Source organism: Macrotis lagotis, chromosome 1 (genome assembly GCF_037893015.1).
Source record: "Macrotis lagotis isolate mMagLag1 chromosome 1, bilby.v1.9.chrom.fasta, whole genome shotgun sequence".
Taxonomy (NCBI): Eukaryota; Metazoa; Chordata; class Mammalia; order Peramelemorphia; family Peramelidae; genus Macrotis; species Macrotis lagotis.
The window spans coordinates 894,603,942-894,676,030 of NC_133658.1; the positions used below are offsets into that span (position 1 = coordinate 894,603,942).

General features: G+C 38.2%; 1 pseudogene; it reads right to left on the reverse strand.

Annotated features, from left to right (window-relative positions):
- Positions 1-31,599: 31,599 nt before the first annotated feature.
- Positions 31,600-32,529, reverse strand: LOC141508454 (coxsackievirus and adenovirus receptor pseudogene; annotated as a pseudogene).
- Between the last annotated feature and the right edge of the window lie 39,560 nt (positions 32,530-72,089).

A 72,089-nucleotide genomic window follows, 5' to 3' on the forward strand; every position in this document is an offset into this window, starting at 1 on the left:
TTTGGATACAGATATGTCAGAATCTTCTCTACTCCCCCACTTTCTGTTTCTTCTTGTTTTAGCCTCTTTGGAAGGGTCTAGGTTACAGAGAAACATGTAGATGATAACTAAATAAAAGCTATCAATATAAATTTCTTTTTTTTAAAAGAAAAATTATAGCTTTATAAACAAACTATAAGGTAGATGCCACAGACATTGTCACCCTGTTTTATAGGTAAGAAAACTTAGGTTGAGAGGTAAAACAATAAACAAGAGCCACACAACAAGTAAGTCCCAGAGATAGGATTCCAACCCAACTCTTTCCAACCTTAAGTCAATCAGTTCATTCACTATGCAGGATTTCAACTGAAGGGCATTGCTAATACATAATTTATAGCTTCATTATACCCTGTCTTTCATTGTTCTTATAATGTTGTTACATATTATTTTTATTATATTATTTTATTTTGTTACATTGTCATCCTTCTGTTCTCTTAAAAACAGGAATAATAATTATGACTAACATTTACACAAAGTTTTAAGATTTTCAGAGTTCATTACTAATATTATCTCATTTTGCCCTCACAACAACCCTGGGAAGTATAATTGGCCTCATTTTATAGTTGAACAAACTGAGGCAAGTAAAAGTTCAATGACTTGTCTAGGGTTACTCAGCTTGTAAGTATCTTAGACTAGATTTGAATTCCTCTTTTCCTGATTCCAGAGTGTCCATAACCTAGAGAATTTTTTTTAGGTTTTTGCAAGGCAAATGGGGTTAAGTGGCTTGCCCAAGGCCACACAGCTAGGTAATTATTAAGTGTCTGAGGCCGGATTTGAACCCAGGTACTCCTGACTCCAGGGCCAGTGCTTTATCCGCTGAGCCACCTAGCCTCCCCAGAGTGCCCATAACCTCATAAAATTGTTGTTAGTGAAGATCAAATGAGATATTCGTAAAGTATTTAGCATAATCTCTAGTACACAGAAGGCATTATATAACTATTTATTCCTATCTCCTATTTCCCCAATTTAGAGGTAGAAGGGGGTCTCAGAGGCCATTTAGCTGAATCCCTTCAATTTACGATGAAAAAAACTGATACTAAGAGAAGGCAAGGGACTTGTCCATGGTCATGTAAGCTAATAAGCATCAGAAACAAGATTTGAATCGTCCTCTTCTGATTCCAATCATATAAGCCTAGAATATCATTATTTTACGGAACCTCAGGAACTATGTAGTTCAACTTCAACCTGGACAAGAATCTCCTTTTAATCTTCCATTCTGTCTCTTTTTGAAGACTTTGATTCAATTCAGTGGATGTATATTCAGAACCTGTATGCTAAAGCATTGGCAGCTAGGTGGTATAATGGATACCTGCCAGCCCTCGAGTTAGGAGGACCTGGTTTCAATCTTGCCTCTGATACTCATTAATTATGTGGTCCTGGGCAAGTCACTTAACACTTTTTGCCTCAATTTCTTCATCTGTCAAATGGACTGGAGAAGGAAATGGCAAACCACTGAAGTATCTTAGCTGAGAAAACCCCAAATGGGATCACGGAATCTTATATGGAGCAACTGAACCACAACATATCAGCTTGTGCTTGGATACAGAGACCAAAATCAGACAGCCTCTGATCTCCAAGCTTCTATTGGACTCCACTCAGGTGATCCAAGTCCAAGAAGCTGCTTCTCCTGTTCGGAGGTAAACAAATGAAAAACATCTACAAAGTGAAAACAAAGGATCCAGGTAGAAATAGGGAAATAACAACTGGGCTGAGTGAGACTTTAAATTCTGAAGGGAGTTAAAAGTTAAAATGGACAGAGAGAGAGAATATTCCAGGTAAGAGAGAGACAGCCAAGACCTGGAGGTAGAAGAGGGAACAATGAATAGAGGGGAAGAAAAATTCAGCCATGAATGGATTCATGAAAAGGATTCACTCTGGGAAATTAACTCCATCTCTACAGTGCATCCTTTTCCTTCAACAACTCTCTATGGAAGGCCCAGAATGATTGTAAGAGGATGAAATCATAAATAACCTGAGTTCAGATCTTGGAAGAATCATAGAATCATAGATCAAGGAATAGATTGAATCTCAGAGATCACATAGACTTCTCATTGTTGTTCAGTCATTTTTGTTGTTGTGTCCGACTTTTGTGATCCCATTTGGAGTTTTCTTGGTGAAGATATTGACTGGTTTGCCATTTAGTTCCCCAGCTCATTTGGCAGATGAGGAAACTAAGGAAAACAGGGTGAAATAACTTGCTCAGGGTCACATAGTTAAGAAGTATCTGAGCCCAGAATTGAACTCAGGAAGATGAGTCTTCTTGACTCTAGTCTTGGCACTTTATCCACTGAGGTACCTACCCATCCTTTTTATAGATGAGGAAACTGAGTCTCAGGGATGTGAAATGACTTGTCTAGGTCATCTAGCTGGTTAAACTCCAAAAGTGGAAGTGGAATTGAGATCTGCTAATTCTAGAGTTTACAGAGAAAGATAAAATACTCTTGAATTTATTATAGTTCCCTGTTAATTTGCAATGGAGGAAAAAATTGATCCAAGATCCAGTGTGCTCTCTTTGACCAAACTCTAGTCTCCCCTTAATTGTCCTCCTTCTGACCATGCAGCCCAACCCAGAACTGTTTTCATGAAACTGGTGCCTCTTCTCAACTACTAAGGATGCCAACATTGCCATTTCCTAACCGCCCCCTCCCCAGCATATGTTTTATGTGAAGCCCAGAGCTTCCCTCTCATCTAGTATCACCACCCCAGCCGGTGACAACCTCGTAAAGATCTGCTGATAGATGATGCCATCCATACGGCTCATAATATTGATATTTGCCCCAGTCCCTTAATGCCTGCAAATTAACTAACCACACAAGCTAAATAGTAGAAACACAGCTGTGAAGGACGCCTTCTCCGGAGCATTGATTCATGTAATTGAGGGCGATGATTCCCTTTTTAATTGGGCGGCAGTTAGAGACACTCGGCTCAGCCTGCCCTAGTGGAGGCAGGCCCGATTGCTAAGTGACAGCTTAGATTAAACAGATGCTCACCCGGGCATCCTTTATGCAAACAAATGATAATTTCCTCTTAGAGAGTCCCATGATCATGAGAAATTACGGGTGTCTCTGGGCTGTGACTGGCACCAGGCTTCTTCTCTCTCCTTCTCTACTGCTTCCCTACTGGATCTGAGTTGTGCAAGGTCCCAGGGGAAGGTGGCCCTGGATCCAAAGAAGGGAGGTCAATCCAAAACAAGATGGTGAGTTGGCCAAGCTGTGGTAACAAGTGGAGTGTAATATGTGACTGGTCCTTTGAATTTTGAAACTTTGAAACTTACAGATGAGAATGAAATTCCTTCCCATAATATAAATAGTTGGGTGTGAACAGCTTCCAACCCCTCTTTGATCCAGGGGAATCCCACTTCTGAGTGAGAACCCCAAGTCAAAGACAAAAGAAAAGGTCACACTCCAATAGTAGAAGGTTGATTTTTTGATCTTTTTGTTTTGTTTTGTTTTGCTTTGTATATGCTCTTGTTGTTTTAAAGTGTGGTAATTAGGAAGTAAAGTGGTTGTCCCTTAAATAGGGAACAGCTAAATCAACTGTGATGAAAGAGTCTAATGAAATATTATAACATAATAGGAAAGGACAAATGCGAAGAATTTAAATAAATATGGAATGATCTATAGGGAATGAAGCAGACTATAGTGAGTAATCCAGTCATTGATCACTCAATAAACTCTACGTTTGCCAGTCACTGTATTTGGGATTTATGTGCAGGCTGTTACATTTAGGAGAATGACCCTATGAATGATCAATGTCATAATTAGTTATGACTTAGAGAACTGATGATGAAGAATCCATCTGTCTTAGAAGAGAGGTGGTGGAATACAGGTAGACCATGAGGTATAAAAATGCACATTTGGCTTAACTGTTCTTTGATACAAAGGAAGCATCTATTATGGAGAAAGAGGAGTAACTGGAAAGTGACAGCGATACATATACACATATGCATATAATATGGGGCAGCTAAATGATGCAGTGGATAGAGTCAGGAGGATAGGAATTCCAATCCAGGCATTTGACACTCACTAGCTGTGTGACCTTGGGCAAGTCACTTAACATTGCCTTACATCCAGGGTCATCTCTAGTCATCCTGATCCATTGGACCTAGATGACTCCATGATCTATCTATCTATCTATCTATCTATCTATCTATCTATCTATCTATCATCTATCTATACTTAGGATATGTGTGCACAAAAAAAAAATATATATATATATATATAGATATGTGTATACATATATATATCTGCACTGTCACTTTCCAATGACTATCTGACCATATCTCTATCATCTATTCACCTATCTACATATATATATATATATATGCATATATATAGGTATATATTTTCCAGTGACTGTCTTTCTGTCTCTGTCTTTGTCTCTTTCATTGTCCCACTGGGCAAGCACTCACAGAGGGGTCAGAAAAAGCAATACCAGGACACCATGAAGGTCCCTCTCAAGAACTTATCATGCATCATGTGGGGACACTGGCATAGGACTACCCAGGATGGTGTGCCCTCATCAGTGAGGACACTGGGATCTATTAGGAAGTTAGAATGGAAGCAGCTCAAAGGAAATGTGGCATAGGTAAGTTTGGGTGTTTACAATGAACTATTTGTGCCCATGCTATGGGAGAGCATCCCAAGCTCATATTAGTCTGATCAGTCACAGTCAGACACAATGTAATTTACCTCAAACACAGTAATGTCATTTTGATTTTCTTCAATTACAAAGGCCAAGAACCAATCATTTATCTTTTTAATCTATCCATTTATCTATCTCTTTCTATTCATCTTTTTATCTATCATCTATATAACTGTTGTCACTTTCCTCTCTCTCTCTCTCTCTCTCTCTCTCTCTCTCTTTATATATGTATGTAAGGGTTGTTTTGTTTTCCAATGACTTCTCTATCCATACAATGCATCATATACACACACACATACATACAAATTACAATATAATACATATATTTTATTTTTTTAACTGTTAAAGTTTGCAGAGCACTTTATTTACTTTGTCTCTCATGAAAGCCATGGAACACAATGATTCCCCATCTTACAGATGAGAAAATTAAAATTTGAATAACCTACCTAGAATCACATAGTTGTTTTTTTTAAAAAATATTTAATTTTCTAATTGAATGTTATGAAAGTTTTTCCACCTAAATGCACTTGTATATTTATAAATTACACATTTTTCTACTATCCTCCCTTCCTGCACTCCTCCCCCCATTGGCAAACAATATAGTAAAAGTTGAACATATACATTTATATTTAGCATGCTTGCATATTAGTCAATTTGTTTATGAGGAAATAGGACTAAGGGAAAAAAGAAGAAAACCATGGGATAGAAAGGAAAAGCATAAAAGAAGTTTTTTTTAAAAGTGAAAAATGGTATCCATTCAGAGTCTGTCTTTTTGTTTTCCTTTGGATGAGGATGGTGTTGTCCATAACAGGTCTCCCAGGGTTGTTCTAGATATTTAAATTGCTGAGAGGAGCTGCATCCATCATACTCGGCCAACTTGCAATATTTGTATTAATATATACCAGGATCTCTTGGTTCTTCTCCCTTTGCTGAGCATCAGTTCATGTAATTCTTCCATGCTTCTCTAAAGTTCAATCATTCATGGTGTCTTATAGAGCAATAATACTCCATAGCATATAATATACATATTTTAAAAGAGCTCAGTTTTTAAAAGCAGTCTTGCAAATGCTAAGTGTGTGTGTATGTGTGTGTGTGTGTGTGTGTGTGTGTGTGTGTGTGTGAAGGTTGAACCCACTTATGACTACAAATACACCCTATCAGCTATCATGCCACATTGCCTTTCTTTGCATTCTGAGGTCTCTTCTAGTTATAGAATTATCAGATGGTTCCTGTCACACAAAAGTATCAGAAAGAAGGGAAATAGAGTCTTGCCTTGTCACTAGCACTGGATATAAAGCTACACAACAGAGGTTGATGTTTATTTTATGTTTCACATATGTCCATTTAGTGAATAGAGTGCCAGATCCAGAGTCAGAAAGACTCATCTTTCTGAGTTCAAATGTCTTACTATGTGACCCTGAGCAAATCACTTAATCCTCTTTGCCTCAGTTTCCTCAAATAAAATGAGCTGGAGAAGAGAATAGCAAACCACTCCAGTATCTTTTCTAGGAAAACCCCAACTGGGGTCTCAAAGCGCCAGACAAACTGAACAACTCGACAATGATGACCACTGTGCCCACTTGCAGAAATTTGTCATGGGAGAACTGAAAGGGATCTTAGAGAACACATAATCCAAAACTTCATCTGACAGAGGATAAACAAGGTTCAGAGAGGTTAAATGATTTGTCTAAGGTCACATAGCTATTAAGAAATAGAGATGGAATTTGAATCGAAGTTTTCTGCCTCCATATCCAGTCCCATTTTCATTACACTATGACACTCCCACACCCCACACCCCCTTTAAAATCTACAATTTTGATTTTCACAAGCTTTTTAGTTGAGGCATGATTTCATTTTACTTTCTTGTCTCATATCCATTCAGTCTAGCACAATATTAGTTGATAGTAGGTATGTAATAAATACTTAGGAGACTGATTTTAGTTGAGTTAGAACTTTCTTTCTCAAATTTGGAGTCAAATACTCTGATATTTAGAGTATTTGAAATTTTTCTGGGATCTTGAAAAATGAGGTGATTTTCCCAGGGTGATGAAGACAATAGTATCAGAGGTAAGAAGATGAAAAAAGGACAAGAAGAAGAAGGAAGAGGAGAAGATGTTATTGATGAAAAGGAGAAAAAGAAGGAAGAGGAAACATTGTTATTGATGATGATGATGATTAAGAGATGGAGATGAGGAAGAGGAAGAGAAGGAGGAGGAGGAGGAGGAGGAGGAGGAGAAATAGTAGCTGTGGAAGTGGTTTAGTGTGGTTGAGATTGGTCTTGAAATTAGAAAGTCTAGGGTTCAAATTCTACTGACTCTGCCACTCTTCATGTTACCCTTGGCAAGACACTTAAATTCTTTATACTTTCACAAACACCCAAATTATCTCAAGTTAATTTATCTTTATCTCTTTTTTTCAAGGTAAATTTAACTTCCTAAAAGACCAATCTCATTTTCCACAAAATTTTTCCCTTCCTAAATAAAAACTATGACGCAAAAATAAAAATTAATTCTTTGTGATTAAGTTTCCTTATTTGTAAAGGGAAGGGATGCAATTAGACAACCTCAAGGGTGCCTTCCAGTTCTAGCTCTATGTCCCTATGAGAAGAAGAGATAAGAAATCAACTGAATTCCCAGCTCCAAAAGTTGATCACTTTAATGCAGCTGCCATTTATTAAATACCTACTGTGTGTTGAGTTCCGCGATAGTAACACAAAAGTGAAGAGTTGGACTACATGTTGGTCCCACAAATCTCAAGGACTGACCCAAAGTTGGATGGTTGCAGACCGTGGGGAAAGGGCTAGGTTCTGAAATCAATTCTCTTTATGGATTATTTGACATCATGGGAGTCCAGAGAATATGTACTCAAGGCCTAGAATACCAGAGGGAACAGAGAAAGTCACCCAATTAAAATATGGAATTCTAAAGGAAAAGGAAGAATACTTTATGTGGAAAAAAAGGTAGGCCTTGCATAGGGCAAGTTCACTGTTCTGTTTTCATAAGGCCATTTAAGTGGCAAATGGCCTTGAAATCGATACTGAGGTTTGAGTCACGTTGGACGACATCTTGAATTAATGATGCAGGTGTGGGGTGTTTTTTTTTTTTAATAGGAACAGTGGGAAACAACACTGGGATGGGGGTGGGTGGAAAAAATCTTAAATGAAAAAAAGTTTGGTATATGAGATATAGACATATATATGTGTGTATGTGTGGATATATATACACACTATGTATATATTTGAATATTTTAATTGTACCTAAGATTACTTTTTCTCCTCTATTTAAAATATTGTTTTAAATAAAAAATGCTAATAAATCTTGAGAGAAATATGTCATAGAGCTGCTTTAAAACTGCAGTTCAATATATAACAGCTCATAAACTATTCTATTCAAATTGGCTGAATGGTGGCAGCCCTTGGACCAGAAATGGTTAACTCCAGGAAAAGCCTTTTATTAGCTCCTAAAATTAAGAAAGAGTAGGGCTGTTTCACAGCCAGATAATTAAGTACCCGTTTTCTCTTTTTTAATACTATAAAATTAAACTTCCTGTTTAAAAGGTCTGGTGGGGCCTTTGGGCAGAGGGTCACTGGATGAGCCTGAGGGCAAAGCCAGGGAAACAACATAGCCACTTATGGACTTTAAAACATGGAGCTTGGGTGGGGGGAAAAGGAGGGAAAAAAAAAATTGCTGCAGTCAGCGACACAAAAAATTGCAGGTAATAAATCAAAGATCTCTCTCTTTCTCTTTCTTTTTTCAAATCATTTTAGCTAATCCATTAAATCTCCTTGCCCAGGCTCCAGCAGGAGCCTCAGCCCCTGAGCCCTCCATCTCCAAAAGGTATGAAAATTGTATCAGCAGTGAAAGGTCTCAATTAAAGCCAGTGGCCTGCTGGGCCTGGCCAGTGAGTTGCCATTGTGTCTGTCTGATCTTTCTCCCGCTGACCAAGGGGTCTTGACTTTCTGAAAGAACTACACCATGAGGATGGCTATGGCCATCTGGAACTCCTTTGGAATCTTGTCTTACTGGGGAATTGAAGTCTTTCAATGAATCAAGCAATCTAATAACTGCTCAATTAACCAACAGGCTTTTATTAAGCACCCACTGTTTGGCGAGCACTGCAGATACAAATGCAGAATTTTATCAGACTTTCCCTGCCCCTCAAGGACTCCTTAAGGAGTCAAATTCTACTTGACTGTTGCTGTTGATTATTGTTGTTTTTATTGCTCTTTGATTGGGGGGGGAGGAAGATAGATCTATATTTTTTTTAATAATGACCAATATTTATATAGTGCCTTGAATTTGGAAAAATGCTTTATATATGTAATCCCAATTGATTCTCCCAATAGCCCTGTGAGGTATGTGGGTTTTTATTATCCTCTCATTTTACAGGTGAGGAAACTGAGGCTGAGAAGTGAAGTGGGACTTGGTAGGGTCCCATAGTGAATAAGATTGTAGTAAATAATTAGATTGTAAGTTCCTTGAATGTAGGCACTGTCCTTCATCTCCTTTTGTGTCTCCAGTCCTTGGCTGCATTGTTTGAATACCAAGCTTATGCTTGCCAGAAAGACTATTTTGTATAGAATTCACACAATACAAGTGTTCACGGCAGGAGGATTGGGAAAAGCCTTACAAGGGCATTCTCATATTGATATCATCAGCTGATTGGTTCTTGTAAATGACATCACTATGTCAAAGACAAGTTACAGTGTGTCCGACCTTGGCTGCTCAGATCAATAGGAACTCAGAATGCTATTCCGCAGGTGGGGCACAAATAGTCCATGTGAACACCTGGGGTGGTTTATTCTAAACTTGTGCATCTCACATTTCCTTTGAGCTGCTTCAATTCTGCCTTGCTTATAAAGAGTGCAGCACCTTTATTGATGAGTGCACGCCATACTGGGCAGTCTTGTGCCAGGGTCTCCCATGCTGCACAAACAATTCCAAAATTCTGAAGAAAGACCTTCAGAGTATCCCTGTGTTGTTCCTTTTGATCTTAATATGAGGGCTTGCCCTGGGTAAGTTCTCCATAAAATAGTCTTTTTGACAAGCATACATTTGGCATTTGAACAAAATGGTCAGCCTACAGTGCACACTCTAAACCTCTGAATGTTTGGGAAATTAACTTGAGAAGGGACCTCAGCATCTGGTATTTTCTCCTGCCAGGTGATCTTCAGAATCTTCCTAAGACAATTTAAATGGAAGCAATTCCATTTCCTGGTGTGGTGCTGGGAGACTGTCTGGGTTTCACCAACATACAGAAATGAGGTGAGCACAATAGCTATGTAGACCTTCAGTTTGATGGTCAATCTATTTCTTCTTTCCTACCACACTTGCTTTTTGAGATTCTCAAACATTGATCTAGCTCTGGCAATGCCTTGGGTCAATCTCATTATCAATGTTTACCACTCTGGAAAATATATTGCCAAGGTAAGAGAGCTTAGCCACTTCTCCATTTGCTAAAATCGATGGTTCAACATATGGATGGTGTGGTGTTGGCTGATGGAGCACCTGTATTTTCATAGTGTTGTTAGGTCAAAATTAGCACAAATAGCAAAGAGTTGATTCATACTTTGTTGCATCTCAGCCTCAAAGGCTGCATCATGTACACAATCACCTGCACACACACACACACACACACACACACACACACATACACACACACAGACAAAACATGCATCAACCTTCCCTCCATTTTATTCTTGGCTTGCAGCCTTTTCAAGTTGAAGAATTTGCAATCAGTGCAGTAGCTGACCCTGAGGCCATGTTCATCCCCATTGAAGGGGTTGATAATATGACTGAAAACATCATGCTAAAAAGCATGGGAGCAAAGACATAGCTTTACTTCATTCCACCGATGCCGGTAAAGCCAGAGGCTATCATCCATCATCCAAGACCTGTGCAAGTGTGCTATCGTGATAGTAAAATACAGTGCAGCCAAACACACTCTAAATTGGCTCTAACCCTGAAGTCAGAAGGACCTGAGGTCAAATGTGACACTGACTAGCTGTGTGATATTGGCCAAGTTACTTACTCTGATTGCCTAGCATACAGAGCCATCTCTGATCATCCTGTTCCATATCTGACCACTGGACCCTGAGAGCTTTGGAGGAGAAAGTGAGGCTGGTGACTTAGCATAACACCCCTTCACTCAAATCCAATTAAATTGTTTGTCTTGCTGTCATCTCCCTGATGTCATGATCTACTCAGAGAAGAATGGACAAATATCAATTTAATTCCAAAATAGTGATGTCATTTTGATTCTCTTTGATAACATTGGACAACATTCAATCAACCAACCAGCTTAGCATGGAGTAGGCAATTAATTATTGTTGAGTAATTGAATGAAGTGTGACCATTTCCTATCTTTGCCCACAATAGGCAACCTCCAAGTCTATTCCCTTCTCACGCCATCTTAGACTCCCAACTCTTCCTTTGAGACATATGGCTCAAGCACCATCTTCTACTTGAAACCTTTCCTGATTCTGCCAAATATTCATGCCCTCTCTCTCAACCACTTTGTACTTAATGACTTTGTATTTCCTTGTGTTTATTTTCTTTATACTTATTCTGTGTATGTTTATATATATATGTCCAACACTAGTGTGCGCTCTCAGGGAGTTCACATTCTATTGGAAAGTGGGTAAGACTGATTCTAGGAAAATCTTCTAACAATCTTACTTGAATCCTGCCCAAAGTAGAATAAATTGCCTCTGGAGATAGAGCTCCCTGGAAGCCTTCAAGAAGAGACCAGATATAGGGGCATCTAGGTGGTTCAGTGGATAAAGCACCCTCCCTGGAGTCAGGAGTACCTGGGTTCAAATCTGACCTCAGACACTTAATAATTATTTAGCTGTGTGGCCTTGGAAAAGCCACTTAACCCCATTTGCCTTGCAAAAACCTCAAAAAAATATTAAAAAAAAGAGACCAGATATCTACTTGTCCAGGATATGATAGAGGAAGTTTTTTCTGCTACATGCTGGATTAGATTTCTCCCCCCACTCTACCCCAAGGTCTCTTCCAGTTCTAAGATTCTGTGCAACAAACTGTTTGAGTTTGGGGGGAGGGTAGAAGAAAGTCTGTTGGATTAAAATTCAACTAGTTCTTTTGTAAAATAACTGGATGTTGAAACTATCCAATGTATCTACTAACTAAAAGCTTGGTCACATTCATTTTCCCCTACTCTACCCCCCCCCCCCCAATATCCAAATATGTATAAACAGAAACTCAGACAATTCAGAGGGAAATCAGCTCAATGCATTGTTGGAGTGGTGTGTATACAAAACAACTGTGTTGGAAAAGGATTGTTTCACTTTCCCCTTTATTGTTTTGGCACAGTGAAGACAAGGCCTTGGAGGGTCCTAGAATATCAAATAACACAATTAACCATCAGAGTTGCACAGGGCACTCAACACCCTGAGGTTTCTCATTATGGTTTTGTATTCCCCTCTTCCCACCCTCTGTTTAGAAATAATCATTTTTTTTTGTAAAAATCACAAAACAAAAACAAAATCTCATTTTCTTTCCTGCTTTCCCTGGCCGCTTTCCTCCCTTTTCCCCAAGTAGGCATTTTGTTTTTAATCTGTTCTAAGTATCTCCTGATTCTCCTCTATTCATTGTTCAGTCTTATTTTTATATGGAATAGGCATATTAGAAAATGTGCAATTCTCCTAATCCTAGTCAAATGAGGAGACCTGGGAGTCCTCAATGCTATCATTATTGTCCTGGGGAATAGCACACCAACTAATTGCTATGACCCTGAGATCTAGAAAAGAGAACATGAAATCAAAAACCCGTCTCTGTCTGATACTCTTATCAGCTGAGAGCTGTCTCCTTGAGATACAGCAATAGTTATCCTTTCTCAGGGAAGAGGTTTAGGATGAGAGGGAATTCTCCTGGACAGATGAGTGTTGAAAAAAATAGGATATTTGCCTCTCTGACTGAGGCTGAAATCAAATATGGACAACTCATGGCTTCTCATCTGGATTAGAATTGTGGTAGCTTGAGCTCTGGATAAAACCAAGCATTCCAGGAGAAAATCTCCCTTACGACTTCCCAAGATGCCTGACTTTTGTGGAGAAGACAATGGCATTGTAGAGTGAGTTACTCAGTTTTCATCCACGATGGACTCTTTTCCACTTTCCATGGTCCTGGAATCAGAGCAACTTGGCTTCAAGTACTGACATTATGACTTCCTTCTTGGGAGACCTTGGACAGGTCATCAGTGACTTAACAGACTTGTAGTCAGGAAGTCTCCCTACTAATTATGTGAACCAAGGTAAATAATTTAGACTCTCTGGACCTCAGTTTCCTTTGTGTAAGAGTTTCAATGGAAGATCTATGATCCTTGTTCTTTTACATCCAAATGATCTCTGAAGTTCCTTCCTTTCCCTCCCCCAACCCCAATTTAAAACTCATTGGACTCATCTGTGATTGAGGGAAAAAAGTCTTTTTCCCCCCAGTATAACCACTTTCGTAACTGGGCATGGATCATAGATTATGACAGTGACTAAAAACTTGCATTTGACCAACTTTGTTTTGCATTGCCAGGCTTGAATTGCACCTCCAAACTTCCTTGCAAGACTTGTCCACAGTAGCTACAAAACTTTATGGACAGCTTTGTCAGCCAAATCCTTTTGTACATTTATGGAAATGTCACACCACATTTTCATAACCAAATCCATCCTAAATCTTAAAAGAGAAAATAAAAAAGTCTTTTATGTCTCTCTTAAGTTTTCAGTCAAACCAAGTTATCAGATTTCATCCCTCTGTTTGTAAGGGCCCCGATGACAGATTTCTTTCAAGATAAGCCACGGTTGGGCTGCTCCCCCGTCCAAGACCACTATGTGCAAAGCCTTTTGGTCTCTTTCTAGGTTGCTAGTATTCTCCATATGAGGATTAAAGCATAGTTCTGGAAAGAAGTCAGGGTCAGACAGACAGAGAGAGACACAAACATACATAAACCCATCAAATGAAATCAGGAAAAAATAAAAAGCCTTATTTTTTTTAAAGGCAACCTGGAAAGAACGGCATTCGTGCCATTAACTTAGGATAAAATATTTATTTTCCTGGATTAAACTTGTTCTTGGTGGGGAGGTGGACAGTGATTATAATGGATGCATCACGATCCATTTCTCTGGGTCATGTTGACACAGGTTGGATCAAAGTATTACTGATAGTTTTTGGTCAGTAACTAGGTTGCTGTGCCAGAGAAGAATCATTGAACAATGGTAGAATAACAGCACCTAGGTGGCATAGAGCTCCAGGCCTAGAGGCAGGAAGAGCTGAGGTCAAATCCAGCCTCACTTACTAGTAGAGTGACCCGGGACAAGTGATTCACTTAACCCTGTTTGCCTCCATTTCCTCCTGGGCAAAAATGAGCTGGAGAATCAAAAGGCAAATCATTCTAGTATCTTTGCCAAGAAAATCCCACATGGGGTCACGAAGAGTCAGATATGACTGAAAAACAACCGAACAACAGGCACACATATATATAATATAAATATGGAAATATATTCATATACATACAATTTACATAAACATTGTTGTTATTTTAGTTCAGCTGTCTTTAGTCATATTGGACTCTTTGTGACCCCTATGGGGTTTTCTTGGCAAAGATATGGTGAAGTTTTCTATTTCCTCCTCCAGTTCCAGTTGAGGAAACTGAGGTAAATAGGGTGAAGTGACTTGCCTAGGAAGTGTCTGATGTCAGATTTGAAGAGTCGTCCTGACTTCAGGACCAGTGCTCTATCCACTGGGGAGATCCACATGCATATACAAATACATGGTATTTGTTTATTTATTTATCTATTCATTTTTATTTATTTATTTATTGATTGATTGCAAGGCAATGGGGTTAAGTAATTGGCCTAAGGTCACATAGATAAGTAATCATTAAATGTCTGAGGCTGGATTTTAACTCAGGTCCTCCTGACTCCAGGGCCGGTGCTCTATCCACTGTACCACCCAGCTGCCCCTAAATACATGGTGTTTTAAGTCTTATCATAGTGTTATAGTATAGATTCACTCCTGAGAGGCAGTGTGGTAGGGAGTGAGTCATTGATAAGAAATTTAATAAGGATAGTGATCTGTATCAAATGCCAGAAATCTAGTCTGCTGTTCCTCAAACTGGATGTTCTAGGATATGGACCACTGCCCTAACTGTCTAATTTATATCAAAGTTATTTGTTCTCGTATCTCATTCTTTTCTGGTGACTATAAGCATCTTGAGGGCAAGGAAAGGGTCTTTTTTTTTATCCTCAATCTCCTAGCACCCAGGACTATAACCTGCACCAGCCAGAACTTAATCATTTGGATGAAATTGACTGTCGAAGATCTCAAGTTAGAAGGGTGAGCTCTGTGTTCACCTCCTTAATTGGCAGCAGTGAGCAGATTTTGCCGACATCTGCAGCTAGTTTCAGTGATAATAAATCAGGGTCTTTTAAGCCTGGCACCTCGCCAGGGGGTTTTCTATCCCCTCCTCCTACCACCACCACCAAAGGCTGAAGACAACAGGAATTCCGGCAACTCTGGTGTTTGGGGTGATGTGAGAGGGGGCTGGTGGCAGGGGAAAGAGGGAAAATAGATTAGATTGTCTACGATGAGATTTTGTGGTCTGCTTCGGGTTGAAAACTTATAATTAAGGAATGTGCTGTTGGTTAGAGGGATGTCTAAACGGATGGAGCTGTTTAGATGAAGGTGGTTCCCCTCAGAAAGGACCTCATTAGCTGGGGATACAAAATGGAAGCCATGAAGGAAGTAGCTTCATAACCAGAGCCTTTAAAGGAAATGGAGCAATAGTGATGTCAGGGATACTTCTCAAGATGTAAAATGTGGCAGCTGGTAAAGGGATGAACCTCGAGGTATTCTAAATGGTCTGACAGGATCCAGTAGGCAAACTTCAGCTTTGCTTCTTTATAGGGCCTTAGAACTAAATTGTCAGAGTTGGAAGGGCCTGTAGAACATGGAATTTCATGAAGGCTTTTGGATCATAGAATGTCAGAACTGGAAAGGACCTTAGAATGAAGAATATCAGAACTGGGGGTGCCCTTTGAAAACAGGATGTCAGAGTTTGGAAGACCTTAAGAACATGGAATGTCAGAGCTGAAATGGTCCTCAGTATATGGAATGTTAGAGTTTGGAAGACCTTTAGAACACAGAATATCAGATCTGGGAGAATCCTTGGAACATGGAATATCAGAGGAAAGATGATTAAACAGAACATCAGAATTGGGAGGGACCTTAACACAGAGAAATCAGAGGTGGGAGGACCCTTAGAACATAGGATGTCAGAGAAGAGAGGTCTTAGAAGATAGACTATCAATGCTAAAAGGAATCTTAACAAAATGGAAATTAAAAGATGGGAAAGAATCAAGAGGTAGTCATAGGAATCCAGAGATCCAGAAAGAAATGCCTCTCTCAGGGTCAAATGGCAATTTATAGATGGAATGAACTTTAGTGATGATTTGGTCCAGTGTCACAATGACATAGAATTAATTGGCATCACACATAAAGAACTTTGAGTATCTTATTTCTATAGAACTACTGAAGTGCCATAGAAATGCTAATCATTATTATTAGAGATGAGGATTCTGAGGGTCAGAGAAGTTGCTAGCAAAGCTGGGTTGGGATCCAAACACAGTTTCTCTGATTCCCAAACTCATTCCACTTCTTGTAGGCAGTACACATGCTAGTAATCAGGTCTTTGGACTCCCAATAAAGGACTTTTTCCCACTATTCACAAGAAGTAGGAAGAGTGTAGGAATTATTAGAGAATCTGGGTTGGATCCCAACTCAACTTTGCTACTAACTTCTCTGATCCTCAGAGTCCTCATCTGTCTGGGCTCTCTGGGCTTCTTTAAAAAAATGGAATATAGGGGTGGCTAGGTGGCACAGTGAATAGAGAAATGGCCTTGGAGTCAGGGGTACCTGGGTTCAAATCTGACCTCAGACACTTAATAATTACCTAGCCATGTGGCCTTGGGCAAGCCACTTAACCCCATTGCCTTGGAAAAAAAACTAAAAAAATGGAACATATATATACATATAATTATATATATAATATATATACAATAACTATACATATATACTTTTAAATCTATATAATTCTGTATATATAATATTGTATTTTAGTAATGTATATATGACATATAACATATTTTAATATAATTATTTCATAATCCCATGTACTTTTTGTTAAACATAATTTATTTTTGAGAAAATAAGGAATCCTGAAGCTTCCTCACCAGGTCCCTTTCAATTCTAAATTCTCTGAGTTTTAGTCATTGTGATCCAAGGACTTAGCTTATCCCACTCGAGGTCCTAGCTGATAGATGCAAGCATGCAAGCATGCCTTACAAAAAATGAGGTCTGTACAGTTGCCACACCTGGGAGGTAGTGAAGATGGAAGCAAGGAATTCATGACATCAATAAGAATAAAGGACAGAAAAAAATAGGGCAACCTGGAGGATGGAAGTTCAAAACCAGTCACAGACATTTATCCCTTACTAGCTGTCTGACCTTGGGCAAGTCACTTAACCCTGCTTGCCCTGCATCCAGGTCCATCTCCAGTCATTCTGATTTATATCTGGCCACTGGATCCAGATAACTCTGGAGGAGAAACTAAGACTGGTGACCTAGTACAGTATCCCCTCTCTCAAATCCAATTCAAGTGCTTGTCATGGCATCACCTCTTTGATGTCATGGTCTTCTTCAAGAATGAAGGATACGGGGTGGCTAGGTGGTGCAGTGGATAGAGCACTGGCCCTGGAGTCAGGAGTACCTGGGTTCAAATCTGGCCTCAGACACTTAATAATTACCTAGCTGTGTGGCCTTGGGCAAGCCACTTAACCCCATTGCCTTGCAAAAACCTTAAAAAAAAAGAATGAAGGATAAACAAACATCATTATTAGATGGCACATTGGATTTGAAGTTGAAAGCCCTTGTTCAAATCCTAGCTCAGACACTTATTAGCTGTGTGCCCAAGACAAGTAACTTGTTCAATTTTCCCTTCTATAAAATAGATGGAGTCATCTTTACACTTCCTAACAAAAAGGGAAGAAAAATGATTTTTATTATATCTTAGAAATTTGGACAAAGCTTTGGGCTGACCTTGCCAGACTGACCCCAATGTCAGAAATGGTTCCTTTTTCTTTAGCAGAACTGTAACCCAAGACTAACATTTTATCTTGAATTAATCTATTAGCAATGGCAATAATAATAATGATATTAATGACCTAGAAATATGCAAAATAGTGGCTAGCATTATAGATCAGAACCTTACTATCTTATTAATTGGTAAGTGACAAATCTCCATATTACAAGCACAGGCCTTAAAAAATTCAGGAGAGAAAACTTAACCAATAAAAAGCACTAAAAAGCAGCCACACCAAACTCTGGCCCAATGGATGACCAATGGTCAAATATAACACTTATCCACCAAAAAAAAAATATGGACAGTCCTTTGAATGCCAAATATTCACCATCACTCAGTTACATAGAGCAAAAAATTTTCTAAATTTAAAGATTTAACAGAGAAGATCAAATTCATGTGGGAAGAACATAAGATGCATGGCATCCCTATTATCCTTCCTGGTGAAGGGGCTTTTGGTGCATCTACAGGGAAAGAACTTAATGGAACTTCTTATTCAATTACAAAAACCAAATATACATACCAGTGCACAAATAAATCCTTATTCAAAACTTGTTCCTGGTCACATGATTAATATCAGAGGAAAAATTCAAACCCAAGGGGAAAAGAATAGACATTTATATAGTACCTACTCTTTATCAGGAGCTACACTAAGCTCTTTACCATTTTTATATTATTTGGGTGTCAACGCAACCTTGGAAGGGAAGTGCTCTTATCATCCCCATTTTAAAGATGAAGAACCTGAGGCAAACAGATGTGAAGTGACTGGCCCAGGGATCACACAGCTTGCAAATGTCTGAGACAATGTGAACTCAGGTATTTCTGATTCCTGACCCAGTGGTCTATCCCAGGTCCTCCAGCTGCCTCCATCTTCATTCCAAAACAAGGTTTCTTTCTCCTCTGTTAACATAGTTTGTATTTCCTAATTCCACATATCTAAACTCTCCCTGTTGAAGTCACAAGACCATTGCCAAACCCTCAAAGTTACACCAGGGCTCAGCTAAGACTTTCAAATCACTTTTGGGACAGATAGGCATTGCTATCTTTTTTTTTGGGGGGGGGGAGACAGATTTAGGATTTTATTTTTGAAAAGCATGCCCAGTAAGGAATCTCCCTTCACTGATAAAAATCAATTTCTGATTGACTATTTGTTGTACTCTTACAGAGTTGCCTGGGGACACTGAGAGTTTATGTTAATTTACTCAGTCATGGAGCCAACTTGTGTCCAAGTTAAAACTTAAACCCAGTCCTGCCCCATTCCAAGGCCAACTCTTTATCTACTTTGCTTCAGCTACTTCTAATAGTTTATTATAAATATCATTAAACCAATTTAAATGTGTTTTGCAGTTAGTTATATTAAAATAAAGCAGTTTTTCCAAGACACTCTTGGAATTTCCATCCATCTCTGTCTAGTCATTCCCATTCCCTTGCCTTCAATGAAGTTATATTTAGTGAGTGTTTTCCTTCCTGAGTTCTAATTTTTTTCATTTGGCATTTATTCATAAAGATATTTATAGATTTCTTGTCATTCCTCATGCTTGTTACTCTTAGTAGTTTTATGTTGCTGCTCAGTTGTTTCAGTTGTGTTGATTCTTTATGACCCCATTTGGGGTTTTCTTGGCAAAGATACTACAGTTCTTTGCCATTTCCTTCTCCAGTCTGTTTCACAGAGGAGGAAACTGAGGCAAACAGGGTTAAATGACTTATCCAGATCACATTTTGTAGGGAGGTAGACTGAGACCCAGGGTGGTGGTGGAGGAGGAGGAATAAGGCATGGAGCAAGGGCTATAAAATAAATAGCAGAAATGGGACTAGAGTCTTTCTTACCTTTGAAGAGGGACCTTTTAATCCTGATCTATGTTAGTCTCCAGATTCTGGCCCCCAAAATATTTTAAGTAAACATCAATACCAAAGGCTGGGTACAATTAAGTGTAAACTTACCTTGCCCCACTCCACCCCTGCTTTGCATCACCAATGTGATATAACTTAAGACTGGACAAGGAAAATGTTAGTATTAAAGTAAAAGCTCCTTGAGGTGGGGGGGGGGGGAGAGCAGAGGAGGAGGAAAGAGGAAGAGAAGGAGGAGGAAAGAAGGGAGGAAGAAGGGGTAAGAGAAGAAAAGGAAGTGAGAGAGAAAGAAAGAGACAGAGAGACATAGGAGAAAAGAGAAAAATATAGTCAGAAGGACAAACAGGGAAATATAGAAAAATACAGGGAGAGATAGATATAGGAAGAGACAGAAAACTACAAGGGAGAGAGACTGAGAGATTGAGACAGAAAGAATCAAAGATACAGAGAGATACAGGAAAAGAAAAAATACATGGGGAGAGACAGACACAGAAACAGAGAGAGACAGACAGGAGAGACAAATAGAAAGAGAGACTGGAACAGAGAAGGATACATAGAGATAGACAAAGAGATATGTGTGTCTGTGTCTGTGTGTGTGTGAGAGAGAGAGAGAAAGAGAGAGAGATCGAGAGAGCGAGAGCGAGAGAGCGAGAGAGCGAGAGAGAGCGAGAGAGAGCGAGAGAGAGCGAGAGAGAGAGAGAGAGAGAGAGAGAGAGAGAGAGAGAGAGAGAATAAAATATAGAAATGAGGATCTGGAAGCTGTGAAAATAGCTATTAGACTATCTCTCAACAGAAAATGGAAGAGTTTTCAGACATCTTTGAGTTCATCTCATTTTACAGATGAGGAAAATGAAGCCCAATGTGAAGTGACTTTCCCTCAGATAGTAAGAGAAGGGATTCAAATCTATTGTCTCTAAATCTGTGACTCTTTCGCATTATATTTTCACCATCTTTTCTCTAATGTCTCAGACCCAAATCTAGCACCTGTTAAAGTGTCATTAAAGTTTAACAGTTATAATAATGACTAATTTTTGTCTGTGTTCCCAGTATCTTGTATACAGTAGAGGTTTAATAGATGCCTATTGAATTAACCGAATTATAAACAAGCTCACGTGCTTAGGAAATGCGTGAGAGGTTTCCTGGTCACGTCCCTTGTCTCCCATGGTCCATAAAGAATTGATCTGCTTGGTCTTTACCAGGGACCCCAAGCAGAGAGATTTCAGAAGAAACATTAACTTCTGCCTTAGTGATTCATGACCTCAAAAAGAAAAAAAATGGAAAGAATAGAAAGGGGGATTTATTTATTTGGAAATAAGGAAAACACGCACATTTCCCATCTATCCACTGATGGCCATGTGGGGTGATTCAGAAATACTTTGAGAAAGCTTCAGACCTTTGGATTGCTGCATCAGCAGTTAACACGTCAATGACCCCAGAGGAGTTCTCAACATACACTGGCAAGTGCTGTCCCATCGGCTTTGAGGCTTTAAGTCTTAAGGTTACCTATTTCTCACTCCAAAAGGTTGGACCCAATCTCATTAGGTCCTAGGAGATTCTTGTTTAAAAAAAAGTAACAAAGAAAGTAAGAGACTGGTATCTGAAAGATGAACGAGTCAATTCTTTTAGAAAGAAGAGATTGTCCTCATCGATAATCCAATAATTGGGTTTTTGATATGCTTGGCTCAGTTTAATTCATTGAAATCTGACTGGGTAGATGGGAATCCCTTCACTCCAGTACCCCACTGAGAAGTTAGACATAGTTGATTTTCTTTTTCCTTTTTTCCCCCTTTTTCTTTCTTTCTCTACACATTTTATTATTGTAAAAGACTATGTTCTCATGGACAGCCTCTGTGTTCCATTATTTCTAGCCTGGACCCAGTGTTGAAAGACTGCAAAAATGATAAATTAAATGAGAAGGAAATGTTTAAGGGCCCCTATTCATAACGAAAATACAGAGGGAGCTGAGGCCATGAATCTTCTGTGTGAAAAGTCGAGATGTACATAAAGAACTTGATTCAGAAAGAAAAGCTGAGGACCCTGGTGGATGACGGCTGTTCTGGGGATTTATGGGGGCAGAAGCTGGTATGGAGGGAAGGCTCAGGCCGGCAATTAGTTCTCCACAGAAATCAAATATGAACTCACCTTTGCCAGTTGTTCCCACGTTTTCTTTCTCCTCTCTGACGTCCACCCTGCCCCCCCAACCTTCCAGAAAGTGATGCTTATTGCAGTCCCACAAAGCACAGTGCTTCTCCCCGAGCCTCTCCATCTTCTCTGGATTACCCTGGTCCAGGTGTGGGAAAAGGTCATTAATTGTAAAAACATGTGACTGGGCTCCAGAAAAAGTCTGCCTGGCATGTTTTCTGGATAACGAGTATATGAATATGGCATTCGTGAAAACTGGGGCTCATATTGAGTGTGTATGCATTCACTAGTTGGTGTCTGTGTTTGTATGTTTCTGTGCATATGGACCCTTTAGTATTTGAGGTGTATATAGGGTTATAGTTTCCCAACAAACTTTTGTTTAGAATTTTGCATTTTATCACAGATTGTGAGAGTTTATCATTTGGTAGGGCAGAGGGAAGAGTTCTTCACATCTCTTAAGGTGTTCACTTGATGACCCAGAAATATTGATTTCATTGAACTTGGAAAATTGGAGAGGGCAATGTGGAAGCCAGTTGAGAAGAGATGTGGGCATTTTTCTTCTTCATTCACAGAGCCTCAGAATCTCTAAGTTGGAAGGGACATCTAGTTCAATTCAATCCTCTCTCTCCCCTAGAGAATTCTCTCAGTTCAGGTGTTCTTAAGCATTTTTGGTATGTCATGGATACCTTGGGAAGTCTCTTGAGCCCAAGGATACTAATAGAAGAAAATGTATAAAAGAAAATATATAGAATTTCAAAGAAAACTGATTTTTAAATAAAAATATAGCCACTAACAAAAATGCTTCTCTCTCTCTCTCTCTCTCTCTCTCTCTCTCTCTCTCTCTCTCTCAAGTTTGCATACTCCAGATGAATACACAGTGGTCATCTGTCCTCTGTAGACATCTGACAAAGGGGAACTTCCCCCCCCCCCCCCAAGTAGCCTATTTCACTTTAATACAGTTCTTTATGTTTTTGTTTTTGCAAGGCAATGGGGTTAAGTGACTTGCTCAAGGTCACACAGCTAGATAATTATTAAGTGTCTGTTATCAAATTTGAACTCAGGTTCTCCTGGATTCAGAACCGGTGCTCTATCCACTGCACCACCTAGTAGCCCCAGTTTAATACAATTCTATTAGGAATTAATTGTATCTCAAATGATTTCTGCCTCACTGCAACTTCTATTTACTATTCCTAGTTCTTTCCTCTTGGATCAAGAAAAAGAAAATTATGATGTCACCTTTCCCCTACACTGATTCTCTTTTCCAGATTAAATACCCAGAGTTTCTCCAACTAATTCTTACTTGTCACTTAAGCCTCTTTGCCAAGTTGTACCATTCTGCAGGGAGCACTAGAGTAGAGGTGAAATGAGGGAGATCATCCAAACTTTAGCTTTTCTTTTGAAACATCTATTAGAAGCTAATCAATTTGGTTTGAGGTATTCTGGACTGAACTATCTAGTTTGACATTTGAGCAGATCAGCTAATGCCTAAGTATTAGACTGATCTTAGCTGATCTGCTTGCAAAAAATTTTTGGGGGGTGAAGGGATGAGCAAGTCAGTCTGAAGCATCAAACAAAATACATTTTTGACTTCATTTCTTGTTGGCAAAATGGAAATGCTGATCCAACCTTCCTTGGAATGGATAGTGTGGAAAGTGTGCCAAGCCCTAAGTACAACCAATTCTCTCCAATCAGATCTAATATTTGGACAATTGTCAGACTTTCAAGTCATCTTCAAGTCTGAGTTCAAGGAGGAGAAAAACATCTATTTTCTGACTTGGGGTGAAGCAGTGGTGAAGCAGTCCAGGCAAGTACTCATCTTTGATGCTTTCAGGATTGGTTTGTTAAAATGCAAAGGCAACACCTTGGGAGTTACCTTCCTACCTTGAAACTTTATATAATGCTTTATCTTCAATTCCAAATGACACCAGTCTTTATTGTTTAAAATTTTTTTAAAAATTTATTTAAGGCAATGAGGTTAAGTGACTTGCCCAAAGTCACACAGCTAGGTAATTATTAAGTGCCTGAGGTCGGATTTGAACTCAGTGCCTCCTGACTCCAGGGTCAGTGCTTTAACCACTGCACCACCTCGCTGGCCCTATACCAGTCTTTAAAGCAAGGATGCTGAACTTAGAATACATTTAAAAACAATTTTTTTAAAACTGCATTGCCTAGAATTGACTTTCTTTGTGCTTTATTATCTCCATTAAAAAATAAACAGAACATGATTCTGAGAAGGGGTCCATAGCTTCTTTAGACAAACATCAAAAGGGAACTCCCACTTTAGACACTGTGCTCACAGTTTTCTTCTAGAAAGGTCAGGCCCTTGGGAAAACATTTTTAATGAGCCACTAGTGAATACCCACTGAAATGTGTCCCTTGCCAGTCTTTGCTGTGGTACACAGTTCAGCTGACCCTGCCTAGGAATCCCAGAGTCTGTGAAACATGCTATTCCTTGCATGAGAAATGGCAAGGAGGTATGATTGGGGATGGGGGGGTGGAGCAGAGGGACTCCCATAGACTAAGTTGACCATGACTAGTCTGGTGTGGTCATTCATCATCAGGCCCATGGTTGGGATTCAGCTGTCCTGGACACTCAGAGATTTCCCTTACCTCCTTACCCCCCAAATTTGTCTGGACTTTCAATTATCTTGACAATAATAAAAACATGTTGGCGAAGCAGGCCTCAGGTTACAATCGCAAATTCTGCCTTCAGTAACGGCCATAAAAACAGAGACCCCAAACATGTTTTTCGCTTTTTTTCGAACATTAGCAACTCATCTGATACTTACTCTAAAGTTGCAGTTTCCTGAAAGCTGACGGCACCCTAGACCACAGGCCCAGAGCTGATATTCTGTTCAGTAGAATACAGAGAGGTGCATATGCCCTTGAAAAACTGTGAAATTACCCACGCAGATGTGTTGGGAGCGTCACGATTTTTTTTTTCCCCATTAAACACCATATTAGTTTTATCCCTCTCTTAGAGCTGAAAAGCTTCAAGCGTAAAAAGATGAAGAGAACTTTCTCCTGGGGCTCTCTGTGGTTTAACCTTGCTCTGAGAGGTCACTTGGAGCCCACCACCTCTGCTGGGACAAAGACGGCTGGAAAGGAGAATTAGACTTCTCCAATCTCCTCCTCTCTCCTAATGGAGAGGAGGCCAACTCTGCCATTCCAGCTTAGACTCTCAACAAGCTCTCTGTCTGTCTTCAAAGAGGATGTTAATCTCTTCTCAAGCATTGCACTGGGACTCCATGGAATTCAGAGGAATGTCAGCACCCCTCCTACAAAGAGCAGGGACTCTTTCCCCTTTATCTAAAAACAGTCTTATTCTTTCTTTTCTTCCTCCTTTCCTCCCTCCCTCCTTCCTTCCTTCCTTCCTTCCTTCCTTCCTTCCTTCCTTCCTTCCTTCCTTCTTTCCTTCCTTCCTTCCTCTCTCCCTCCCTCCTTCCCTCCCCCCTTTTCCTCCTTTCTTTCTTTCCTTCCTTCTTGTTTTCTTGCTTTATTTCTTACTTGCATTTAGTCTTTGTTCCTTTCTATTCTACCTCTCTCTTTATTCTCTTTTCTTCCTTCCTTCCCTTTTTCTTTCCCCTCTCCCTTCCTTCCTAACTCAACATTTACTATACTTTGCATGAACATGGTGAAAATATGATGGTATCCCTGCTGTCTCATATCATAATATCTAGCATAGTTCACTTGTACTTCAGAGTTTGATGACATCTACTATGTGGCTCCATCTTATACTGGTGCAGATCTCTATATCTTAATAACTAGTCTTCGTGAGTTACTGTTGCCACACACACACACACACACACACACACACAAAGTTACCTATTAGTAGGTAGAGATAATGAACCTCTTCAGACTGTGTTGGACTGGATCTGATGACTGGCATCCACAGTACCATTGGATCCATCATCAAAGTCATGCCATATCAGTAGTATTTACCCTTCTGGGCTTTCCCTGGCCAGCATGATCTTAGAGATTTGACTAGGGATTCACTCCCAATGAGACATTGTGAGAGGACTTGGAGGTTTAATGTCGTATGAAACTTTCCATCTTACCTTGTATCATGTTTGATTGTATGGAAAAGTATATGAAAGAGACAGGAAAAAAACATTCCAGGGATTCAGGGAAAGATGGGCTACTATGAAGGGATTGGATTAGATGACTCTGGGGTCCCTTCCAGTTCTACTTCTGATCCTATAGTAGTGGAATATATCTCTTACCTCTCCTATTGAGTTCTAGTCTTTTATTTTTCATATCTTCATAGTTCTGCCTGAAAACAAGAAAGAATATGAGAGCAAAGCACCTTGGATGAATAATTGAATGCAAATATATTTATTAAACTCTTACATATGCCAGACACTGACTGAAGTAAGTGGTAGGAATACAAAACATGGGAAAATAAAGTTGTCTTTGTCCTTCAAAAGACTACATTATAAAGTAAAAGATAAGGAAAGAGCTGTGTTTCCCAAGTGGAACCAGTCAGTTGGGTCTCCAGTGGGGCAGCTCATATCACTCAGATTGTTGTTTGTAAAAGACAAAAAAGAGAACTAGAGTAAAATATAGATTGAGAATGGGGACGAGTGGGAAGATATATGCCTAGGAAACATTTAATGGACTGGGTGCTGGCCAATATTAGATAAAAGTTTGCCTGTCAATGTCCAAGGTCTTATGGGAGATGGCCCTAGTTCATATGGAAGGAGGATCACAGCACAGGTGGAAAAGATTCAGAGATGGTTTCAATTGAAATATACTTATTATCAAACTGTGGCATTAGCCAAATCTCCTTTGGACTTTAGTTTTTCTTATCTGTAAAATGGGGAGACTAGTACCTTCACTTGAGGCAACATGAAGTAGTGAATAGAAAGAAATCTCAGAGTCAGGAAGACATGAGTTCAAGTCTCAACTGGCTGTATTATGCTAACTAGTCACTTAAACCCCCTGAGAGAGTTGCAGATTAACTGTCTACCTGTCAAATGGAGTTTGCTCATTAGGAGTTAGTTCCCTACCCTATTGAAATCTCAAATTTGAATGAGAAAACAAAAAAACAAAAATACTTACACTCCTAACACACACAGGATTACTGTGAAGAAAGCACTTTGGAAATAGTAAAGCAATACTTAAATGCCAGCCTCTTATCATTGTATCATACTGATCTTGGAACTATTCACCCCCCATACAGGGGAAGTAGACTTTTATTTCATCCAAATGAATGCCTTCCCTTCATGAATATTAGAACTTGTTCTGCAACCTATAGTCCTAGAGAATTACTTGGGGCACCAAAGAGTTATTTGACTTGCCTAGGGTTACACAGCTAGAATATGGCAGAGACAAAACTCGAGTCCCTATTTTCCTAACCCCAAAGTGAATCATCTTTCTTCTGAATGGAAAAGACACATGAAATAGTTGTTCAATTAAATTTATAGGGAAGTAGTCATAAAGGAGATATCATTTAACCTGGGCCTTGAAGGATGGGTAGAATTTCAATAGGAAGACACAGGACATTAGAGTCTCACTGTTCTCTATCCTGGGTCAGCTCATCACAAGAATATTATGTTCTATTTTGCCTAAGTTATTCCCCAAAGGGAAAGTGGAAAAATATTTAGTGTGTAATATGAATTAGATATGGGACAACTGTTTGTTTCCTACAACAAAAATAAATGCTAAAATGCCAAACTCTCTCAAGTGTATACTTAAAAGAAGCAAGCTTAAACAAATGGTGATATGAAGCAGTTATATTCTCTTGGGACTTGATACTTAAAAACATCTGAACATGAAGCAATTTACTGGATCATTGTTTGGGAATTTATTCTTCACCTCACATATGAACTGTATTCCTCAGAGTCTGTTTCTTCTGGTAAAACAAGACAGACTTGTCCTCATCCTCTTGATACAAGGGTACTTTGCCCCTTGCCATTCGTCAGCTTTGAACATCTTCAAGTGCCAAGCTCCTTAGCATTGTTGTTAGAATATAAACAATTGCTTCCTCCTTCCTTCCTTCCTTCCTTCCTTCCTTCCTTCCTTCCTTCCTTCCTTCCTTCCTTCCTTCCTTCCTTCCTTCCTTCCTTCCTTCCTTCCCTCTTTCCTTCCCTTCTTCTTTCCTTCTTCCTCTCCTTCCTTCCTTCTCAACTATGTACTACAACTTGTTCAGTCATTACCCAATTGATGGACATCCCTTTGATTTTCAATTTTTTGCCACCACAGTAGAGTTGCTATATATATATTTTTGTAAGTTTGGCTCCTTTTACCTTTCCTTTGACTTCTTTTGGAAACAGACCAAGCAGTAGAACCAAGTGCTGGGTCAAAGGGTGTGTATTGTGTCATTGCTTTTAGGTATAGTTACAAATTCTTCACCAAATGGTTGAAAAAGTTCACAAAACTCCACCAAAAGTCATTAGTAGTCCAGTTTTTCCACAACCCTTTAAGTATTTGTTATTTTTGTTTTATGTCATATTAGTCAATCTTATGAGTATGAGGTAGTCTCACAGAACTGCTTTAATCTTCATTTCTCTAATGAATAGGGATTTGTAGCATTTTTTCTAAATATTTGAAAAATGAGGCCTTATCAGAGATACTGTCAAATAAAATTTTCCCACTTTATACTTTCCTTCTAATAAGGGTTGCATCAGTTTTATTTGTGCAAAATTTTTTAAAATATATTTTCAAATATAATCAAAATTATGCATTTGACATCTTGTAATGCTATCTCTTTTTTGATCCTAAATTATTCTCTTATCCATAGATCTGAGAGGAAAATCATCCCATGCTCCCTTAGTTTGCTCATGGTATCAGCCTCTATGTCTAAGTCATGTATCGATTTTAACCTTATCTTAGAATATGGTGTAAGACGTTGTTTCTAAACCTAGTTTCCATTATATTCTTTTCCCATTTTCCCAGCAATTTTTGTCAAATAATGAGTTCTTATCTCCAAAACGTAGGTCTTTCAATTTATCAAAGACTAGATTACCATGGTCATTTACTCCTGTATCTTGTGTCCCTAATAATCTATTCCACTGATCCACCAGTCTATTTCTTAGTCATCACACTGGCCTGATGATTACTGCTTGGTAAAATAGTTTGAAATCTGAAACTTTTAAACTGCCTTCCTTAACTTTTTTTATTTTTTCCCTTGTTAATATTGACCTTTTGGTATTTCAGATGAATTTTATTGCAATTTTTTCCAGTTCTCTAAGATAATTCTTGGTAGTTTGATTGTTTTGCCCCAAACAAATAAATAAACTTAGATGGAATTCTCCTTTTTATTATATAGGCTTAGTCTATCCATGAGCAATGGATATTTCTCCATTTGTTTAGATCTGTCTTTATGTGTGTGAGAAGTGTTTTATAATTGTGTTCATATATTCCCTGAAGTTTTCTTGCCAGTGGACTCCCAAGTATTTAATACTGCTGGCACTATTTTAAATAGAATTTCTCTATTTCTTCCTACTGGGTATTGATAGTAATATATAGAATGCTGTTGATTTGTGTTGTTGAGTCATTTTTATTATTTCTGATTTTCTATGAATCTATTTGTTGTTTGCTTGGCAAAGATGGTAAAGTGGTTTGCCATTTCCTTCTCTAAGTTATTTTATAGATGAGGAACTAAGGCAAATAGGGTTAAGTGATTTCTCCAGGGTCATGTAGTTGATAAATGTCTGAAATTAGATTTGAATTCAGGTTCTTCTGACTCCAGGATCAGTTTTCTATTCACTGTGCTACTCAGCTGTCCAATGATTTATGAAGGTTTGTTTTATATCCTGCAACTTTGCTGAATGTGTTAATGGCTTTAATATTTTTAGGTGATTATTGTTCTTTAAGAAAGTCATGAAATCATCTACAAAGAAGGACAGTTTCGTTTCCTCATTATCTATTTTCATTTCTTCAATTTCTTTTTCTTGTCTTATTGCATTAGTTAGCATTTCTAACACAACACTGAATAAAAAAAGATGGTAATGGACAAACATCTTTACTTCACTCCATTCTTGGGAAGGCTTCAAGTTTATCCCCATTACCAATAAGGATTGCTGTTCATTTTAAATAGATGCAGTTTAGGAAAAAGTCATTGTTCTTTATGTTTTTTAGTGTCTTTAAGTGGAATGGGTATTATATTGTGTCAATGGCTTTTTCTGCATCCACTGATATAATCAAATGATTTTTGCTGTTTTTGTTATTGATAAGAAGAAATATGCTGATAGTTTTCCTAATATTGAGGCACTCCTGCATTTTGATATAAATCCCACCTGGTCATATTGTATAATCTTTGTGATAAATAGCTATAATCTCCTTTCTAGTGTTATATATTTTTTTGCATGAATAGTCATTGAGGAATTTGGTCTATAGTTTCTCTCTCTCTCTCTCTCTCTCTCTCTCTCTCAGCTCTTCCTGGTTTAACTATCAAAACTTCATTATCTTGGGAAAATAATTTCATAGGACTCCTCTTGTCCTATTTTTCAAATCTTTTATAAAGTATTGGAATTAATCTTTAGATGATATAATTTGATTGAATTCACTTATAAATCTATGTGGTCCTGAGAATTTTTTCTTAGGGAACTTATTGATGACCTGTCCAATTTCTTTTTCTAAAATAAGGTCATTTAAGTATTCTATTTCCTTTTCTAGGCAATTTACTTTTTTTTGATAAATATTCATTTACTTACAATGGCAGCTTTGTTGGCATAGAGTTGGACAAAATAACACCTAATAGTTGCTTTAATTTCATTTTCTTTGGTCATTCATGTTTTATACTAGTAATTTGATTTTCCTTTTATAAGGGTTTATCTAATATATTGAGTTTTTTTTAAAACCAGAATTTAGTTTTATTTATTAGTTCATTTTTTTACTTTCTATTTTATTAATCTTTCCTCTGATTTTTCAGGATTCCTATTTTGGTATTCAACTGAGGATTTTTAAGTTATTCTTTCTCTAGTTTATTTTTTTATTCACATACCCAATTCATTAATCTCTTCTTTCTCTCTTCCAGTATTGTATGCATTTAGAGATCAATTTCTCCTTAATTATTGCTTTGGTTGTATCCTACAAAATTTGTAATATTTTCTCATTGTTGCTATTCTTTTTAATTAATTTATTTTCCAATTAAATGCAAAGAGAGTTTTCAACATTCTTTTGTAAATTTTTGAGTTCCACATTTTCCTGCCACCCTTACATATCCCCTCCCCTTATGACAGCATGCAATCTGATACCGGTTGGACATGTACAACCACGCTTAACATATTTCCATATTAGTCACATTGTAAAGGAAGAATTAGAACTAAAGTAGAAAAATAACCATGAGAAAGAAAGAAAAAATAAAAGAAATTAAAAAATAAACATATGGTTTGCTCTTCATTCAGAATCTGTAGGTTTTGTTTTTGTGATTTTTGTAGGTTTTTTCTGGATATGGATGTTATTTTCCTTAACAGGCCTCACAGGATTATCTTTGATATTTTTTTGCATGAATAGTCATTGAGGAGTTTGGTCTATAGTTTCTCTCTCTCTCTCAGCTCTTCCTGGTTTAACTATCAAAACTTTATTATCTTGGAAAAATAATTTCATAGGACTCCTCTTGGCTTGGATTGTGGTTTCTAATGCATTCTGCTGTCTCTGTTTTATGGGTGAGTTCATCCCATGCACATTTTCAGTAATTATTTTTTTTCTTTTTTTCCTAGAAGATCATCTTTTTATTAGTTTAGGTCAAATTACTATTTCTTCAAAAAGATTTTAGGTTGGCAGCTTTTTCCTTTTTCCAAAGAAGAAAAACATCTCAAGAAAGTTTTAAATGTTCTATACTATTGATCCATCTTTGCTTTGTGCTGGTATCATCACAGGAAGAGCTCCCATTCTACTTAGATTAGATGCTGCTACCTCAGTTGGTGCAAAACTCGGACTCTGTGGAGTAGGATCAAAGTCATCGCTTGGTACTTGGTTATACTGAGCTTTGGCATAGCCTTCTATGGTGGAAGGTGACATTGATCCCAGAGAGGAATGATTGCTACTAATGTAGCTTCTGGCAGTAGATGTGCGACTCTTTGGAGGAGGAACATCCTCTCTGATATCATGGTGAATTTCTTTTTCATATGTCTCCTCCTTGTGTTTTTTACAGCAGCAAAAGATTAGAAGACCCAGCAGCAAGAGGGCACACAAAGTTCCTATGATAGCTCCAGCAATTGTACCAGCAGTGTTTGAAGGAGGAACAACATTCACCCTCAAAAGGCATTGATCAGCACCAACTCTGTTTCTTATACTACAGCTGTATGTGCCAGAGAACTCTGGAGTGGCATTTCATATAGAAATAATGTCTGGGTTGGGATCTGCTATCACAGAAGGAAATTTTTCTGTGATGGGCACTCTTTGCCATGAATAGTATAAAGGAGGGGAACCTTCTTCTGATTCACATTTTAGTTTAAAATCACTGCCAATCACTGATGATCCATCATTGTATTATCTTGTCCCTGAAGGTTTAACAAGCACAGAAAGTTGCATCTTTTTGTTTGCAACGCCAGGGAGTTTTTGCACTTTGCATTGATTTGTACCCATATCTGATAATTGTAGATCTGTTATATTTATTGATGCATCACCTAATTTGAAATCATTGCTTGTAAAATAAACTCATCCTTTCAGATCTTTGGAGTAATTATAAATGCTGCCTCCAGAAAATATAATTATCTCTTGGTCACTGTTTTGGCTATCAGGTGATGATTTAATCCATTCAATTCCCTCTCCCTCTCCCTCTCCCTCTCCCTCTCCCTCTCCCTCTCCCTCTCCCTCTCCCTCTCCCTCTCCCTCTCCCTCTCCCTCTCCCTCTCCCTCTCCCTCTCCCTCACTAATCATTTTTAACTGAATTCCTTCCACCCTGTTTTCTTCAGTTTATCCTTTTCTCTCCTTTTCCATCCTGTTCTTTCCTTAAAAATCTTTTGTTTCTATCTTCTTTTATGTGCCCCTTTTTAAAATCATCTCTCTCTTTTCTTATCCCTTCCTCTTTTGCTTCCCCAGTGAATAGGGTAGAATTCTATCCAATTGAGTATGTATATTTAATCTTTTTTTGAACCTCTTTAGATGAGTCAAGTTCAAGTAGTATCTGATCGTATTCCACACCATTTCCCTTCCATTGTAAAAGTTCTTCCTTTCATGCCTCTTCTATATGGAATAATTTGTTCTTTTTCTCCCTTCCTGCTTCTACCAGGGCATCCCTCTTTCTCACATACCCATTATTTTATATTACTCCAACATAATTGGCTCACTACCACACACTCTTTCTATATAAAATCTTTCTAACTGTCTAATAATAATAAAACTGTTCTAAGATACAAATATCATCTTCCCACATAACAATGTAAAAAGTTTAGCCTTATTGAATGCCTTATGAGTTCTCTTTTTTTTTTATCAATTTTATGCCTCTTATATTGAAAATCAGATTTTCTGTTCAGCTCTAATCTTTTTTTTTACATAGACTCTTTATTAAAGATATTATTTGAGTTTTACAATTTTCTCCCAATCTTGCTTCCCTCCCCCCACCCCCACCCCACAGATAGCACTCCATCAGTCTTTACTTTGTTTCCATGTTGTACCTTGATCCAGATTGGGTGTGAGAGAGAAATCATATCCTTAAAGAGAACAGAATTCTCAGAGGTAACCAGATCAGACAATATCTGGGGTTTTTTTCTAAATTAAAGGGAATAGTCCTTGCACTTTGTTCAAACTCCATAGCTCCTTATCTGGATACAGATGGTACTCTCCTTTGCGGACAGCCCAAAATTGTTCCCAATTGTTGCACTGATGGAATGAGCAAGTCCTTCAAGGTTGAACATCACTCCCATGTTGCTGTTAGGGTGTACAGTGTTTTTCTGGTTCTGCTCATCTCACTCAGCATCATTTCATGCAAATCCCTCCAGGTTTCCCTGAAATCCCATCCCTCCTGGTTTCTAATAGAACAATAGTGTTCCATGACATACATATACCACAGTTTGCTAAGCCACTCCCCAATTGAAGGACATTTACTGGATTTACAATTCTCTGACACCACAAACAGGGCTGCTATAAATATTTTTGTACAAGTAATGGTTTTACCCTTTTCCCTCATCTCTTCAGGGTATAGACCCAGTAGTGGTATTGCTGGGTCAAAGGGTATGCACATTTTTGTTGCCCTTTGGGCATAGTTCCAAATAGCTTTCCAGAAGGGTTGGATGAGTTCACAGCTCCACCAACAGTGTAATATTGTCCCAGATTTCCCACATCCTTTCCAACAATGATCATTATCCTTCCTGGTCATACTGGCCAATCTGAGAGGTGTGAGGTGGTACCTCAGAGAAGCTTTAATTTGCATTTCTCTAATAATTAATGATTTAGAGCATTTTTTCATATGGCTATGGATTGCTTTGATCTCCTCATCTGTAAATTGCCTTTGCATATCCTTTGACCATTTGTCAATTGGGGAATGGCTTTTTGTTTTGAAAATATGACTCAGTTCTCTGTATATTTTAGAAATGAGTCCTTTGTCAGAATCATTAATTGTAAAGATTGTTTCCCAATGTACTACTTTTCTTTTGATATTGATTACATTGGTTTTATCTGTGCAAAAGCTTTTTAATTTAATGTAATCAAAATCATCTAATTGGTTTTTGGTGATGTTCTCCAACTCTTCCTTAGTCATAAACTGTTCCCCTTTCCATAGATCTGACAGGTAGACTAGTCCTTGATCTTCTAATTTGCTTATAGTATTGGTTTTTATGTCTATGTCCTGTAACCATTTGGATCTTATCTTGGTAAAGGGTGTGAGGTGTTGGTCTAATCTAAATTTCTTCCATACTAACTTCCAATTATCCCAGCAGTTTTTATCAAAGAGGGAGTTTTTATCCCAGTGGCCGGACTCTTTCAGTTTATCAAACAGCAGATTACTATACTCCTCTCCTGCTTTTGCACCTAGTCTATTCCACTGGTCCACCACTCTATTTCTTAGCCAATACCAAACAGTTTTGATGACTGATGCTTTTTAATATAATTTTAGATCAGGTAGTGCTAAGCCACCTTTGTTTGCATTTTTTTTCATTAAGCTCCTGGCAATTCTTGACTTTTTATTTCTCCATATGAATTTACTTACAATTTTTTCTAACTCATTAAAGTAATTTTTTTGGAATTTTGATTGGTAGGGCACTAAACAGATAGTTTAGTTTTGGTAGAATTGTCATTTTTATTATATTAGCTCTCCCTATCCATGAGCAGTTGATATTTGCCCAGTTATTTAAATCTGATTTAATTTGTGAGAAGTGCTTTATAATTGTTTTCAAAAAGATTCTGAGTCTGTCTTGGCAAATAGACTCCCAAATATTTTATGCTGTCTGAGGTTACTTTGAATGGGATTTCTCTTTCTAGCTCTTCCTGCTGTTTCTTGCTAGCTATATATAGAAAAGTTGAGGATTTATGGGGGGTTATTTTATAACCTGCAACTTTGCTAAAATTGCTAATTGTTTCCAGTAGTTTTTTAGATGATTTCTTGGGATTCTCTAGGTAGACCATCATGTCATCTGCGAAGAGTGAGAGTTTTGTCTCTTCCTTCCCAATTCTAATTCTTTCAATTTCTTTTTCTTCTCTAATTGCTGATGCTAACATTTCTAATACAATATTGAATAGTAGTGTTGATAATGGGCACCCTTGTTTGACCCCTGATCTTATTGGGAATTCCTCTAGCCTCTCCCCATTGAATATAATGCTTGTTGATGGTTTCAGATAGATACTGCTAATTATTTTAAGGAACAGTCCATTTATTCCTACACTCTCTAGTGTTTTTAATAGGAATGGATGCTGTATTTTGTCAAAAGCTTTTTCAGCATCTATTGATATGATCATATAATGTCTGATAGGTTTGTTATTGATATAATTGAGTATACTAACAAGTTTCCTTATGTTGAACCAACCTGAATTCCTGGAATAAATCCTACTTGATCATAATGTATTATCCTAGTGATGACTTGTTGTAGTCATTTTGCTAAGATTTTATTTAGGATTTTTTGCATCTATATTCATCAGGGAAATGGGTCTATAATTTTCTTCTAATCTTTTTATCAGGAAGTTTTGAAACTCCTCTATTTCGTTAAATATTTTTTTTCCTTGAAGGATTAGCCTCAGTTTTGCTGGGTAGATTATTCTTGGTTTTTATCCAAGTACTTTACCTTCTAGAATATCCTATTCTAAGCACTCTGCTCCTTTAATGTGGTAGGGACTAAATCTTGTGCAATCTATGAAACTTCACAATCTATAGTATTTGAATGGTTGCTTGAAGTGTTTTCTCTTTGACTTGAGAGCTCTGGGATTTAGCCATGATATTTCTGTGGTGAGTTTGCATTTTGAGATCTCCTTCATGTGATTCTTACAATTTCTAGTTTGGCCTCTGATATTAAGATATCAGAGCAGTTTTCCTTGATAATTTCTTGAAATATGATTTCTAGCTTCTTCTTTGAACACATCTTTCTTAAATTTTTCTCCTCAATTATTTTCCAGGTCAGTTATTTTTCCTATATTTTACATATTCTTCTGTGTTTGCATTCTTCTGACTTGTTTTATTGTATCTTGTTGTTTCATGAAGTCATTAGCTTCCACTTGCCCAATTCTAATTTTTAAGCATTATTTTCCTTCAGTGAACTTTTGAATTTCTTTTTCCATTTGACCAGTTCTATTTTTTAAATATTATTTTTCCAGTATTTTTGTGCCTTTTTACAAAGCTGTTAATTTTTTTCATAATTTTATTCCTTTGCTTTAATTTTATTTAATTTTCTTTCAGTCATTTTTATTATATTTCAAAAATTATTTTACCTCTTCTGGGAATTCTTCTTTATTATGTGTCCAATTCATTGGTGTTTTTTTTTCCTTTGAAGCTTTACTTAGAGTTGTTTTGATTTGATTGTCTTTTTCTGAATTTTTGTCTTGATCTTACCTGTCACCACAGTAGTCTTTTTATGTTCAGCTTTCTTTTCTTGTTTTGGTTTGTTCCCCTTTTCCACTCTTTTCTTTTATTTTTAACTTAATGTTAATTTGGGCTCTGTTCCCAGTATGTTCTCACTATCCCAGTGAGAAGTGATACTGTCTCGAACTTTAGATTTTTTCCACACTAAGGTTTTCAGAGTTAGTTTTGGGGGTATGAATGTTTTGGGCATTTGCAAGATTGTATGAACTGGTGAGAGGATATTCACTTTTCTCTTAGTCTGTAATCTAGTCTTTACTCAGAAAGGACCCAATCCTCCATTGGAACCAGAAATAATACTGTTTCTCAAGGTCCCTAATTCCTTGGGACCAAACTGGTTGCTGCTCCCCCCCCCACCAGATTTTTACTCTTTCTTGGTTGAAAGGACTCTTCTCTACCCTCCAATGATGACCCCAATGTGGTTATTGGTTTGCCAAACAGCATCTGCTCCTGTAACTAGTAATAACACAGAAGTACACTGCAATCTCTTTGTGCCCAGTTTCCAGGTCCTCTGCCATCTCTGATTTGAGAACTCCCAAAGCTGCTACTGCTTCTGTTGCCAACATCTGGCCCCACCATTGATTTTACATCTACCTGAGCTCCAGACAAGCCTCTACCCCTGTGTCACAGTTCTTTCTTTCTGATCTATGCTTTCACAGAATGGAAGAATTTCTCACTCTGACATTTTCATAACTTTGCCACTCCAGAATTTGAAATAAGGCATTATTTTAAGGAATGTTGGGAGCTCTCAGCTAAATGCTTTCTCTATGCCACCATTTTGATCCTTTCTTAGAAGTGTCTTTTTTTGGGGGGGCAGGTGATTTTGCAAGGTAATGGGGGTAAGTGACTTGCCTGAGTTCACACAGCTAGGTAATTATTGAGGCCAGATTTGAACTCATGTCCTTCTGATGCCAAGGTCAGTGCTCTATCCATTATACCACCTAGCTGTCCAACTTTTTTCTTAAAGAAAGTATTCATGAAGCAAAATTATGAACCTTCTGGATAATTTACAAGTCTATCACAGTTCTTACCACATGCTTTTTTATAGCATATCTTTTCTCTAATTAAATTTTATGGGAAAAAATGAACAAAAATCTAAATTTTCTACCTCCTGTTTCCCATTTACTATTGGGGGAAAAAAATAAAAACTAACTAATATGCATAATCAAATTTTAAAAATTCTCACATTTAGTTCATGTCCAAAAATTTATTGCCTTTTTTAATCATTCTCTTCTATATTGACATTTTCATTGAGATCACTGCAAAACATATGATAATTTAATATGAAGATTTTAGCACCTTCTTCATTGAATCTCCTTCTCCATTAACCCCTGCTTTCACTGTAGCACTTAGATGGCATAATAGGCAGAGACGTAAACTTGGAGTTAGAAAGATCTAAGTTGAAATTCCAATTGTGTCCAAGATACATAATAGCTATGTGACCTGAAGCAAGTCGTTTAAATTTTCTGAGTTGTCAGTCTTCTGATTTTAAAAATGGAAGAAGTGTTATTTTTTATTGTTGGAGTTGGTGAGAACCAAAAGAAATAATAGATATGAAATGCCTTGCAAACATTAATCATTACTTTTATACTTATCACACTGAAATAAGAGATGACAAAATGTCTTATAAAATGATATATAGTTGTTTATTTTTACTTTTTCAATATAGATTATATAGTGCTCCATTAGAAAAAAAGAAAAGATCTCTGTAACAAAAATATTAATCAAGCAAAATAAATTTCCATGGACATTGTCTTTGTCCAAAATTATATGTCTCCTTCCCCATCCTGAGTTCATCACCTTTTTTGTCAGACAGTGACTATCACTCCCTTCCTCAAGAGAGGAAAATGACAAACACAGAACCCCCTTTCTCAAGCCACCTGGTCCTAGAGAAGAGAAGGTCCCACGGTTTCTCTCCTTACAACATTGTCTTTCACCAGATGCCATATACAAAAGAATCATGTTACCAGGACACAGTCAAAGAGCAAAGAATGGGCTACATTCTCAGTCCTGGCTAGGTGGTCAATTGAAAAAACCTTTCCATACACATATGACAAGCAGCCTGTAGCCAGTTACAGAATGTCTATACATGCTCCACAATCTCTCTAAGTTATTTCCTTTTATACCATCATAGTTACACTGGAAGTAGACTATTTGAACGAGTTGTATTACCTAAGGACTCACATATGCTTGCATCAGATCACCATTAGATTTTCATAGAATAAATGCAAAGAGAACATAAGGCAGTGAAATAGAAAAAAAAGATAAGGAGGGAAGGCTGAAACAATGTGGAAAATAAGGGAAGTGAAGAGGTAGTTCTATTCAGGCATGGAAGCACAGTCAGGACAAAAATTTAGAGACTTAAGATGGAGTAAAGAAAGGGAAGCCAGTTTGATCAAAACATTGAGTATGGGAAGAAAATTAATGTATTGTGAATCTGGAAGCATAGATTGAACCAGATTGTGAGGTGGGCCATAAAAGATAAGATGGAGTTCTACTTTATTTTTTAGGCAATAGGGAGCCATTGGAGTTTATGGAGTAGAATAGCCACATGGTTAGTAAAGTACATTAAAAAAGTCACTATACCATCTTCCTTTCACAGAGGAACTAGAAGCTAACCAAGAAATGCTGAAGTAGGCGTGTGTATTAGCTAACATTCCTATTCCCATCTGTGGGTTGATTTGCCTTTCTGCCTCTAGGGGCCCAGCAACATGTGAAATAGGGAACACATCCTATCTCAACTCTCAAGTCCTCCTGATGCCCCCTGAAATGAAGCCATAAGAACATCATCACTCTAATTAATATCAACACAGAGGAACAATGAATGGTCTAGCTGGGGGAGCTTCCCAGGAGCCAGCTCCCCAACCCATTCCTTCTGTTATCACTCTCAGTGGGGCAGTACTTTATCACTGGGGGTAGTGGAGGGGGGGGATTTTCCTCTCAAGCAAAGATTCCCTGACTTTTGCCCAGATGCAGAGTTGTGGAGAGACATCTGTGTACCGTATGTATTTCAAAAGACTCCAAAGAGAAACATGAACTTGGAGAGGAAGACACTGAGAGTAATGCCCTCATGATCTTCCATATTTTTCTTTGACATTTTCATGACAGAATCCATGTAGGACATCATAAAAAATATAATGCATGTTTACTGGAAGCTTTATAGCTCTATAAAACACAAACAAACAGCATTTGAGATCAAAGTAGTCTAAAAAACAGAAGCATTGGCTTCTGGAACAAAAACTAATAAATCTATCATTTATTTCAGGTTAAAAAATAATTTCTGGTCTTAAAACCTTGTTTCTTGGCAGGAGGAAGGATTATAGATGTACATTATAAGCAATTATTGGACAGTTTAATCATACCTGATAGACAAAAATAAAGAATACCCTTTTGGATTAGTCTCTAATTCAAGTCATAATAAGTCACTCGACCTAGATGTCCTGGGTAGTCTGATCCCCAAAATGTGCACACCTCTCTCTCCTGAAGGCTACCAGTGTGTTTATCCTGTGATGGAACTGATGCTAGTGATCTTGCCTGGCTGCCAAAAAAAACTAGCCTTGGAAATAGAAGAATAGGAAAAAATAGAGAAGGTGAAGGGGATGGAGGGAAGAAGGGGGGGAAGGGGGAAGGGAAGAAAGGAAGGAGGGAAGGACACAGAAGTAGGGAAGAAGAAAAGAAGGAAAGGGGATAGAAAGGGGAGGAAAGATAGAAAGGAAGGAAGGGAGGGAGGGAGGGAGAAAGGAAGGAAGGAAAGAAAGAAGGCAAAAATGAGGAGAAAGAGAATTCCAGGAATAGGGACAGTCAGTGAAAATGTCCAGACTTCAGAGATGGAATATTTTGTAGGAAGTACAGGAAGGAGGCCAGAATATAAGGGGAATGAGTTATAAGAAAACTGGAAAGATATAACAAAACTATGTTGTGAAGGACTTTAAAAGTCATACAGAGGGTTTTATATTTGGTCTCAGAGGTAATAGGAAGTCACTGGTAATAGGAGAATGACATGATCAAAATTGGCTATAGAAAGATCAATTTAAGAATTGAATGGAAGGTGGAGTGATTTAAGTAAAAAGAATTGAAGCAGAGAGAGTCAACAGCAGACGATTGCAATAGATCAGGAATGAGATGATGATGGTGACAGTATTAGAAGAGAACTAGGTATATATCAGAGATATTACAAAGGTAAAATCAACAGGACACGGCTATATGTTGGATATGGAGGATCAGAGAGAGCAAAGAATGGAAGACAACTCCTAGGCTTTGAATTTGGGTGACTGGGAAGATGGTGTTGCTTTCAATAGTAATTTGAAGGGAAAAATGATGATGTTTGTCAATGAGTTCAGGAAGGAAGAGTGAAAGGGAGGAAGACCAGTAGAATGAGCAATCCCCCTGAGACGCACCCCTTATTTTAGACTCAGTCCATCTTCTAAACAGTCAAAAGGAGATGTAGAGCTGTTTGTCCCAAACCTTCCCTGCCAACCAAATGCTTCCCAGCCCAAGCTGATCCACTCATACAATCACCCCCGGAGTATTTACTGGCCGTACAGTGTTTCATAGACTGAACATCAGAGATGTGGGTTGAGTATATAAACAGCTCCCGGCCCTTCATCTGTTCCTTTTCCTCAATTTTCTTTCTTTTTGAACACGAGACTCAATCGATCTATATTTTTGCTTGAACTACAAGCTAGAGGCCATGGTTGGCCTAATTTTCTTTCATAATCCATCCCAAATCCCGAAATTTGACCTGCTGGGGCCTCCATGAACTTTCTCATCATCAACTTAGTGGAACAATTCAGTGGAACCGATATGGAATTGTAGGCTGTAATTCTCAATCTTAGCATATGAGATGCAAGTAAACCCACCTGAAGGGAAATAGAATTGGTTAACTCTCCTTTTACATGAATGTACTAACAAAAGTCTCTTGCCTTATAACATATTTCATTAAATCAGAGAATATCCAAAATGGAAAGGATCTGAGATCCTTAATCTAACCTTCTTCTGCATTTGAAATCATTCCTTCAAAAAGAAAAAGGAGTAGCGCATCTCATTTATACACACACACACACACACACACACATATATATATATAATATAATATACATTTATTGTTTAATTATTTCCTAATTACAAGTACTTTTTAAACATTCATATTTTAAATTTTTAAATACTAAATTTTCTCTCTCCTTCTCGCCTTCCTTGATCTTTCAGAAGGCAAGCAATAGGATATCGATTACCCATAGTACAAAATCTTTGTAAGGGGAATGCAAGTTCCTTGAGTGCAAGGACTATTCCAAATTTGTCCTTACATACTCCTCACTTAGCACAAAATAGGGACTTCATGTGTATGAATTATTGATTGATGAATGGATTCATCATATCTCAAATTGTACATGTCATTTTTCTCATAAGACTGTTGGACCTAGAGTCTGGAAGATCTGAGTTCCATTCCAGATTCAGACATTTACTAGCTGTGTGACCCTGAACAAATCACTTTATCCTGTTTGCCTCAGTTTCCTAAACTGTAAAATGATCTGGAGAAGGAAATGGCAATCTACTTTTGTATTTTTGCCAAGAAAACCCCAAAAGGAGAATCACAAAGAATTGTACATGACCAAAACAAGGGAATAAAAATGACAAATATTTCTCCAAAATGCCAGTTCTTCCTCCTGATTTCACCTTATTAGTGACTCCATCAACTATGCTTCCTGTGTTTACATTGGGGGATTTTTTTAATTCATTCTTCTCAAATCTCTCTGCTAATCAATTGGTCTTCAAATGTTGTCTATTTGGATTTCTGTACCATTTCATACATCTGTCCTCTAGTAGGATGAGATTCAAAGGTTCCAGATTCAAATCCTGCTTTGATAAGCTTTGCGTTATCTCCCCAGAAGTGATCATGAGTCACTTTGAGTTGTCTTCACTCTTTTACCTAGTCCCAGTTTTCTCAGTAGCTAGATGGTACAGTGACTAAAGCTCTAACCCTGAAGTCAGGAGGATCTGAGTTCAAATGTTACCTCAGGCACTTAATAGTTGTGTGTCCTTGTGTAAGTCACTTATCTTGATTGCCTCATGTTTAAGGTTATCTCTAAACATCCTGATTAATATGCTATCACTAGATCTGGGAGCTAGAAAGCAAAGATGGTGACTTAGCATACTCAAATCCAATTCAGGTGCTTGTCATGGCATCACTTCCCTAATATCTTAGTCTTCTTCAAGAAAGAAGGACAAGAGGGGAAGCTAGGTGGCACAGTGGATAGAGCACCGGGCCTGGAGTCAGGAGTACCTGAGTTCAAATCCGGCCTCAGACACTTAATAATTACCTAACTGTGTGGCCTTGGGCAAGCCACTTAACCCCATTTGCCTTGCAAAATCCTCAAAAAAAGTAATGAAGGACAAGGGCACCTAGGTGGCAAAGTGGCTAGAGTATCGACCCTGGAGTCAGGAAGACCTGAATTCAAATCCTACCCACAATACTTACCTAACAGTGTGACCTTGGGCAAGTCACTTATTTCGCTATATGAACTTGGGCAAGTCATTTAACCCCATTTTCTTGCAAACACAACAAAAAAAGAATGAAGGACAAATATCACCATCCTCCCAGACCAAGACCTATGTCATAACTTTATTAGAAAGATGGTTTTTCTTTTCACCCCAGAATATGTCCAAATATACTGACTTTTTACAGAATTTTATCTCAGTTGAAAAGCATGGTGATGTGGTAGATAACTGGATCTGATATCAAATTTACCCAGGTTCAGATTCAGCTGCAAACACTTTGTAGTCATTTGACTCTAGGTAAGTCACTTAACTTCTGTCTGCCAAATGTAAATTGTATATAATAATCGAACCTACCTTTTGGGTTGTTGAAATATTTATCAAGAGCTTAGCATATAGTATCTGATGCCTAGTAGATAATTAATAAATAGTGCTTCCCTCATAATCAACTGAAATAGGCCATAGACAAGCATAGCCAAGAACTACGATGACAAAAAAAAGTGACAATGGATACAGTAGCACTTTTAAATAACTCTAGATTTTATCCATCTCCATAGTATCTATCACATTTTAAAATGCTATAAAATATTAAATTTTACAATTTTACAAATACTACAAGTATTAAAATATTAAAGACATTCAAAATACAGTTTTTTGCATATTTGTGAGACTAATATTTTCTTGTAATATGGCTCTAGTTATGTCAACCATATTAAATGAACATCAGTGGCTGCTTATTACTTCCAGGATCAAATATAAACTCCTCTGTTTGTCATTTAAAACTCTTTACAGCCTAGCCCCTTCTTACTGTTCCAACTTTTTTATATCTTGTTACTCTCCACAAATTCTACAGCCCAACCATGTAACCAACTTGCTATTCCTTCTACTTCTTACTTCCACCTCCTGGTTTCCCTGGAGGGAAACTTCAAAACTTAGCTTAGATCCTACCTTCTGAAGGAGATCTTTCCCACATGGTCCAGCATTCTTCCTCCCCCTCCCATCTCCCAAGCTAGCGCCTTCCCATTAAGATTAATTGTTTGTATTGTAAGTGTATCTTGCATAAATCTTTGTAGTAAGTGTGGATCATGTAGAGAACTGCCCTTTTTGGTTCTTTCTGACCCTATGTGTTGGTTCAACAATGAAGGATCTAGGTGTTTGGAGAAGACAAAGCAAAGATTAGGGTTAGGAAGCCCCTAGCAACTAGGAGGAATGAAAATAGACAACTCAGTTTCCAGGCAACCCAATCAGCATGGTTCCCTAATTTCCACAAGCTTTGTCCTTATACCTGTGAATAAGAATGAATGAGAGGGGTGGCTATGTGGTGTAGTGGATAAAGCACCAGCCCTGGAGTCAGGAGTACCTCGGTTCAAATCTGGCCTCAGACACTTAATAATTGCCTAGCTGTGTGGCCTTGGGCAAGCCACTTAACCCCATTTACCTTGCAAAAATCTTAAAAAAAAAAGAATGAATGAGACAAAATGGTAGCAGTAAGGTTAAGGCTGGGAATGGATTGATCGATGATGGGACACAGGGGAAAGGGAATCAAAATGGAGGATAATGTAGAGTTGAGTTGGCCCACTGATGAGTTCAGATCAATAAAGGAGGAGAGTATAGCCACAGCAAGAATGATTGTCTGGGAAACAATTGAGAAGTGGGGTGAATAGATGGAGTTAGACTAGGGGTCTTGAGACTAAGAAAAAGGTAGAAAAAGATTTTGCTCCCTAAAGGGGATTAGGAATTCATAATCCAGGTGGAATACATGTACTGTATGGCAAGACCAAAACGTGATTAACTCTGTATGTAGCTAAGGTAGAGGAATAGGTTGCAAGGTGGAAGTAATGAGACCATTAGATTATTAAAGGTGATTTCAATATGTATATTGAGGCTGAGAGGAGGAGCTGGAAAGAAGAAGAAGATTAGAAATCAGGTATTAGATTCATTGAAGAAGAGAGAACATCTGGAGCAGGGGTTGAGGGAAGGTTTGTTCAAACAGGCATTGGGCTATTATTATCTTCAGGTTCAATGCTCTATCTATATGCCACCTAGCTACCACTGGTATTAAGGAGTACCAGGAAAGATCATATTCAGAAAGTAGAACGAAATTTCAAAGAAAATTAGATTTTAGATTTAGATTTGGATTTTAAGAAGCCAAAGTGAGGTAGGAATGCATTTCAGGAATAGGAGACATTCTAGGGAAAATCACCAATCAGTAGACACTAGAGGTCCTTCGAATAAATAGTTTTAATTAAAGTCTGTTGGATTTATTAAGCACTTACTATGTGCCAGTCATTGTACTGGAGGTAAAAGTAGTAACAAAAAAAGAAAAACAGGCCCAACTCTTAAGAAGCTTACCTTCTAATGGGGAAAGACAATACATAAAAGGAGAATGTACGGTGAAGAAAGAAAACTAGAGAGTCAGGAGCTTCTGAGAGAAGAATGAAGGATTGAGCATGGATGGCCTGGTACAGGGGAGGGGTCCTTCACATGGAGTCTCTGAGAAGAAAAAAACAGGAAAAAAGGACTCAGAGGTGGAGGAGATTTCTAACATGAGAACATTCTGGAGTCAAGAACTCCCAAGATGAGAAGGTCTGCTTGGAGCAAGGTAGGAAGAGAAGTCCAAAGTTAAGAGTATAGTCCTGAATGAATGGATTAAACTGTGTGGGTCAATTTAGACAGGACTGTGATGGGCTGCAGATTGGAGATCACATCCCTTAGTTCTTTCCCTCTAATCCTCTCCATTTAGGTCTTTGCTAAAATCATCTCCTGCCGTTGTTATTTGTCCTTCCTTCTAGAAGGGGACCAAGGCATCACAAAGGTGATGTCATAATTTTCAAATTAATTGGATATGAGTGAAGGACGAGTTCCTAGGAACAAAACAACAGTGAGCATCAGATAATACTTTGGGATGGGGGAAACAATCACCAATAATTAACCCAAGAGAATGATGGCAGTCCTGCCGCATTTAGAACTCGAAATCATTGTCGATTTTTTGAAGCCAATAATAACAAATAGTTGACATCTGCTTTGAGTAAAGAGCCCAAGTTGTGAGAAAAGGAAAATACTATTTGCCATAAATTCACAATGATAAAAGCTAGAAAAGAATGATTTGGAGAAGTGAGAGAGAGTGAAAAGTGAAGGATTGTTCATTGCAATTCCCTCCCCCCGTTGCCTTCCTCTTCCCTACCCCCCCCCCATACATCCCTTGAATGAGGAAGGTTCCTCTAGGCTTGGCAAGTGGTGCCCTTTTATTAGCTCTGAGGTCTGGGCGATGGGGCTGAAATGAATTATTCCAGTAATTAAGGCTGTAGTGATTCTCTGAAATCGACTTGGTTGGTCTTCATTTTTGCTTTCTTGATAATTTTCATGCAGCTCAGGCTTGCTCCACTTAGAAGAAATAATTCTATCTGTTACATCATCAAATCTGCAAACTTAATTTATCTCCTCTGATTTGCACGGTATTCCCATATCCAAACTAAACCACCAGTCTCTGAGCCACAAAGAACCATTTTTACTCCTAGAGAAAGTAAAAAAGTAAAAACAAAAGCAACAAAAAGTCTTCATATACTACCAGGGTGGTCGCTGCAGGGTTGGGGAGTAAGAAGCCTGGGAAGGATTTCACCTAGGATGTCATCACTGGTAGCTTATCATTTTAATTATTCTTATTTAACTATTTACATCTAGATAGAGCAGTGGGTAGCAGGGTTAACTTAGAATTTGGAAGAACTAGTCACTGTGTGACATATTAGATTGTAAGTACCTTGAGGCAGGGGCTGTCTTTTTCTTCTTTTGTTTTCCAGTACCTAGTACAATTCCTGGAACATAGTAGACTCTTGTAGTTGATTGAATAAATGAAATGATGATTGATTGATTGAATGAATGAATGATCCTTGGCAAGTCCATTTCATTTCTTTTCAGTCTCAATTTCCTCTTCTGTAAAATGGTCAAAATATAGCAACTACCTTCCAGGGCTGTTGAGTGAATTGATCTGTTAACACTGATAGAGAACTTTACAAACCTTAAAGCATTAATGAGCGCTATTATTCATTCATTCATTCAAATGCAATTATTATTGCATTTAGTTATTTCTACACTAAGGAAAGAGTGCAAGTGTGACCAGCAGCCTCTAAATTTTGGTGACCTGTGGTAAAGTTCCATTCACCCCATCCTTGTTATGGATTTGGGAAATCCTGGTCTTCTCCAAGTCACCAGATAAAAATGCACAAATCTCTAACCTGACTGTTGGAGACAAAAAGAAGATGAAAAAATTCAAAGAGAAAGTTATTTGAATGACCTCTGGGAAGGAAGGAGCATTGTCTTTGGAGGTAATGGACATGGGTATGAATCTTGGTTCTGTTATTTATTAGTCATGTGGTTTTTGGGCAAGTCATTTTTCTCTGCACCTTTGTTTACTTCTCTGTAAAATGGAGCTCATAAAATACTTGCCCCAACTCCCTCAAATTGTCACTAAGAAAATTAAATGAGATGGCACACTGGATTTGGCATTGTAAGAACAGGATTTATGTCCCAAATTTTGTCACTTATTCCCTGTGGGACCTTATTGACGACATTTAATTTCTCCAGACATCAATTGCCCACTCTATAAAAATGAGGATATTGGTCTAGACCTTTATGGTTCTTGAAGCTCTAAATCTGTGATCAGATGCCTGCCAAATACTATCAAAATGTCAGTGGAAGAAACAGTGGAGTAATGAAAAGAGTCCTGGAATTATTGGAGGAACTGGGACTAGAAGAGAATCTGACTGTCTATATGACTTGAACTCCCATCCCCTCAGTTTTTCATCTCTCATATTAGGGCATTGGTACTCCCTTCATGGTCTCTGACATTCCAAGGCATCAAGTAGACATTGAATTCAAATTCTGTCTTATACATTAATTAATTTTATAACCCTAGACAAGTCACTTAACCTATCTTTATCTGTTTCTGACTCATAAAATGAGAAAAGTAACAATAGCATCTCCCTCCTCGATTTGTTGTGAGAGTGATAATGATGGTAATATGTGTCCTACATCTCAAAGACAATCATAACAACAGGAAGGTGGTACCATGACAAGCACGTGAACTGGATTTGAGGGACAGGGGCTGTGCCGAGTCCCCAGCCTCACCTTCTTCTCCAGAGTCATCTGGGTCCAGTGCCCAGATATGGATTAGGATGATTGGAGATGGTCCTGGATTTGAGGTGATCATGGGTAAGTGATTTGCCCAAGCTCACACAGCTAGCAAGTATCAAGTATCTGAGACTAGATTCAAACTCCTCTCCTCTTGACCTCAAGACCAGTGCTCTATCCACATCACCACCTAGTTGCCATTGTACATGTTACATAAATGCTAACTCAGATTGCTATGGGACAGTGGATAGAATGTTGGTCTTGGAGTCAGGAGACTCTTCTTTCTGAGTTCAAATCTAATCCTGAGCAAGTCACTTAACCCCACTTGCCTCAGTTTCCCCATTTGTAAAATGAGCTGGAGATGGCAAACCAGTCCAGTATCTCTGCCAAGAAAACCTCCAATGGGGTCATGGAAAGCCAGCGATGACTCCAAGGCAGCACTATGATTGCCTTTACTTTGACTTCTCTGGGTCTCAGTTTCTATATCTGTAAGATGAAGAAGTTGGAGTAACTTCCTTCCAGGTCATAATCTACAAATGTATGACATGGCCTAAAATTTTTCAGAACCCTCAGGAGGAGGAGGTGCTAGCATTTTCTAGGAAATTGCTTTCCCAACCTTATCATGATGACGTCAGAGAAGCCCAGCACCAAGGTGGTCATTTTCCCAACATGAACAATGCTTTCAACTCATTCTAAGGTTGTCTGCTCATTCGGCACTTACATCCTGGGATTCCAGCCTTGGCCTGTGAGATATGAAACCAAGATCAAAAAAAAAAATCATGACATTTTTGATAACCAGATTATTGGCCCATTGTTCCAAAATCAATGATAACCAGATTATTGGCTCCATTATTCCAACGTCAATGACACCAGGACACCATGTAACTACAAGTTTTGACTTCTGCTTTAGTGAGATCTTGGAGTGACTGTCCCCACCATTCTTCTCTAAAAGACCAAATAATGGGATCTCTCGGGGTCTGTCTCTGACGCCCCTTGTGAGCATAGGAGAGGGTAATTTTATTCCAAATGTGCCGGTCTAAAAATATCTCACTTTCTGTGTTTTTTGACCGCTTGCCCAGGAACAGGAGAATTTTTTCCGTAGAGAGACAGGGAGGGGTGGGGGTGGGGGGGGGCAAGAGAAGAGAAAGAAAGATGAAAAAAAAAAGCTAACCCTGTAACATCTTGCAATGATTTGACTGCTTTCTTCTCAGGACATTCTCCACTTTTATAACATGATGAGGTTTCTTCTGAATTTCAAACATCAATTTGGCCTAACATGGGGAGGAGATTTGCTCTCACAAACCATAAAGATCTTAGACTATAAACTGTTGTTTCTTAAATGTTTTATGGCAAAGGCATTCAAAGCATAACATTAACACAAAGTTTTTCTGTAAAACAATATGGGAAGTGTAATGGCTGTAAGAGGGTTTTTATTCCGCATGCCTAATTGTTCCCGACAATATGATTTTACAGCAGGCAGGCTGGGTGAATTCAACACCACTCAGACTTTAGAGCAGGTAATATTCCTTACAACTGTGAAAATTTTGACCTCATCTCCATTACCATGTTGCCTCTCCTTCGGCGGGTTTTTTCTCTCCTCCTCTGAGGGCGATGGGTGAGGACAAATATGGTGGCCGATGCTCATTTTGGGGACCAGCTTTACAAAATAACGGGTCAGAAAATGGGACCTGGGGAATGTAAGTCAAACAAGAACAATAGCTCCTGTTTCTCAGCCTCCACATCTTGATTCAAGCCTGAGGAGTGAATCAGAAAGGGATCAAAATTCCAGGCTGAATTTTCAAAACCATTGCTTTTTGAGTGTTCATTAATGGAGGATATTCACTACATTTAGAGACACCTGAAGTTTATTTAGAGAAGTGGTCTCCATGGGTGCTGCATCCACAAAATTTCATTATTTCTTTGGTTATCCAGACTTTGTTTGAAGGCAGTCCCTCCCCAAGAAGCACGTTCCACTTTGGAGAAGCAAGTTCTACAAGACTGGAAGTACTGAACATAGCTATCGTGCCTTCCTTATATCCCATCACCAGGTCAGCTAGGTGGTGCAGTGGGTAGAGTGCCAGTCTTAAAGGCAGGAGAATCTGACCTCAGATACTCTACAAGCTGGGTGACCTTGGGCAAGTCACTTAACCCTGACTGCTTCACATCTAGGGCTTTTTCCAGTCATCCTGATTCATATCTGACCACTAGACCCAGATGGCTCTAGAGGAAAAAATGAGGCTGGTGAATTAGCACAACCCTCCTCACTCAAATCCAATCCATGTGCTTGTCATGGCATTATCTCCCTGATGCTATGGTCTTCTCCAAGAATGAAGGACAAATATTGTTATTCTATCCCTCCACCGCCTCATTTGCCCTCCAGGCTTCTGTTCCCCAGGCTAGCCATCTCTACTTCCTTCAAATGATCTCCATAATCATAAGTCTTTTTACCATCATTGTCCTTCCTAAGTCTCGATCCCCCCAAATGGAGCATAATCCTCCAGTACAAAGTCCAGAGAGGCTATTATACTCTCATTAAAACTAAATGGCACAGAGCACCGGTAGCTGCAATTAAAGATTAGGAAGACCTGAATTTGAATCTTACCTCAGAAACTTAAAGCCTCAGTTTCTCCACTTGTCTCCTTCAATAATGATGGACAAGAGCCAACCAAGCATCTGTAAAAGGAGAGTGTTAATAAAACCTCCTAGGATTTTTGTAAAGATCAGTTGATAACATACATAAAACATGTTGTTAACCTTAAAGAACTATAAAATTGCAAATGATGATGATTATTATTGCTGTTGTTGTTGTTGATGCAGCTTCTAACGTCGCCATGCTTACTTTTCCTCTCTCAAAGCATCTAGGATAGTGATCCCCTGGAAGTCAGAAGCTCTGGGTTCAAATGCCACACTGATGCATTGGTAAGTCACTTAATCTCTGAGCCTCAGTTTACCCATAAACTGAACAGGATGGACTAGATCAGGGACTCTTAACCTAGGGTCATTGAATTTGTTTCATAAAAATCATCTGATCATTGTTATTTCTGTGTAATTGGTTCACTTACAATCTTAGGTACTTGTTTATGCATTTAAAAACCACATTCTCAAAAGGGGTCCATGGAGTTCCGCAGACTGCAGAAGGAACCCACCTCTCCCCTATCACATGTACACAAAATGAAGGATCCCTACATTAGATGACTTCTGAGGTACCATCAGGCTGCAGTTCTATGATTCCATGAATAAATATTGAGGCTAAAAGAATGGGAGAAAGGATATAAACACAGAGTCAGGAAAACCTGTGTTCAAATCCTACCTATGACATACACTGGCTGCCTGAACCTTGATCTCTGAGTGTTCCAGGAAACTCTTCAAGACTAGGAGTTGCAGGGGCAGCCAAGTGGCACAGTAGATAGAGCACCAGCCCTGGAGTCAGGAGGATCTGAGTTCAAATCCAGGCTCAGAAACTTAATAATGACCTAGCTGTGTGACCTTGGTCAAGTCACTTAACTCTATTGCTTTGCAAAAACCAAAAAAAAAAAACAGACTAGGAGTTGCAGAGAACATTGTTGATCTTAGTGGTGGAGGGGATTTCACATTAATTATTAATTTCACATTAATTTCACATTAATGAATTAACCTCACATTAATGAAATCTCAGGTCCAGATACATATTACTGGCAATATATTAGTTACTGTGGAGACAAAGACATTATCTTTTAGAGATATCGCTCTATCATGAAAGGTATGAACATGTCTTAGTAGTCCTATACTTAAATTCAGGGATCAAATGCTGCCTTCAACATTTATGAGCTTTGGGATCATAGGAAAGTCATTTAATCTCCTCAAGTCTCACCTTTCCTCATTTAAAATGGGGGTCATGATACCTTGGCAGTGACAACTTTATAGAATGGTTGTGAGACTCAGTTGAGATAACAGAGACCCAGAACCTTTCAAACTATAAAGAAAACTTATTACAAACTTGATAGCACTGTGGAAATGTTAAGTATGTGTATTATTCATATCCTCCCAGTCACAGTGAAGGGGTGTTTTTTTACGACTACTTTGCACATATCGAACAGGCCTCATTTCTTGTCTTCCGGATGCTTTCAAACAGTAATAAAATAATAAAATAAAATAAAATAAAGAAATAACTAAAATTAAATTGTACTCCCAGCCATGCAAACTTGACTCTGGATGACAGGATCCTCTTTGGAGGTTCTCAGATTTACGATCATGAAGATACCCAGGGAAAAGGCTGCTCACATTCTTGAAATAATCTAGATCCTACTCTGAGACAAGAGAGACAACTCTGAAAGCTCTTTGAGGAATATGGGAAACCCAGCCAAGACAGAAGATAGGATCAGGAGGTCCCGTCTTTCCTCCTCCCAGGGGGCTCCTGCACAGAATGGAAGCCAAGCTTTCCAAGGGTAAAAATAGGACCTTGAAATTCAGATCCTGGGATGTTACATATTTCAAAGAAGAAGCACCCAAGACTTCGAATGCCTTTTGGAGACATGCCCTTGGAAGTTAGTAGGGACACTTGGGCTGGGAATTTCTAGAAACAGGAGGTATTCTTGGAGTTGCTGCTGTGTCCTCAAATATAAGTCCATCTATGGCTCTAAGGACCCTTGGGGTTAGAAGAGAACTGGGAGAGCCTTAGAATTCATCTGGTTCAAAGTCTTCATTTGATACATGGGGAAACTGGGACTCAGACTATGACTTGCCCAAGATAATAAAACGGCAGAGATAGGATTAAAACCCCAAGTCCTCCCCAGAGTTCTTTTCATCAAGTCAAACTGAAGGATTTCTCGGAAACAACCAATTGTAATGTGTTTTTCTTTTCACTTAGTGATTGCTTTGCCCAATCTCTAATATTTGGTAAACGATTAATAATTGTTTGCTGTTTAGGACTCTTAATGTCACCTCCTATAAGATACTTGGGCAACTAGTATAGTGGTTCCATGATGAATAGACTACTGGGCCAGGAATCAAGAAAACCTGAGTTCAAATCTAGCCTCAGACACTTCTCAACTGTTTGACCCTATTTGAAAATGAGCTGGAAAAGGAAATGGCAAACCACTCCAGTATCTCTGTCAAGAAAACCCTAAATGGGCTCGAGAAGTATCAGGCACAATTGCAAAAATAACTGAACAACAACACAAGAGGTTTTGTGCGTGTGTGTGTGTGTGTGTGTGTGTGTGTGTGTCTAAGAGTAGTCATTTTTGGGGGGGGGAAAGAAAAAAAGAAAAAAGGCTATGATAACTTTAATGTGTATTTAAAAGAATAGCGAGTTGTAGATAATAGATTTGCAGTTTTATATGCAATCATCTTTTTAAAAATCTAAGTTGTCAAAATGATTGTTTTACTTCATAAATTAAATATAAAATAAAATTTAAAAAAATTGTACTTTGCTGTCAGGGCTAGGGAAAAAGAGAAGGAGAAAGGGAGATCAAAGGAGGAGAGTCAGACAGAGAAAGCTGGAAAAAGGGAGAGATAGAAAATGCTATCTCAAAAACACAGAAGCAAGTAATAGAGGATCATTGTAATTTTTTAAAGAAGAAAACCTATAAAAAGAAAAGAAATTGTTTTATTTTATTTTGTTTTTCGATGCTTAACCATTACAGGTTTGCTTTTCCTCCATCTTAGAAGAGGCAGGCACTAGGAGATGCTCTGGTTGCCTCCTGGTTTTCACTTTTGGAAGGTGACCAAAGATTAATCTAGGGAAGCTTCCCCAGGTGTAGCAAGCACCCAGGGAACTGTGCTAAGAGCATCAAGTCCAGTAGAAAAGTTTCCCTTACTCAATTGGAGTCTGGGGATTTTCATGAGTCCAGGATCCCCACATTTTCAAAGCAGTGCTTAGAAATTTGGCCATGTGGCTCTCATCATCACAGGGGGGAGGGGAGCGTTGGGACAGGGGTTCATTTTCTATATTCTCTGCCATACAAAGAAAGATTTGTGTTAATTGGATGTCATGGTTGGGGGGAGGGGAGGTTGTTAACTTTCTCTGGCTAAAACATAAAAAAATACTATAAAAATAATAATATTTAAGCTAACAAGAAGCCTGCAGCACTTTTGAATCCTGCCTCTGACACTTACTAGAGGTGACCTCAGAGAAGTCATTTTTATCTCTCTGAAGTTCAGGTCTACTTAAAAAATGGAGGTGATTCTTCACATGGAGTTCTTTTGAGGCTTACATGAGCCTCAATTGTATGGGAAATTTAGAGAATCTAGATGGTGCCCTAGTGCTTAGAATGCCAGACCTGGCATCACAAAGACTTCTTCCTGTGTTCAAATCCAGCCTCGAACACTTCCTAGCTGTGTGACCCTGGACAAGTCACTTCACTTTGCCTCAGGTTCCTCATCTGTAAAATGAACTGGAGAAGGAAACAGAAAACCACTCATGGCTCTTTGCCCCAAATAAGGTCACAAAGAGTCTGAAACAACTGAACACCAACAATGTAAAATTTACAAAGCTAGGCTAAGCAATCCCTGGGGGCTGTGGGTTAGTCCTTCTGTAACTTAGCTGAAGCCCCCATTTGAGTATATAGTTTCCTCATTATTATTCTCTATTGATTGGTTCTTCAGCTCCATATAATCTAATAATAGCAATTGGCTCTTCAAAGGGATATGGATTACAAGATTAGAGAATAGAGAAATATAAACTTTGCATAAGAGTGCCTTTGGACACACTCTCCTTTTGGTCCCCAGGAAAAGTGGGCTTAGACTTCACAGAGTTATCCATAACCTTGGTCCCGCCAAGTTCACTACCAAATGCAGCAAGGCTTCCTGGATGAGTATGAATCCCAGATATGACTGAGGTCCAGGCTTGAAGCCTCAATGCTGAACTGGTTGGCTGGCACATTCTAGCATGAATTCTACCCCTGGGCTTCATCTTTGGAAGCTCCCAGGTCCCAGTCAATTGTAATCTCATGCAGCTAAAAGAGGAAATAATGAATACAAAACAGAGGCATCTTGGAGCAGACCTTGACTGGCTGAGCCCATAGACCCTTCCATGACATCATTGCCTCACCTTACTGGCAGGTAATCTGGAAAAACAAACCAAAGGATTGATTCTGGCTGACCAGTATCTTTTAATGTACATAAGTTCTAGTTATGGCCCAATGAACAATTTGCCCCTTCATCACAAGGTTAACTCACCAGAAACAGTTGCAGAATTTCTCTGTAGGCTTCCAAGAGGGGAGGATGGTTCTTCCACCCCATCACTCTACGTTTCTAGAAGCAGACTCCTTGGCCTCTTCCATGTTGGGGCTCTATCAGATTCTCCCCACATATATCTTAGGACTATATAGATGCCAGTTAGTAGTATTCCTTCTTTTCCTCCAGAGAAATTCATAATGATATGCCAAGATAATTGTCCAGTTTTCAAGTGAATAAAAGAAAAAAGCAATAGCAAAAAGATGACCTTCTTATATAACTTAGGGCCCTTAGAACAGGGAATGTCAGAATTGGAAAGACCCTTAGAACATAAAATGTCAGTTGGGAAGGACCTTAGAACAGGGAATGTCAGAATTTCTGGGGGGGTCTTACAATACAAAATGACAGAGCGGGGGGGGACTTTAGAGAAGAGGTAACGTCAGAATTTCAAGGGGTCTTTAAACAGGCAATGTCAGAAATGAAGGGGGTCTGAGAAATCATCTAGTTCATCTCTTACTTTAAAAGAGAATAAATCTGTGTTTCAAGTAGGAAAAAAGACTTGGAAATATCCCATTCAATCAATAAATGAACATTTATTAAGCAGTTGCTATACACAGACATTGTACAGAAGTCAGAGCTAGAACCCAGGTTTCTAGCAACAGAGTCTATCTTTCTTTTCATCAGGCCAATTAGCTAAGCTCTCATTTATGGTTATTACTGAATCAATTCCTTTGAAGAGGCATGGTTAGACAGGGGTGTATCTGAAAAAATAGCTAGATGTTTTAGTCATTATGAGGCACATTAAGAGTGTGATATGAGAGCAAGAAAAGGAAAAAAGAGGAGAAAAAAAGCTAATGTAACCTTGACCTACCCTAAAACAGAATTTCTAGGAATAAGGTGAAACTCATTTAATTCTTGGTACTTCATCTTCATTATCATGCTCACTTTTGATCATCTAAACTTAAGAAAGACATTGATAAATGAGAGTCCAAGATAGGTCAGCCAAGATGGAGAAGGGTATTGAGTCCTTATTTAGTTATCAGAGACTGGCACACAGTAGGCACTTAATCAAAGCTAGTTCATTAAACTAGAGGTGTTTATCCTAGAGAAAAAGAGACTTGGGGGGATATGATTGTTGTTCAGTGTTTTCAGTTGCGTCTTACTCTTCAAGATTTGGGGTTTTGTTGACAGAGATATGAAGTCATTTTCCATTTCCTGAGGCCAATAGGGTAAAGTGACTTGCTCAAGGTCATATAGTAAGTTGTCTGAGGTCAGATCTTTCTGACTCTATCCATTGTAGCAGAATTGTAGGGAATATGATATTGAAAATCTTTTTGCACAAATAAAATTTGGGTGGGGGGAACCTAATAGTAGCCTAAATATGGAAGGTCTAGCATTATGAGAGGGTTCAGAATTGTTTTGTTCCACCTCAAAGGGCAGAACCAGAAGCAAGGAGTAGAGAGACCCTAGGAGGCACATTGAAGATTACTGTCAGTAAAAAAACTTCCTAACAATTACAGTTATCCCCAAAACGGAAGGGGCTACTCTGGAGGCAATAGGTTCTCCATGACTGGGGGCCCTTGAGCAGCGGTTAGACAGCCACTTGGGAATATGGTAGAAAAGATTCCTCTTTAGGGAAGTTGGACTAGGTAGCCATTCAGCTCTTTTCCAACTCTGAAATTCTATATTTCCTATTTTCAGATGTTCCTCTTTTTACACACTTGTTGTATTTGAAAAGTTACATGTGCAATGTATTTTTGAAAGCCAGACTCCTGTTTCAAATTTACTAAGGGAAGCTCCCTATTTAATGAAACCCTTCAATGAACTCTCTTATAAAGAGAAAAATACTTTGGTCATAATACAGCCCAGTGCCCCACATTTAGGACTTACACAGACCAGGTTCAAACTTGGGAGCAACACCCCTCTCTTTGACTGTTTTTTCCTGTAGCTAGAGTTCACTTTTAACAACAAATTACAACTCATGTCTAGTTCTCCGCAAATGTGGGTAAAAGCAACCCAAGGTCCCACGTAAGCACTGAAGATAATAAGGCATCTTAGACACAGGACAGCCTTGAATTCAACTCACATAAAATTCAAAAAATATATAAAATTTGAGTTAACATGATAATTCTCTATGAATCTTTTCCTAATCTCTCAGCTGCTAATATTTCACTCTCCTCTGTGTTGTGAGAAATATCTATGGGTATATATGTGTATAAATAGGTATACTAAATATAGGTGTGTTTACCCACATATTGGGTATGTATATGAATATTTACATACATGTCTCCCTTCACTAGACTGTAAGTTTTTTGAGGGCAGCTACTGAAATTTTGCTTCACTTTTTATTTGCCTCTTCAGGGTCTAAGAACTAGCACATGGGCAACATTTAATACAGATGTGTTGATTGATTGATAGAAGGCTCCTTGTGGCCAATAAACAATTCGTCTCCCTCTCCAATGAATTCCACTTTTCCCTCAGGACTTCGCACAATCCCCCAGACTCACAGTGCCACCCTGTGGTTTAGTCAATCCTTAGAAGGGAAAGGAACCTATTTTTGTCACAACTCTCTGACATTCTGATAAGGTTCACTTTCACCCTAAGGATGCATTACTGGCCTCTAGCTTTATGGCACGAACAACTCCAAAGTCCAAGATTTCCCTCAGGAAGCAAAAAATGAAATTTCTATTCCACTGTTAATTATAGCATTAAAGTATTATTAGTATAATGATTAGTATTAAAACTAACATTCTATATGTACATAAGTATATATAATTATATACATGTCTATTATAATTATATAATTAATATTTTATATACTGTAATTGCATATAAGTAATGTTATATATTTAATTATGTATAATATATGTATATATAATACTAAGGTATTATAATTCATATTATTTTATAATACTAGTATAATAGTATAGTTCTAGTGTTAATTCTAATTTTAACTTTTTTTATCCCCTTTCCATGGGACTGGAAATAACTCAGTAAGTCATAGAAGGAGAGGAAGACGCAAATTAAATATATTTCTTGCCCATATATAATATCTGTGTTGCTATCCTCTGGTTCCAAAGACACATGAGGGATCCTCTGTTCTCAGAAGGCTGATGTTATCCAAAAACTTCACTCTCCTTCTTCCTCTAGGAAGTTCAGTTTGGAACTTCTGTTCTTTCCAAGAAGTGAACAAAGTCCAGGTCCTTCCTTCCCCTTTTCCAAATGTCTCCATCTTAGAACTCTCAAATTAGGGTTGCTACCAAGACCATCTCAAGGCTAGGAACTTTTTGTTCTCTCTTTAAAAGAGTGGGTCCCCAAACTCTCCAGATATTTTCCAAGATCTGAGAAATCTTTTATCTCTGAGGCTGGGGTTGAGGGAATCCCACCACTCTATCACGGACCATGAAACTGAAACTGAAGGCTTCTGTCATCGTATATTTGTGCCTAGATCCAGATACTTGGGGTAAATAGATTATGGGCATATATATATATATATATATATATATATATATATAATATACATAAACAATATATTTATACACACATGCTTGTATGTTTATATACATACAGAGTGAACTAACTTGTCTCAATTTCAGAGGCATCAAGCATATGGCCTATAGGGATGTATCGCAGCCCACAACCCTCCTAAGTGAAGCCTGAAGCAAATTAAAATGAAATTGGGAAATATTTAACAAAATAAATAAAAAATTTAATAAGACATAAATAATTGTAATACACAGTTTTCTAAGTCATAAGCATATATATATATATATATATATATATATATATATATCCTTCAAAACAAGGCTACCTCTTTTTGCGGGGGAGGGTAATCAATTATTTATTTTGCCAACGACATGCAAAGATAATTTCCCACAATAATTTTTGGTAAGATTTTGATTTTCATATTTTTCTCCCTTGCTTCCTTTCCTCCCCCACCACCTGACAGAGAGCAGTTAGTATAGGTTATACATATATAACTGTTAAAAATATTTTCATTTTAATCATATTGTAAAAGAATAATTAGAATAAGAAGAAAAAACGAGTGGGGAGAACCCATAAAATATAAAACAAATTGAAAATTGTAAGTTTGGGTCTGCATTCAGACTCCATGGTTCCTACTTTGGATGTGGATGGCATTTTCTATTGCAAGTCCTACAGTATTGGATTTGATTATTCTACTGGTGGGATAAGCAAGTCCATCACTGCTGATTATCACACAATGTTGATATTAGTGTGTACAATATTTTTTCTGGTTCTACTTACTTAACTCAGCATAAGTTCATCAAATTTTTCTAGATTTTTCTAAAGTCTGGTCACTGAAGATTTCTTGCAGAATATTAATACTCCATCACATTCACATATCACAATTTATTCATCCATCCCTCATTGGCATCTTCTAAATTTCCAGTTCTTTGCCATTACAAAAAGAGCAACTATAAATATTTTTGTGCATATGGGTTTTTGTCCTTTTTTGTGATCTCTTTGGGATACCTAGGAGTGGTATTACTGGATCGAAGGGTATGCACAATTTTATTGTCCTTTGCATATATGAGGCTACCTTTTCTCAATATTCTTGGGAGATTCTTGGGAGTATCTTTCACTAAAGACAAAAATACATGATCCCATTTCAATATAGTCTTTCTCATATCAATCACCAATGATTAGAACTTCAATATGATTTAATCAATTAACATCAATTAATTTTTTTACCAAAAAAGGATAAAGAAGAGAAGATATATCAAAAATAAAAGTACAAACATTTTCCAGATACCCAGGGGCATGCTTTTCTTTCTATGCCACCTCATTCCTTAGGAAGAGTGGGCTCAACCTCAAAGTAGTCAGACAATAAGCATTTATTAGGTCCTTATTATAAGCCAGGGATTTTATTAGGTGCTAAGAATACAAGCAAAAAAAGTTCCCTGCCTTCAAGGAATTTACATTCTAAAGGAGAAGACAACACATAAAAGTACACTGAAAATGGTGAGAGGAGAAACTAGAGACTGGTGTAGGAGATATGGAGAATTCCAGAGGAGTCTAGCCTAGTGGAAAATGAAAGAGTTATTGTCCAGAGCAACCTGCTTAAATATAATTTAAAGGAAGCACAATTCAATGAGAGGGAGGGGCCCCAAGGGCAGAAGATACTTCCAGGGTAGGAGTTCCAGAGTTGACATGATCTTTTAGGATAAAAAAGTTTCTGGAGCATAATGGAGAAGTCAAGAGGAAAGAGTCCAGAAGGCAAAAAAAAAAAAAAAAAAAAAAAAAAAGAAATTCATATAAAGCATTTACTCTACTGAGTTCCTTTCAAAATGCATTGGGTTCAAGGGAAGAGTTACTCCCCAAGCTTATAGGATCTGGAATACTGGCTGTAGGTTCAATCCTTTCTGGGCTGTGTCCTTTTGACTCCTCAGGGTTGGGCTGGTGATTGGTGCTTGGTTGCTCCAATCTCTGGCTGGGGTTCCCATCCCTGGACTTCTGATATGTTGAAGTTCTCACTGTAATGGCTACTTCTAATACTCCTTCAAGTCACTTCACCCAGATAGCCTTGCATCCAGGGCCATCTCCAGTCATCCTGATTCATATCTGGACAATGGACCCAGAAGGTTCTAGAAGAGAAAGTGAGGATGGGAACTTGGCCAACACCCCCTCACTCAAACCCACTTCACGTGCTTGTCATGGCATCACCTCCCTGATGCTATGGTCTTCTTCTAGAACAAACATCATCATCATCATCATCATCATCATCATCACCATCATATTATTATTATTATTATTTCTTCACCAAAGAACAAGAAAAATAAAACAGATGAAAGACAGCGAGAGAGAGAGAGAGAGAGAGAGAGAGAGAGAGAGAGAGAGAGAGAGAGAGAGAGAGAGAGGAGACAGAGACAGAGAGAGACAGACACAGAGATAGACACAGACACAGAGAGAGACAAAGACAGAGAGGATAGGTAAGAAAGACAAAGAGACAGTCAAACAGACAGGGAACAGACAAATGAGATAGACAGCCAAATAAAAAGAAAGAAAGAAAGAAAGACAGAAAGAAAGAAAGAAACAAAGAAACAAAGAAACAAAGAAACAAAGAAACAAAGAGAAAGAAAAAGACAGAAAGAAAGAAAGAGAAACAAAGAAAGATTAGCTAGAGAGACAGACAGACAGATAAATAAATGGATGGATGGATAGATGGACAGATAGATAGACAGACAGACAGGTATATAGGTAGGTAGGTAGATTAAAAAAAACTTCTGAGTAGAAATTCTTGAAATTTCAAGGTTTGAAAAGATCCTGCCCACCCCCCTTAAAACTCCAGAAGCCAAGAAGGGAAATGAGCCAGCCTCGACTTCCTGGAAGGAGTGAGGCTGCCATCCCAGCTCAGTGACCCTAAGGTCTACACAAGGAGAGCTGTGGTTTAAGCTTGAAAATAAACAAATCTTCCCCAGGACAAGGTCTCCGGCAGGGCTAATTGTCCCAGGGCAAAAGGATGGGGGTGGAGGGCCAGAGACTTCTCAGCTGTTTGTTTTGCTGGGAAACCTCAGTGTCTCCTGCCCTGGGCTTCCACAGCAGCTTCCCGGCCCATGGTGGGGGTGTTCTCTGTAAGAGGAGACCCCCGAGGAGAGTCTGAACAAATAAACCGTTATCCTTTGGTGAGCGTGAGTGTGCTTCCTTTCCAGGGGGAAGAGAGCAGACAGGCCGGGTGTAAATGGAGACGTCTCCCCAGTGCAGCGAGGTTGGTTTGCAGTGAAGAAAGCAAGAAACTGAGCCAAAGCCCATAGCCATGACCACAGCAGAAAGGTCCTGCCTGTGAACTCAGGTTTGTTGTGGGAGAAATGGGGGGTGGTGGGGGGAGCCAGCCACAGAATTCTTGGAAGAGCCCTTTAGACAGAGAAGGGAGAGGAGGGCCTACCACTGCTACTGCTACTACCATTACCGCCATGCTTGCAGTGTACTTTCAAGTTGCAATGTACTTCATATATAACATCCCCAATTTGCAGATTAGCAACGTTCAATGACTTGACCAAGGTCACACAGTTCATATACTTCTAAGGTAGAATTTAAAACAAGACTTTTCCAACATTCTTCCTACCATGCCACTGAATCTCAATAAAAATTGGATAATTGTGTATGACATTAAGGTTTACAAAGCCCTTCACATCATTATTTCATTTGAGCCTCATGATGACCCTGGGAGGTAGCTACTTTTACTATCCCCATTTTTGTAGATGAGGAAGCTGAAGATGAGAGATTTTGAGCATCGGAGGCAGCCTTTGAAAGTAAGTCTTCTTGGGGCAGCTAGGTGGTGCAGTGAATAGACACCAGTCCTGTAGTCAGAATGGACCTGAGTTCAAATTTGGCCTCAGACACTACCTGTGGGACTTTGGGAGAGTCCCAACTACCTCAAAAAAGAAAACAATAAAAAAAGAAATTCTTCTTGCACTAAAGTCTAACACTCCATTGACTACCCTATGCCATCTTGCTTCTTCTAAAGAGGGAAGAGGCAATCTCTGGGGGTGCAGTAATCATGATCATGAACGGGAAGCCGTTCCATTCCAAATTGTCTCCATTTTCTCAGTTTGGACCAGAACCTGTAATCTTCATAAAACTCATTCCTTTGGGGGTAAGGCACTGAAGGTCTTTATAAAGTCATATGTTCTACTGAACATGAAGCCATAGTAAGAACCCTGGCTTTAGGAGCATGAGACTTGAGTTTTTGACTCAACTTTGTGACTGGGCAAACTACTTACCACTCTCTAAGTTTTAGCTTTCTCATCTCTAGAATGGGAATGATAATAATCGAATTAGAAGGTTATTGTAAAAAAATATCTCGGACAACTTACAGGTATATGCATAGAAATGAAAATGCAAATGCACATTGTTATTATAGCACCTGGGCCAATAGATCACAATATAAGGAAAATCATTATTCTGAAGGAAAATTAAGAGTAATAACTCTACTACATAAACTTCTCTTTCTGTCTATCTCTCTCAAAAATGATTGCTAATTGTTTTACCTCATCTTCATTTCCAAATATATACCTCCTTCTGCCTTTCCCCAGAAAAATCATCCCTTAAACAAAGAATAAAAGCAATTCTGGATACATGTATTTAGACTTATTCTAATATATATTTTTTTCACCAAAAAAAGTCCCTTTGTCCTATCAATAAAATCCTTCATCAGAGAATTAAAGACAGGAAAGAGAGAAGAGAGAAGAGAGAAGAGAGGAGAGAGGAGAGAGAGAGAGAGAGAGAGAGAGAGAGAGAGAGAGAGAGAGAGAGAGAGAGAGATGAAAAATTACTTGTACCCAATGGTTCAGGAAGATTTAGTTTTAGTTCTGGTTTTGTCACTAATGTATTGTGTATTTTTTGAGTGACTTTCTCCTCTGAGCCTCAGTTTGCCCATGTGTAAATGGGTGTGAGTACTAACCTCAATAATTTTCTAAAATCTCTTCTTTTCAAAAGCACTTCTATAAGAAGAGGAGAATATTCTTATATGCTTATCATGGTTATTTATGTGTAATTTATATTGGATTGTTTTTCTGTCAGGGAGAGGAGGAAAGGAAGGGTGGGAAGGAGAAAAATGTAAAACTTAAAATCTTACAAAAATGATTGCTGAAAACTCTTTGCATGGAATTGGAAAGATAAATAAATAAAATAATTTTTTTTATAAAAGAAAAATAAAAAAATAAAGAGGAAGAAGAGTACATTCATGTCCTCCACTGGCTTCCATTGGCAACCTGGGAAGAAAAATTATTAATAAAGACAGGGAATGTGGACATTGATCTCCCCTCTCAGACTGACTAAAATAATAGAAGGGGGGAAAATGGATAAATATTGAAAGGATGAGGAAAAATTGGAATCTTAATAAACTGTTGATGGAACTATGAACTGCTCCCACCATTTTGGTAAAATATATGGAATTATGCCTAAAAAGTTATAAAATTATACATACTCTTGACCCAGAAATACCACCATTAGCTCTGTTTTCCAACACAATCAGGGAAAAATGATTTTAAAAAAAACAACACATGCTTTAAAATATAAATATTTTATTATATTATATATAGATAGTTTAACTTATATTATATTATATTATATTATATTATATTATATTATATCATATATTTTAATATATTATACAATATATATTTTATATCTTTTTGTGATGGCAAAGGACTGTAACTTCAGAGGATTCCTAATAATTGAGGTATGATTAAATAAATTGTGTTATACGATTGCGATGGAATACTGCTCTGTTGTTAGGATGAGCTAGTTGATTTTAGAAAGAAAACCATGGAAAGGACTTGCATGATTTTACAGAAAGTGAGAACTAAGAGAATAATGATAGAGTAACGGCAATATTGTTTGAAGAATAATTGTGACCAGTCAGTTTATCCTAAGTCTTATAAATACAAATCAACTATAGAAGACTTGTGAAGGAAGATGCTATTCACCTCCAGAGAAGGAACTGAGAAATAAAAATATGCAGAGCATGGTTTCACAAATATTTATAAGTTGCATCAAATGGTGACCTCTTGTGAGAGGTGGGGAGTGAGAGAGGAAGACAGTTTGGAAATTAAAATGTAATAAAAAAATAAAGAGAAAACAAGAATATGCCCACATTCTTTTTTTTCCTCTTTATTTTTTTGTTACATTTTGAGTCAACATAAGGAAAAGACTTTATTGTTCTAAGTCAAATAGAGGATGTTATTGGTCACCTGGAAAGTCAACCTCCTAGTTGAAAAGCAGCATGATGTACAATGGCATTGTGAAAATCTGAATCTAAATTCCATCACTATACTGCGTGACCTTGGGCATCTTCCTTCAACTTTCTGAGCCTCAGTTCCTTCACTTGTAAAAGGGGGACTATAATTTCTCTAATGCCTTCCTTATGGAGCTGTTGTGAAACTTAAACAAGAATTCATGTAAAAAACTTTGAAAATTGTCAAGTGCATATACATGTTAGTTATTATCCTTGGTAATTCCCCTTAGCAGATGGGTTGTCACTAGGGCCCCTGGTCCTTGTGCAAAATTCCAATATCACACGTGAGTGGTAAGGGGGTTGGGGTGGATCAGACAGAGAAGGAGGTGGCCAGCAAGTCAACTTTCCATGGGAGAGTTTGCTTTGGGGTTGGTTTATGGGATGCTTCTATAGTCATGAATGTTTAGTTCCGTCAGGGTCTTATTTGCCCTCACAATCCTTAGGGGAAATTTCTAAGACACCAGGGACAAGAGTTGAGTTGACTTTGCCAGGCTGGAGTTCTTGCACTGATATATTAAATCTGATTCATATTCAAAAAAAACTTGAGTTCAACTCCCCCTACCTTATAAAATATTACTTATAAAATCTTTACAGGCCCCATTTCTCCAAGGACCTCATTCTAAAGCTCAGTGCACAGAAAGTATTGGTTTTACTACAGGGTAATGGAGGCAGTGGGGGTTGGGGGGAGGCAGTGCACCCAGGAGTCAAATCATTCAGCCTTGGATTTTGACTTGTGAATGGACCACACAGTTTGGGCTGGGTGGTTGGAAGGGCAAGGGTTGGATTTCCACACAAGGTAAACAGACTAGGAGGTGAACACAGAACTGTTCTCTTTAGCTTAGAAGGGAAAGGGACTGCAGATTCCACAGGGGGACTCAGACATGTGTATGAATGGCAAGTGTGAGATGATGGGGGCTGTACAAAAACTGCCTGCTCACTAGACTTTTTCCCTAAAATGACTTGTAAAAGATGGACACATCAGGGATCTAGGCCCTGGAGGTTTGGAGGCAAATCTAGTGAGCTCTTTGAGATGTGATGAGGTAACTGTTCTAACTTGTTTCTTGTTTTACAGGATAGATAGATAGATGATAGATAGACAGACAGACAGATAGATAGATAGATAGATAGATAGATAGATAGATAGATAGATAGATAGATGGATGGATGGATGAATGGATGGATAAAAAGATAGATTGATAGGTAGATAGATAATAGAGCATTTATGAAGCCCTTATGCATAATTTTGTGCTAATTTTGGAGTATAAATATAAGAAAGCAAGACATTCCATGCCCTCAAGGAATTTACATTCTCATGAGAGCTACATAATGCATAAAAGGAGATGGAAAAAGAAGAGGATTCTCCCATGGGCCAAGACTAATGGTGAGGTGATGGAGAAATCTGGAAATTGAAGAGTGGGGCTGAGAATGAAGTAAGCATGGCATGACTACCTCATGAGATGGTGGTCTAGGTCAAAGACTCACCAATAAGAAGAGGGAATTGAAAGGTGAGAAGGTTGCTGCTGAAGATGTCTGGAGAATGAGTACTGGAGCCATGAGTGAAATGAGCATGTCCTCAGAGACACATAAAATGGTGGTCCAAGTCAAGGACTCAGCAATCAGAAGAGAGAAGCATGGAGAGGAGACATCTTTAGGGCGACAAAGCTGTTGATGGGGAGATGGGGGATTCTGGGTGGTCAGGCAGTCTATCATCTGTGATTTTTTCAAGGGTTTTAACCCAAGGTCATTAAATCTCATTAGAATGTGGAAAGTGGGAGTTCTCTTAATTGCTATCCTGTTGTGTCTTTAGCCCAGCAACTCTTTCAAAAGAGTCATTGTCTCTTCTGTCCATAAGTCAATAAACATGTCTGTTCAGCTAAGCACTGGTGCTCAGCACCTCTGGGGTTAAGGAAATAAAAAAGCAATAATTTTGACTCCTGAGATAAACCTTTTATGAAATTCCTAAGTGATGCTTTCCTGGGAATTCATCTAAATCCAACACAAAATTTAGTTAAGCATCAACGATTTTCAAAACATTGTAAGATGCAAGAGAGACAAAGAAAACAAATCAAACTGACTCTGCCTTCAGGGAGCTTATCTTCCACTACAGGATGGTAAGCAGAAAATTTATATATAATAATTTGAAGAAGATAAAATATATAGAAAGATATTCAGTGAAAAAATATATATAAAGTACATTTTCAGATGGGAGAGGAAACTAATGATTAGGTGATGATTAGGTCCCACATAAGAGACTGAGAGATGGTCCCTGGGCTGTAACTTAAAGGAAGCTGGGGATTCTAAGAAGTAGATGTAAGGAGAGAGAGGACCCTAGATATGGGAGATCACCCATACAAAGTCACAGAGAAAAGAACAAGTCACTTTTTCTCTGTGGAATTAATTGAATTATAAAATAAGGGGTTTGGCCTAGATGATTAAGTTCTAGAGCTATGATCTAATAATTCTTAAATATCTTAAACTTTTGAAGGCTTTCAATTAATTGCTTTATGACTTATCCATGCACAACTTCCCCCCATTGGACATGAACTTCCCTGTTCTCCAATATACTCATTTTTTTAAAGTCTTTGCTAGGCAATGGGGTTAAGTGGCTTGCCCTAGGCCACACAGCTAGGTCATTAATAAGTGTCTGAGGCCGATTTGAACTCAGATCTTCCTGACTCCAGGGCCGGTGCTCTATCCACTGAGCCATCTAGTCGCCCCTCCAATATAATCTTGATCAATTTCTTTGATTGTCAATGTATCTCTCTTAAAAATAGACAGAATGGGTTTTGTATTATTCTTAGGATCACTCCTTGAAATTTGTTGAGGCTCTGCTTTTGGACAGGAGGCTTTGTTTAAAGGAAAACCACCAGATTTGAAGTCAAAGGATGTGGATTTGAATCCTTAACACTTCCTCTCATTAAGGTTTTCATTTTTCATTAGTGCTAAGGTTTTGTCTGACCAAAAACCTTCCAATAAGGTTTAAAAATAAGCTTTGGGATGGGTTGGGGAAAGAGAATGTATGTATATCACTTTTTTTTTAAGTTCAATTTGTTTGTTAACATCTCCCCACCTCTTTCTTAATCTGGACAATCAGTAATAATTCAAACCCTGATTTGTAGTGTTTACCAGTTTCTGAGATATGAATGTTCACCCTGAAATTTAACACTCAGCTCTTAAAAGCAGGTAACAATTAGATTCACTGTTTCCAACTCCTAACTCAATAAAGTCAATGCTCCTTCCTGTCTTAGTTTAGGTTAATTCAATGGAAACAATGCTTCTTAAATCACTTAAGCTTTCTGAGATTTAATTTCCTTATCTGTTAAATTGAGAAAACAGTATTTGCCCTAATTACTGTGATAAAAATGTATATAGTAAATGTAAAAAACATCTAATAGAAATATGAAGTTTTGGGGGCGGTTAGGTGGCATGGTAGATAAAGCACCGGCCCTGGAGTCAGGAATACCTGGGTTCGAATCCGGTCTCAGACACTTAATAATTACCTAGCTGTGTGGCCTTGGGCAAGCCACTTAACCCGGTTTGCCTTGCAAAAACACCTAAAAAAAGAAATATGAAGTTTTTAAATATTACATTATTATATACTAGGATGTACACAAAGATAAAATAAGACATCCTTTTTTTTTTTTTTTTGCAAGGCAGTAGGGTTAAGTGGCCCAAAGCCACACAGCTATGTTATTATTAAGTGTCTGAGGTCGGATTTGAACTCAGGTACTCCTGACTCCGGGGCCAGTGCCCTATGCACTGTGCCACCTAGCAGCCCTAAGACATCCTTCTTGCCCTCAAGAGGAACATAAAAGATAATGGAGGTGAGGAAGAATGTTATATATAGAAATAATGAGAGGGATGAACAGGAAGATGTGTTGAGTTAAAATACCTTATTATAGTAGCCTTTAGAGGTTTCTAGTCCAACCAATACCTGCTCAAGAATTCCTACAAGATGATGAGGGCAGCTAGGTGGTGCAGTGAATGGAGCACTGGCCCCGGAGTCAGGAGTACCTGAGTTCAAATCCAGCCTCAGACATTTAATAATAACCTAGCTGTGTGGCCTTGGGCAAGTCACTTAACCCCATTCCCTTGCAAAGAAAAAAGAATTCTACAAGATGCTTGATAAAATAGTCCAGCAGCTTTTACTTGAAGTCTCCAAGGAGAGAATATATACAGCTTCTCAATTCTGCTTATTCTACCTTCAGATAGCTCTAATTATTTGGGAGATTTACCATTATTTTTAAATGTTATTTTTTATTTATATGCAAAGATCATTTTCAATATTCATCTTTTTGTAAGGTTTTGAGTTTCACATTTTCTATTTCACTCCCTTCTCTCCTCCCTCTCCAGGACAGCAAGCAATTTGATATCAGTTAGACATGTATAATCATGTTTAACATATTTCCATATTAGTTGTGTTGTGAAAGAAAAATCAGAACTAAAGGGAAAAACATGATAAAGAAGTTTGTCATTATTAAGATTAGATTTACTTTTTGGAAGCTTCCATTTGGCTCAGTAGAAACACTTCTTTCTGGAGAGGTTTTGCCTATCAATTAGAAGGAAACTCAGTGAAGCTAATGCTTTAGAGAAATTGCTTTGAGTTTGATCTCACTCTCCCTAGGCAATGAAGTGAAATAAAGGACATGGTGGTCCAGGCTAAGGGGAAAATGTTTATTCTTGATATATTTTCTCAATATATATTCCTTTGTAATTGATTATTTTTTAAATATTATTTAAGGCAATGGAGTTAAGTGACTTGCCCAAGGTCACACAGCTAGGCAATTAGAGAGAGAGAGAGAAAGCACATAATAATTTCCTATTGCCAGACACTGTGGCTAAGCACTGTGCACCTGAGAATAAATTGGTTTCTATCCTGAATAAACTTATATTCTGATAGTGGAAGACAGAACAGAAAAAGGGACTGGGAACAGTGAGTGATGAATGCAAGGTAGCTAGTGTAGCAAAGGAGCAGCCTGGAGAATGAACTGGAAGTGAGATTAGCAATCTGGCCAGAGATATGACATTTCCAGGCAGGACTTCATCAATCAGTGAGCACCTCACAATGAGGAGTCAGCCTTCAGTAATCAAGATGTTGATGGAGCTCTGAAGATGGACTGGAGAATGAGTTGGAAGTGAAGAGCTAATGACATTAATCTCGTAGAGAACCATTGAAACCCCAAGGGGAAGAGACAGCTTGCTTGGGAACCCAACTCATCAGTGAGGGTGGGAGTTGAGATTAAGAGTTGTAGTTTAAAGTCATTTCTCAATTGACAAATGGTCAAAGGATATGCAAAAAAATTTACAAAGCAATCCATAGTCAAATGAAAAATTGCTCCAAATCATTACTTATTAAAGAAATACAAATTAAAGCATCTCTGAGATACCATCTCATGCCTCTCAGACTGGTCAATATGACCAGAAAGGACAACGATGAATGTTGGAAAGTATATGGGACATCTGGGACACTAATACATTGTTGGTGGAGCTGTGAACTCATCCAACCTCTCTGGAGAGCAATTTGGGATTATGCCCAAAGGGCAACAAAAATGTGCATACCCTTTGATCCAGCAATACCACTCCTCAGTCAATACCCTGAAAAGATTATGAAAAAGGGTAAAAATTTCACTTGTACAAAAATATTTATAACAGTCCTGTTAGTGGTGGCAAAAAATTGGAAATTAAGTGAATGTCCTTCAATTGGGGAATGGTTTAACAAACTGTATATGTATGTCATGAAACACTATTGTTCTATTAGAAACCAGGAGGGATGGGAATTCAGGGAAGCATGGAAGGATTTTCATGAACTGATGCTGAGTGAGATGAGCAGAAACAGAAAAATACTGTATACTCTAACAGCAACATGGGGGTGATGATCAACCCTGATGGACTTGCTCAGGGATAATTTTGGGCTATCTACAATGGAGAATACCATCTGTATCCAGAGAAAGAATTATGGACTTTGAACAAAGACCAAAGACTATTACCTTCAAATAAGAAAAAAAATATATTATTATGTAATTTTACTGTCTCATACTTTATTTTTCTTCCTTAAGGAGATGATTTCTCTGTCTTTACATTCAACTGAGATCAGTGTATACCATGGAAACTATGTAAAGACTAACAGAATACCTTCTGTGGGGGTGGGGGGTGGGAAGGGAAGCAAGAATGGGGGGAAGATTGTAAAACTCAAAATAAGCAAAATATTTCTTAAAAAAGTTCTAGTTTATAGAGACCTTTCCAATAAGAAAACAGAGGTCTAGTATAAGGAACTGATTTGCCCAAAACCAAATATATAGTAAATGGCAGAACCAAGACTCAAAAACCACATCCTTTGACTCCAAATCTAGCCCTATTTCCCTTGTACAATAAGCCAGTCTTGTTTATTAGTCAGAAGACTAAAATGTGTCTCCCAGAGCTAAGAACACTCCTCTCCCTCCAGGAGTCACACCAGCCTTGGAAGGGTATTCTTAAGAAACTTCCTGTACAGTATGGAGGATCCTTGTTTCATATAGGTAGAGTTGGATCATTTTGTATTCTCTTTATAAATACATGTTTTGCATTTATTTGTGTTTCTATGCTGTTTGCCTCAATAGAATCTTTGGTAAGCAGGTGCTGTTCATTTTTGTTTTGATATACTCAGTGCTTGTCACTTGTTTCAGTTTTTAATTGGATTTTTGATTTCATTGGTATGGAGGAAGGTCCTTCTACAAATGGAGCTTGGTATCTTTTCTGCAGTTTGCGATCCCAGGGGGCTGCCTGGGAGCATTCAGCAGTTAGGAGATTTGCTCA